Source organism: Megalops cyprinoides, chromosome 2, assembly GCF_013368585.1.
Source record: "Megalops cyprinoides isolate fMegCyp1 chromosome 2, fMegCyp1.pri, whole genome shotgun sequence".
NCBI classification, from domain to species: Eukaryota; Metazoa; Chordata; class Actinopteri; order Elopiformes; family Megalopidae; genus Megalops; species Megalops cyprinoides.
This window is the reverse complement of record NC_050584.1, coordinates 55936927-55997874: the sequence shown is the minus strand read 5'-3', so window position 1 is coordinate 55997874 and position 60948 is coordinate 55936927. Positions and strand designations below refer to the sequence as shown.

Below are 60948 nucleotides of genomic sequence, written 5' to 3'. Positions count from 1 at the left end.
TTATTAGTGTGGAATGAGTTGGAAAAAAAGCTATTCATCTTTGTTAGCATCCTCCTGTGTTCTTTTATGGGCCGTTTTTACAAGGAGGGGAGTAGGGGGAAGCCATTCCCATTAGATTGGATGGCGGGGAGACTCATTGAGTGGTCATCCCCTGCGCTAACTGAGTGTCTGCCGCAACAGAGTTCAAGACTGTGAATGCCGGTGACTCCTGCGTAACCTCCCGAGGTACTGAGAGCTCACCCTTAAATGACCCCTTACTCTGAAGAAAGATTTGGGGTGCTTCCAGGGGGTCTTCAGACCTACAAGCAGAAATTAACTAGGTAAATTCCAGGAATGGCTAAACTCGTTTTATTCCTTGAAGGAAATCGAAAACAGCATTTTTTAAAAAATATTCCGTTCAATATTTTGGTGTCAGCACCAAAAATGCTGTTGTTAACTGGTTTGTGCAAATGTGAAAATTAGAGACGCTTGTAAAAAAGACCCTTTCCTAACTCAATTGCAGTACGTGTTTATGTTGCAGATGATAGCCGTCAACAAACAAACGTACGATAACAATCTTTATTTGCTGGTTTTATGTTTAAACTACCGCCAATCTAGTGGTTTGGTAAAAAGGAAACGTTATATACACAATAACCAGAAGAAAACTTAGTGTAAGGATAACCAACATTCTAAGTTGCAAGGCATCGGAAGCAAAATGTAATTTACTTGTATTTACTAAATTTCTTTGTAGTACGCGGTTAATTAATTACGGAGTTCTCAAGAACTGAGACAAAGAATGTATTACTTTTTTTTCTGAACAACGACAAAAAAAGAAAATCAGTAAGTTATTTTTTAAAAGCTATTTTACCCTAAGTAGTTATACTTTTAAACACACCTTTCTTTCTCAAAATAAATGTTTTCCTCGACAACTCCAGCAGTTGCCTACTATTTAACGTTTACTTGAGAAAAAAGAGGTTGGCGCATATCTACGTCATTTTACAGGGATAGGCTAAAAAGTGCATTTGTGAGACATTTGGATTTACGAACGCCATTTTGAATTTTCTTTTTTTTTCTTTATTCGCAAAAATTGCTTATTTTCTGTTTTGTTTGTCGGCAACAGTATGCATTGACCGCTCCGTCTGCTCACGTACGCTCTCTGATACTGAATAATGTTGTCATTGGGAGAATCTCAGCTATCGCCACCCCCTTAGCAGGGCCCCCAGCGTATGCCAGCGTTGTTGTAGCAGTGAGAGTTCAGTCGGGCCGGGGAGAGGAATTCGGAGAGATGCTGCTGTCTGTGACGGCGCGGCTACAGCAACCCTAGGAAAACGACACGGCAATAACTCATACGCTATGGATAATAATGACCCTTATCTACACCTCAGTAAGTGTTTTCTCTTTTTTTAGGTAATGTTTTATCTCACGTGCAACTGTTTTATTCGAGCTATTTGTATGTTGACTTTTTTAGTCGCATGTGTTTGCATACATGGCGTATTTTTTCCACAGTTTAGCGAACTGTATACCACCAGCGAACTTTAGACGGCATGTAAATCCACCGGGCATGTTATCTGTTTAGTTAGCACTTGTCTCGCGGTAATGTTTATTGACAGGAAGGCTCTGCCAATGCAAAAAGTCAGGTGATCATGATTCTCCCTCTCAGACAGGGTCAGGGGTTGGCACTTTAATTGCGGTTATGTAATTTATGGCCCTTTCTAGCCCGTCTCTTGCTCAACTGTTTGTATCCGAACCGCTATTTATGAGTCTGGAATGGTAGTCCACAGGGGACAACATATACTTGTAGAAGGAAGTGAAATTTCTAGTCAAGTCCCCGAGGGACTTTAACATATAGGCAACTGACCACCGCGAGTGGGACCGCAGAGGTCGAAGCCGATGTGTAACGAACTAATTACTGATTTTGATTCGAGGTTCCGTGTAATTCCTGCTGTAGCTACATAGCGTACCTATTCCAGATCAGCAAAGTCTGGGTGCAATTAGATCTTACACGCAAACAATTACGCACTCAATTCCATTGGGATTAAAGAGGCTTTTTTGTTTTGGCGCAAGTCTAAGAAGGGGACTTTTTAATGGGAAAAACAGGATTCTCATATTACTATAAGAATAAGTGTTATCCTGGATATATGCTTATGTTATAAGTGTGCGACTCATGGTTTTATCTCAGAATCGTCTGCAAAAATTTTCTTTGGTCATATAGGCTATACGTATAAATGTAAAGAAAAATACACAAAAATGTATCGCTAGATAGAATATATTCCGGCCGAAACTTAAATAAAACTGCTTACAGGAGTAATGAGGTTTCTGTATCTATAAGTACTTGTATTAATTTGCTGCTGTTTCCATTATTGAATTATATAATTCCCCGTATTTCAACACCTTTTACAGCGTTGCACGCAGTAGATATAGACGATCAAATGTGTTAAGAGGAACAACTGAAAATCAGATCTTGTACGCACCCAATGCAACAACTCACTTCAGCAAGACATAAAAAAGGGTTTATGTTGCAAAGGACATCTTTAAGTATGGTAATTTGATTCACAGACCTCTGTTGTGATTGATGGCTTTTAAATTTCAAACCCTGTAAATTATTATAGATTAAGTGTATTTTTAAAGGCTTCTGTTTGTTAAATTGGTGATCATTTCACCCAGTTTCAAGATTCTGTGACTGGCATCTTTATTTTGTCAAACTTTAATCTTAAAATTCCTAACCAACGTCCAGTGAAAATTAAATAAAGCTTGTGTATATGCCATATCTTTAAATGTGATTAATAATTGCTGTGGATATCTCTCGGTCCCTCTATGCGTGAAGTGCGCTGTTGTGTTGCTGCAATATTTCAGTGGCACACATCTTTCTGAGTAAGTCATTTTATTTTCCAGTTTTTGTCTTTCCAGAGTGGAAACTGAAATGTGGTGTTTGTGCACAGAGCTTTTTAGATGACAGCCGAGACTGGTGGCATTCGTCTGATTGGTTCATCTCAGTGGTGTCTGACAGTGATACTCTGGACTTTGGCCTCTTATTGTCAATAATTTTCCTGCTTTTGTTTGAAGACCCGAAGGCCTGTGCAGCCCTGTCTCATTTTCTGAGGATTGTTGTTTTAAACCTTGCTCCCTAGTGATTATAGGAACGATATAATACAAAACAAATTAGACCTGTTGTCAAGGGACTATACTGCTGTGAGTTGCAGCAATGTTAGTGTTTGTGTCTGACAGTAATTAAACTGTAAATTACAACCAGATTGTGTGAATTTTCTGAAAACAGTCTGAAATTTGTGTGAAATGTGGGAACTGTGGTTGTGATGTTCTTTCAGCGTACAGGCCTGAAGTCTTAACTACTTGATTGAAAAAGGAAACGGATGATCACAACAGATCTGCTTGTGGCCATTATTGATATTTTTCATTCCCTTTTGATTATACATTACAGTGTACAGTTACTAAATGATATCCTGAAAGCATCTGGCAGTATCATTTGTTTTTGCAAGAGTAATGTATGTGTGGACGTACTGGGAATATATGTTGTTTGTAAAAGAAGAAAAACACTAATGTTCACTCTTGCTGCATAGTAAATGGTGGTAGTCCCTGGTGGTTACTTTGTCAAATGAGCCCATTTATTATGTAGGTAAAATAAGATGGGTCCTCTGAATATATCTGGAGGGGGAGTGGCATTGTAGCCTACTTATTGGAAAAGGCAGGTTTTCTTTATATTTATTCATATATACAATTTGAGAACACACTTTTTTCATTTATGAGTGGTTTCTAACAAATGTCTACTCTAATTGTTTTGAATGTTTTCCTTTGAAATGTTACTAAATGTTTTTGGTATTATTGTTGGGGGTGGGGGCTCAGCTAATGTTCTGTAATTAGTAATTAGTGAGTGGGTGAACTCCTTGATGTAATTCCAGCTTTGCTCTTGTAAATGGCTTGTGTCTTGGCTCCTGCTGTGTCTGATCGACCCAGAGTAGAATACTCCATTAGGTGGGTCGCTGCCAACCCCAGTTTTGACCCAGGTAGCCAATAAGTCACAAAGAAAGTGGAAGGCAATAATTGTTAAATTCCAGGATTTACATATTTTTCCGAGTATGATGAAGTCTGTTCATTATACACAGCTGCCATATAAGTATTGCTAATAGCATTTGGGGTGGGTCACAGTGGTGTAAATAGCATAACAAGGGCAGGTCAGGCACTTATTTAAAAAATGTGTATTTCAAATCAAGAGTTTCCTGTGTAATTGTAACCACAAAATTTGTGATGATGGCTAATTAGTAATAAAAAGAGCAATAGGTAATTTTGGGGAAAATCACTTGACTCTGGTATGACCTTAATATATTCATGAAAGTGTAAACATATTTTCCTGGTGATTTTAACTATTTAAGTAGATTTTGTTCAGTTGTATCTTCAGAGGTGTTTAGGATGTGACCAAAATCAAGAGTGCTAAATTTGAGTTTCCGATTTCTGAAAATTGAAGAATTACATTCAATTAAATTCAACATTTTTTTTTTTTTTTACAAACGTAGATGCATGAGAAAAGCCTTGATTTGATTTTTATATTTTGCTTGCATTATGTTTGGATTAAAAAGTCTTAAAGTCTGGGTAAGTACAAAATGGAAAAAAAATTACTTGTCCCATTTTTTAAAAATTATTTCATGTACAACGTAAGTGCATTTATGACCTTTGAAAATGTGAGTTGGCCTTGACAAATCCCAATTGATTTTAAATAGATTGACCCTAGTTGGATAGATAAGGGTGCAGTGTAATTCACGTGTCCAAACCTGTTTATTTTGGTCACAGTCGCCTCTTGAAAACCACGTAGCATCAGTATTTAATTAACATTGAATATTATCAAAGTGTATTTAAGTCAGTTCATTAACACCGCCATTATTTGTCAAATCAAGCGCATAAAATGTCTATTTTAAGCATTCAGAACACTGTTTCGTTGTACTCTCTTGATCATGCATTCTGTATTGCTCTTTAATGTCACAGTAAGCCTTCAGGCTTAGGAAGTCCACCAAATTAATTGTGTTCCATTAGTTTCATCATGGACACAGTACAGTCATGCTCTCTGTCACATTGTGTGGTGTGATCACACTGTAAGACTGGGTTTAGTCTTACTGTAAGGCTGTGTTTAGTCTTGCTGTAAGACAGGGTTTAGCCTCACTGTAAGGCTTTGTACAGTGTCTTTGTAAGGTTGCATTTCTTCTCACTGTAAGGCTGGGTTTTGTCTCAGTGTACAACTGGGTTTGGCCTCTTCCTGGTATTTCCCTAGTGTTTTCATTTATTTCTCCTTGGCATTATAGTTACATGTTTTTCACTTCTTTTCGGAGAGTGCAAAATGCAATGGGAATAATGAGTGCCATGTATTTAAAGAAAGGATAGTTTGATAACCCTGCTGCAACTTATAGTGTCACTTGCAAGTGTCACGTGTTGCCAATTGCAATGCTGCTCTTTCCTTTGACTAAAAGAAAAGAAAGAACTGTTAATAGTGAATTTAAATAGGGCTGTGGTAAAGTACTCTTACACAAAGGCTATTACAGTATATATTTGTACACCCTGATAACTTATTCTGTGCATTTTTATATGAGCCATTATAGCCTATTGTGGGCACTATTATTGCCTGGCATGTTAGAGCTGGTGTTATTTTAAATGTTATTGGTATTATTTCAAGATGTCCAGTAATATTTTGCTGCTGGGATGTTAGGAACGATTTGAGTCTGAAATGAGTATGTCTGTGATGCCTCAGTGCTTTTTATGCTTTCTCTTGAGGTCTAATCACCAAGTGCTCAGATAATGCTGGTGTTTTTGAAATGGTGGCTCATCTTTCATTAAGTGTTGTTTAATGATGTTCTTTAATACAAAGCCTGTGTTTGTCCTCTTGCTGTTGAAAGCGCCTTTTTATCCATCGTTAATGAAGGGATTCACCAGGGAGATTGTGTTACACCTTGAACAGCCACACAATATTTGGCTGTTCCTGGCCAGCATCCACATGACACCTTGCTGGTTATCTGTCTGTGCACCTTTTGTGTGTACATCCTGATTCTGAAGGTCTTCATTTTTTGTGACCTAGCCAGATAACATCCATTGCAAACAGCCTCAGGTCCTTCGCCTATTGTAACCCCAGACTGGAGTGAAAACGATATGTATTGACAATGGTAATATGACAATTGCGTTGCTTACTTAACTAATGTATGACCCTACAATATCTAGAATTATAACATGCTTACCATGTTTTTTTTGTTTTAATTTTAGAGAATTTGTTATTATTCTGAGAGTACATTTAATAGACCCAGTGATTGTGAATGTGTGCACCATTAGATAACTTGCAATACGTAATGTTTAGAGCTACAGTCCTCTGCATGAATGTACTGCAGTTTGTCTGGTCCAGTTATAGCCAGCCAGCTCAGGGATATCAGAAACAAGAAAAACCATTCATGTCTACAAAAGAGGGCCTGGATTCAGTTATTGCTTGTCTAATCCTATCTCCAAATAGCAGTTTACATTTCAGCACCCAGTTTACTGTGAGACAGAAGCCAAAGCTTTACTCAGTATATATTTTGGCTGTTGGTAGTATATAGATATGGGTAATAATCTGTCAGTTTTGTAGCTGCAAATCATGGAAGGGGTAACAGACTTGTTTAGCCTCTTAAAAAAAACACATGCCCCTGACATGACAGGTGTTCCTGACCAGATAGTTTTACTGACACCCCTTAGCCTGCTGAAAAATAAGCTGATCTGTGGCAATGCACTGTTCCTCCTGGACTGATCTGAAGATAATCTCCATAATCCAGTAAAGGGCGCGGTCTCCGCTCCCCCCCCCCATCCCCCCACCCCGCCCCTCCCCACTGCTTCTCTCGCCTGTGTCCGCTTTTGGGTGTCACAGGGTCGGTCTGCAGGAGGTGCGGGGTGTTTTGAGGGGCCTCTCTTGCCATGTGGCACCCTGGTGACTCCCCCGGCGGCAGCAGTCCCGCTGAAGATGCCAGCAGCTACAGACACTGTGAGTAGAACCCGCGTGTCAACCCGTGGCCTTCGCCTACGGCGTAGATTTGTGTCGCTTTCACATGCGGTATGTTGATTCTACAGGGCTACAGATTGTGTCCTTTTTGTTTTGGAATTTTGGTTTTCAGCTTTTTCTGTTTTTAAAGGCATATTAGCGCTATCTGTATTGTGTAGTTATTTTTTTTCTACCATTACTCCTCTTACTAAGTTACATTTTGTACTATGGGAGAGACATGGCATTACCAATATGAAAATGGCAATGATGAACTATTGTAACTGGTATTTTTTTGTTGATCGAAACATTGTAATAGACTTTCCATCTTGACCGCTCACTGTTTTCCAGATAAAATACGTCCACTTTGTAATATGTGACCTGTAATTTCAGCACTATCTGTTTCAGTATTCACAACAGGTTCACAACATACAGCTGATCACCAGTTTGTGAATGGTTGTTTTTCTCACATAAAGTCTCTTTTTGCTCTTGTTGTCCGTGTGTGATGTTGTCTTACTCTATGCAGCAAGAGTCTTTGTGTCATGTCGTAGGGTGAACACTATGAACAGTGAACAGTAAATGCAGATTTGTTACAGAAAGGTACCTGCTCTCCCTAGAAAGTGATTTGTCATGTTTTTGGTGTGTCTAGCCACTTAATTTGTATCGTTTCTCCCTGTCGGTAATTAATAAACGAGTGGCTTCCCATTATGTTGATGTACTGTAGTGTTTGGAGTGAGTGTGCTCAGTGCTGGCTGTGGTCCCAACTCCCTCCAAGGGACTGGTTCTGATGAATGGTGGAAGTCCACAGCTCTGAATGTAATTATAGATACAAATGACAGAGGGACCCAGGTGAAGCTTAATCGTTGGGTTTGTCTTCTTTGTCTTCTCAACCCATCTTGCTTTTACATTAAATGGAGTTACTGAACCAGGAAACCGTAGTCTGTTGCCCCACATTTTGACTGTGCAGGTGCTCTGTCAGTTGTGAAAGGCTTTTCCTATTAAAAATCCTCCTTCCACTGGAGTTCATATGTTGTAAAATACAGCTGTTGAAGGATGCACCTGTGTTTTACCGCAGCATATATGGTGAATATGTCCTGCCACAAACAAAGGCAGGTGTCTGTGTGAATTTGAAATAGAGCACATGTCTGGCCTGGTCCATTTTGGTCCTGTTGGTCTGTATCTCCATATCACTCCACTCTAAGCCTAAAGTAACACACTTGGAGTCTGTTGTCACTGACAAATTACTCTCACTTTACAAAAGTGCTGAGTCCCCCTCTGTCCTTAAGAAACATCTGAAGACGCAGCTCTTCGGCTCTCACCTGAGCACCTGAAACACTACCCCCTGAGGGAATTCCTCATGTCTCAAAACTGTTTCCTACTAAACTATAAAAATGTAATCTAATGGTTTAGTGCATTCGTTATCTCTACCAGCTATCTTGTACCTTGTCTGGCCAACCATTGAAACCTGGTCATGCAGTGCTTCTAATATTGCTGACTCCTTATGGTTTATCGCTTGTGTTGTACTCTACCTCACTTGTAAATCGCTTTGGATGAAAGCATCTGCCAAATGAATAAATGTAAATGTAAAAGTAATACCTGAGTGGAGTGGAAAATTGAAGTTCTCAGAATCTAGAGAAAGGCTGACCAGTTGTGGTAGCAGTTACGCTGAACACTAACACTGTCACAAGCAATCATGTGACTTGGTCAGAGTCGCCATGCTCAGTGTGTGCATTTGAAAGCCTCAGGTGGTGAAGCCGCAGTAGGTAAGTGTAACACAGTGCCCTCAGCCCACTGTGGAGTCTCCACTCTCTGCTCTGCCCGCAAGGCGGAGCCATTCCATGGGGAGTTCCTGTCTCCTGGTTGGTGATAGTCGGTTCCTGTTTCCTGGTTGGTGATAGTCGGTTCCTGTTTCCTGGTTGGTGATAGACGCTGTCAGCTTGATCCCATGCTCCTGCTCTGGTTCCTCAGTGCAGGTTTACCTCCACATTGCCAGTTGTGGTGTGAAGAGCTAATGGAGGCTTTGCAGCACTCTGACTCATGACCTGCTTAAGCTGTGGGCCTAATTAGCAGGAATCTGCCTGCCCATCCTTGTTTAATGTCGTGTGCTTGTGTTGCCCCTCGTTTCACTGACTAACTTATAAAAGACAGCACGCCTACTCTTAAAATAAAGTATTGACAGGCACTGCCCTCATAACTTTTGAAGGTAATGCTATTTGTCAAGGACTTCAAAGCTAAATTCAGAAGCCTGCAGTTCACCCCCGTTATGCCACTTCCTATGTGGTTTCATTTCAACTGCTTTTATTGAGTTTAAAAATTGTCCCTGACGTTGCTAACCTTTAGTTTTTAAATGCACTGCTGTCAGAATTCTGAACAAAGAAGAACAGAGAGTGAGGGAACTCTCTGGGAAGGGAGAGCTCTGTGACTCCCCTAGCAGCAAGGAGGATCGTGGGCTTTCGTTACCAATTAGCGCTGGCATCCTCTGCGGTTGGAACACAGCTGCCCGCGCCTGTGCTCTCATGTTATTCTCTGCGGGTAGCGTTGTGGGCGCGCCGCAGAGGCGACAGCACGAGGCCAGGTCACTGTGGGGCAGGGGAGCGGGCCCACCGGTCTGATGTCACAGTTGTGGGTGCGTGTGCCAGTAGAGTGACCAGGAATGGAGGCGGGGGTGGGGTGGGGGTGGAGGTTTGTTTCCCGTGCATTTGCGCCGGTGGGTGCTGTGGTTTTACCTGCACATAGATGAGCCTCCTCCCCCCACAATGTGAGCCTTCAGCCTTTCTGAAAACTGGAAGAGGAGGCTCCCGCAGCCACCAGTTCAGAATGTTTAGGTTGCCATTTGTTTGCTTTTGTCATTATTTGCAGTGAGCCTTATCTTTGGACTGAAATGTTTGTTGCCTCTCAGATATATCAGGATTAGCTCACCTCTCTTCTGAAACAGCCTAATGATCAATTCAATCTTTGTTTTATTTGGGAACCCAGGTCATGTGCCAATAAAACAATCCTGTAATTCAGTGTTTCCCACCTGCATGTTTTAGATCTCTCCCTGCTCCAACACAGCTGATTCAAATGATCAACAACAAACTTGCAGGACAAGTGGTCCTCCAGGAGAGGTTTGGGAAACACTGCTGTAATTATTTGAACATTTTAGCCACATTTTTTCCTGTAGAATGACACAAACCTGCCTTTGTCCCCACCTGTAACAGAGAATCAGTCTTTCTTTTTTATTTATGTTATAATGATTGTAGTGTATGTATATAAAATCCAGCAGTTTCCTGACTTTCAGTTTACGTCTACAGTTTAAAGTGGGAGTTGTGCTTTAATCTGAGCTGTTTCAGGGCCAGTTCTTCATGCATGAGTGTGTGATTAAATAAGAACAATGGCTAGGCTAAGATGGCAAAATCCTCTTTAAACACAAATGCTCCAACCTGAAGCTCAGTCCAGTCTTTCATTGACTGGCATACTGTACAAATTAAGGACAGTTCAACAGACTTAGCCATGGAAAGCAGTTGTTTAGAATTGCATCATGTGAGACCGAGTATGCTTTAGGTGGTGCTTAGAGAGCATAGCAACTTTACAGGGCTGTATTTACTGTTTACAGGATTTACAACTTCATGCAGCTTAGAATTAAGATTTGTAGATACTAACAATGTTAATAATAGCAATAACAACAATAATGATGTTAGTAAAGAAGAAGAAAAAGAAGAAAAATATTAATTGGATCGTCAGGTCTCCAGATGGTCTGGCTTAGATGCCTGATGATAATAATAATCCTTAGAAGAACAGTAGGCTTAAAGCCACCCTGCCTTGGAAATTAAAAATAATAATACCCAGTAATAATAAACAAGGAAGATAGGCTGCTGTTGGTAATAATACAACAATGATAATTATGAGAACAACTATAATTTTGCACATTGATTTAATTGATTAGTAAATGTATGATTTCTTAGTGGTACTTGTTTTTTTGTGTGTTTCATCTTAGTTTTATAGGGTTCCATAGCAGGTTTTCTTATTAGGTAGGTTATATTGTATACTCAACCATTCGTTCATTTACTTAGACAGCTTTGGATAACTATGCTTGCTTAAGGATTCAACAACAGTGTTCCATGTGGGATTTTAACTAACTGGTCCATTACCTTAAATATATATAATTAGGCCCAGTTTTATCACAGAGATCTTTGGTGCAACCAGACCAGACAGACTAACCATGACCTTACAGCACCTGGGGAGATAAACACCAAGCAGAGCAGTCCCTCAGTTCTGAACATTAACTACATTCCTAGAGTTGCAATGCTGCCTTGTAAAACTCAAGAGTGTTCTCATGAATCTCTGACATGTTTTTGACGTTGCTTGCATGACGCAATACATGCACTGCTTTTGGCCTTTTCAATGCATAGCACCTGAGGAGCAATATGAAGATGCAGGAGTCGCAGTTATGTTTTATGATATAATGTTACCAGCTTGTCCGGCAGGGGGGGGGGGGGGGGGGGGGGATTAGAGGGGCATGTGTAATCAGGTCTGGTTTAATGTCCTCAGTCCTGGGACTTAGGGAGGAGGCTGTCTTCTACTGGAACAATGCTTCCCCCCACTTGAGACAGCTGGCCTGCCGGTAGATAAACTCGTTGGGGATACTTACCAGGGATAAGAAGATTTACTGCCACGATTGATCAGACATCAACCTCATTTCGGGTAGAAATTAATGCATTTGGGGGGGGCGACATGGGGGAAGTGACTGCCAGGAGCTGGGCCTCCCCCTGTAGTGGTATTAACATGTGGTGGTAAATTAAAGGGTTCCAAACTGGAAATCCATCTAATCAGTTCTGTCTTCATTCCCATAATTGTTTTAAAATGCACTTGTTTTAACAAAAAAGCGGCGTTAGGGCTGTGTATTTATGAGTTATCTGCAGCTCTCTAACCGAGGGTAAGTGGGGTAAGTACGAGGGAGCGTGTCCTACTGCCACTGTTCTCTCTCCTCCAGGGCTGAAGACATTAGATATTATTAGTTTCTGGGGCACAGGCTTATTGAATTACAGCAGCACGGGTGAGCTCCAAGTGTTCAATGATAGCATTTGTTTTCATCAAAGAACAGTAAGTGGTTGAACTTTTTAAATGTATTTAATTTTGCTTATTGCTGCGGTGCTGTTGCCGCTGAAGGTGAACACTTTGACATGCAGATTCTCCGAATGCATGTGTTAATGCACCACTGAAATGTGTTAATATTTATATGAAGTTATTGCTGGCTCTGCTGTGCATGCTGTTCTGTCCTTTTGTAGTAGTTCCAAATGTTCCCAAAAAACAGCAATCCTGCTTTATTTTTTCCTGTGTATAAATATTCATCATTTAATATCTTTTATTTATTCGTCATCTGAGTATGTTTAAGTTGTGCTTTAAACTTGTGAAAATGAAACAAAAGCATTAGTTTAGGTGTACTTAGAATTTATTGAAGAGCCTTTTATGGATCATCTAATTACTTTGTTCTCAGACAATCAAGTATGTTTACTGAGCTAAATTTCAAAAACTGTTCCCTTAAATCTTATTCCTTACAAGCCATGTGTCAATATGTATTTTAAGTGATAAAAAGGGAAAGTATTGATAATGTTTCAGGTAGCAGATCTTGGTTTCCATGAATACTGATATGATTGCTTTTGAACTGGAGAGGAACATGGTGTTTTTGACCTTTGAGTTAGGACTGCAATGGTCAAAGGTCACCAGTGAGTTTCTAGTGTTTGGAAATCAAGGTCAGACATAACTAATAGTTTAATATAGATCGTCTCCCCGAACATGAGCCGGTATCTTAGCCATTGGGTTAATAATAACTCAAGTGTCGGTACCACCATGCCAGCTGGTGAAATGGGATCTCACTCACTCCGTTCCCTAACAGTTCGGAGACAAGTAACAAGTAACACGGCTTGCCAAGTAAGGGGTTCAATAAAAAGAATCTGCAATCGCCGTGTTTCCACATGGCATGAAAGTCAAGATGTATTCTGGAAATTACCTGTAAAAAAAGATAAAAAGACATATCTTGTCAATGCATAACTCAGGATGGGGGTGGCTCGTTTTAGAACGGTGTGCTGCTGGTGGTGATTTATGCGTCTGCTTGTGACTGGCTTGGACCCTTGCCATGGAAATTCCCTCTCCATTGAGCCCATGCGCCATCTATTCTGTAACATCGGTCACTGCGACAAGAATTTAGCCCCGCTGAATTTTTGTCCACGCAGCTTTTGGTTCTGCGCTGGCCCGATTCCCTAACGGATAGCTGTCCGCGTCAGTTGTCCTTTCAGCCGAGGCTCCCGGTCTGGCTGGACGGACAGCGAGCTCGGCTACAACGTCTGTGAAATCCAGACATAGCTCCCGCTCGCATGTGCACCAAGGCCTGGCTGGAAAAGTTCAGTGCGCGTGCTTCTGCCTATGTAAACTCGCGGGTGGGGTGGAGGGCGAAGTGTTCACAACCTTCAGAGGTGTTTTTGGGCAGTGCATTTTCTCACACAGCAGAGCATTGCTAAAAATCCTTACAGTCTTAAATCAAATGCCAAACAGCTGTTAATGTTCAAGTCATCCATTTCAGTCTCAGTGAAACATAAGAAATGTTTGATTGGCACGGGAGTCAAAGCACATGTTTAAAATGTAGCCCCAAATAGCATAGTATTATACTTAAAAATGTAATTAGCAAAGTAAATAAGTCTCACCTGCCAGTAATGTTCTGATTTTACCATGGTAGAATTGGTGTTTATATAACACAATTGCCGCAGTTGCTGTGTGATATCTAAAAACAGGAACAGTCAAAGAAGAAGAAAGTCTCCAAGATTAATTCCCATGGCCAAATATGGAACACTGAAACACATTAAGGTCATCGCATGACAAACTTGCAAGTTCTAAGGCTTGAACTTCTCTGAAGGTATGGTGGACCTGCTTGGTTCAAATGGTAATTTGTTTTGAATAAAAATACCCCTTTGGGCTCTCCACCAAATGCAAAAAAAGTGACCTTCATCAGAGGTCTCCCTGGGCTCAGGCTCTATGCAGTGTGTGGAGTGACACACCGTAGAGAACATACGGGTCCAGTGCTATGCAGTGTGTACGCTGTGTACTGCACCCTGTCCGGAACACTCAGGATGTAGCAGCTCATGTTGTGCTGGAAAGCAGACTGATCACTTAATTTAAGAGCAGACAGAACTCAGAGAGAGTGTCTGCGTGGCTGCATCACTCCTGCTAATCTCATGCAGGTGTTTCTCCCCGCTGGAATGTTGGAATGTGACATTTAGAGGAGGGCAGTGGCAGAGAACGGCTGCGTCCCCTCGAGTGTGTGTGTGTGTGTGTGTGTGTGTGTGTGTGTGTGTATGTGTGTGTGTGTGTGTGCGCGGCAGCGCGCACCTGTGAATGTGTGCCTGTGCGCGCGTGCGTGTGTGTGTGTATGCGTGTATGCATGTGTGTGTACATGCATGTGTGTAAGTGTTGTGTGCACATGTATATGTGTGTGAATTGTACCAAGTGCACCTCATTTCCGTTGTTTATGCACTGGGCCATGCTGTCCATACGACTTATGTTACGAATTAGAGCTCCACGAAATGTGATTTGCCTTGTTTTTGTGAAGACTGTATTTCGGTGTGAAACTGAACGTGTTTTGGAGCAATGTACAAGGAATTATTATTTTTCCAGTACATTAATACGCATTTCCATACATGCATCTAGTAGACATGTTTAAGTAGGGAAATAGTGTGATTCATTCTGTGATGCCTGTTCCTAGGTCGTGTTGTAGATTTTATGAACAGAAATTACAATTGGGCCAGCCCAACTGTAATTAGTTTTTTTATAACCATTAAAACATTTATATCTCATGTCATTGCAAAGCGTGATAAACACCTTGTTGATACAGAGCCATAACAAAGAAAAGATGTTGTCATTTCTGATGATCCATAATTATGTGGTAGGAAGTGAGTCATGGATAGAGAAATCCGTTGTTTCGGAAAAGGGATTGGGTAGAATTAGCGTCCTGATGTGCTCGGCTGCGTTTATGACAGCAGGTTCCTCCTGGTGCCGCCGGTCAGCGGGGCTGTTAATGTCCGGGCCGAGCCACTCTGCCACACGCGCTAATGGAAATCGAGAGAGCGCTGTGTGTTTGTGCGAGCTGCTCTGAGGGGCTGTAGTCTTGCAACATGCAAAGGTCCCATTGCCCTGCTGACTGACAGGTCCCTTAAGCATGTTTGCCCATGTAAATGTCAAACTGTCGTTTTGCATTTGCACACAAACTTATAAACATTCCGAATTAGAAGACTATCATTTATATAACAAGAAAGGTTTTAACTGAATATAGAAGTTTAAATATATGGATATATACATCTGCATAGCTGCGGCTCTTATCCAGAGTTTACATAGACTTAACTTAATTTGTATTGACATAATATCCATTTATACTTACCAAATTTATATGTATATTTGCTGTGGCAGTTCGGGATAAGTCGCCCAAAGGTACCACAGCAGTGGCCCACCTGGGAATTGACCCAGCAACCCTTGGGTTACGAGCCCCGCTCCTGACCAGTTTATAATGCTAAGTTAGGTTTTACAGTCACACGCATTACTTTAAGCTGTCTCTGTAGTATCTGAGGTATGCAAGTTTATGTCCTTTTTCAGTGGTGAGACTCTGACCACCGTGACCCCGACCTGTGTTGTTTTAATTTTTCACTGGTGACGGCGAGTTTTATGGATAATTTACTTTGGGGATGTCTAAACAGAATCCACATTTTACCTATGTATGGTTTTATGAGAAAAAAATTAGAAATCATTTTGACTTATGATGAGTTTGTATTAAACGCATCCTGCTTGTAGATACAGTGTGAATGGTTGATGTTTCCAGTGTAGTGATGTTCCAGTGATGTAGTGTAGTGCAGGATTGTGTTATTGTTCAATCTCTGTGTAACAGAGTGTTTAACGTTTCTTCTCATCCTCTGATTTATATCATTTCTGATTCTACAAGTATAGGGTTGTGCAGCTCCCAAAGTTCATTTGGCAATTCATTTCTAATAGCCACGGCAGCATGGGTCTGTACCCGCATTGTGTAGATTAAGCAGACATGCAGGTTGGCCCGTGATCACTGAACTCACTGTTGCATCAAGATAAGCAACGGAAGTCAAACCAAGCTGGGTGATCACATGGAGAAAGTGAGGCGGTAACAAACCACTATTGATCATAATAGGATGCGATTTCATTAATGCATCTTTCGAAGCCTGTGAAACGGTTCCTGTTGGTGCGGTGGGCGCGTTGCTGCTGGTTCCTGTCTGTCAACCTGCCCCGTTGTGTTTGTGTTTGCAGACTCCTCCATTCCCATGAGCTCGCCCCCCTCCCAGCCTCAGATGAACTCCATGGTGGGACACCCCTCCGTCATCAGCACTTCAATCAACCCCTCGCGCCCCCTCCCCTCCCCCATGAGCACAATGGGCTCCCCCATGAACGGGCTGGCGTCGCCCTACTCCGTCATCACGTCCTCGCTGGGGTCTCCCTCCGTGTCCCTGCCCTCCACGCCCGGAATCAACTTCGGAGCGTTGAACAGTCCACAGGTAGGAGCTCGTGCTGTGGGTAAAGGCTTCCCCTTCCGTTCCTGTTTTTAAGCTGCAGATTCCCACACGGCACAGGCACCCCCCCCCCCCCCAGTTCCCATAAGATTGATGCGTGATATCAAACTCAACTAATGACTGCGGTATCGAACCTGCAGTCACCCGCGGCAAGATAAATAAATAAATAAGATAAGGAAATGAGGCACAGATGTGGAATGTAGAACCTTGTTTACATCCATGCAGCTGGAATTCTGCTGGTTTGCCTGCTTTGCCTTTTCTTTGAAATTAGGCTTTTACCTCTCTGTACGCACCCACGGAGGATCTGAGCCGTCTTTGTCGGCACACAGTCCACTCAAAGTAGAAGGTGCATTTAATTAATTCTAGACAGTAGACATGACTCCTCTTTGGTGTGATTCAAAAGCTCAGGCTTTGAAGACTTCCGCGGTGTACTCTGTGTACAGAGAGAAGCGTGTCAGTGGGTCCCCGCTAATGAGCAGTGACAGGGAGCACCTATGGGACAAAGCAGCCCGTCAACTAATGGAACCGCAGCATGGTGGTCCCTCTACAGTACCTTGCAGCACTACTCTTAACATGAATTATCTCCTTCTAAATAGAGCTTTGTGTTTTGCAGATGTCTTCTTTCTAATGGGCTGTTTCAGTAAATAATAAAATGGGCTATGCTTTTTCTTTTTTTTTTCCTTGTCCTTGATTGAAGGGCCGGTCATGTACGCAACATTGACTCACAGTAGCCAAACCGAGCAATGGAATGCTCACTTAATTGTGATGGCGTCTCTCCCCTGGTCTTTACCCAGAGGGCTTTGGTTACTTGAATACAGCCCTGCCAAAAGGAGGGAGACTTGATCAAGCATGACTCTCCACTCCAGAGAACCTCTGCTTAAATGATGAGAAATATTACTGTACTGTTTCGAAAAGACATCGGATCACATTTCTAAAATTCAGAGACACCGAGAGCCCTTCCACACAGCACATCCTTTAGGTTACAGCTGAAGCCTTCTCATATGGTGTTATTTGCCATAGCAGGAGTCTAACCATAAGGACCATAGAGAATGCTGTAAATAAACTATATGAAGTATTCAGCAGAGCATCTATAATGTCCTTTTGATGTGCTTAGTACGAAGCACGTGGACTTCAGCTGCAGTATGTAGGTCAGCCGTGCTCATCCACACAGCCCCTCCCCCCCTTTTCTTATTTTTCCCTGATATTCCTTGTGCTGTAAGGTGTACCTTTTCCAATAGACGCTGGTAAGCACGGAAAAACAAGTGGAGGTTTCAGCACTTTTGACATTGTATGTCAGCTGTCAACGGTTAGATGGAAACGTGGGAACACAATGCACGGAGATTGTGTTTGGCATGATGTGAGAGCTCGGCTTTCACTTTCCTCCTCCGCAGGATGCTGGTGTTTTCCTGCTTTCGTAAATATGCAGTTTCTGTCTGGTGTGGCTTACTGAAATGGATGGTCTCAGGTCTGCCGTGGCTGACCAAAGGCCCACATCAGTGCTTGGTGACAGAAACCAGCGTGAGAAGGACTCTCAGCAGAACAGCTTTCCCATCAACCCCTTCAACCCTGTTATCTTATTATGTTGTGTAGCAGGCGTTGCGTATTCTATGTCTATACTTCATCCTATATCTTACCTGCTTTTACATTACTAAGGGCTGCTACACCTGTATTTTTTGACATGAGAAAAAACATTTGATCTGCATTTTGACCTTGATGATTTAACTGTGACATTTGTGGAATGTAGATTTAGCCTGAAAAGAATGATGTCTGTCAGGTAGAGCTGATCATGGATGCTAAAGATAGTGAGCTGCTGTTAAACTGCGTTCGACAGAGCAAGGGTGCTTCCCGTGTTCATTGGCTATTTATGCAGAAGCTGGTTTATCTGCAATGAAGCTGCTTCCCCCTACTGGCAGACAGTAGAACTTCAGCTCGTCACATGGTGAACCTATTGTTTTCCACACACCCATTGCTGCAAACACACTACATGTGGTGGTGGTGGTGGTGGTGGTGGTGGTGGTGGTGGTGGTTGGGGGGGGGGGGGGGGGGGCAGGTACGACATAGAAAGTAAACAGTCACTCCCTTTCCATTTGAATAGGTGGTCATATGATCTATAGAAGCACTGCTTGTGTAACTGTGGACTGGCGGAACAACAGCAGCTTGTGTAAGAGAGTGGAGAGCCATGGCCGGGGGATACACTATTCTCTGCTCCTCTCTCCCTCCTCAGATGAATTCTCTGAACAGTGTGAGCAGCACAGAGGACATCAAACCTCCGCCTGGACTCACAGGCCTGGGAAACATGAGCAACTACCAGTGCACCAGCCCAGGGTCCCTGTCCAAACACATCTGCGCCATCTGTGGGGATCGCTCCTCAGGTAACAGGCCGCTTCTCCTCTCCTAAATAACCCCTCCACCCTCTATAAGAAGTTAGGTCATCATCATCACCAAACAGACCTGAGTGACATGTACACAGTCCATGTACTGTATATCCTACCACATAAAGTCACCGTATAATACCATATATTTTTAAGTACTTGTCATTCTGACAGTATTGGTTGTTGAAATGGAGGTGTTTGCTCTGTGGACACAGGGAAGCACTATGGCGTGTACAGCTGTGAGGGCTGCAAAGGGTTCTTCAAGAGGACCATCAGAAAAGACCTCACCTACACGTGTCGGGACAGCAAGGAATGCCTCATCGACAAGCGGCAGCGCAACCGGTGCCAGTACTGCCGATACCAGAAGTGTCTGGCCATGGGGATGAAGAGAGAAGGTGCGCCAGCTGGGTCCTAATCAACACCAGGCCTGGGCTGCTTTCAGTAGCATGAAGATAAATACAAGTCAAAGCAAGACAGTCAGCATTTGCAGTGAAACAATTCTGTTGTTTTCTACAGAAAATTGCCTTCATACAATTTCCTGTGTTCCTGTACATATACAGACTCTGTGTATGGACTGTTCTGGTTTGAATACAAAAAGGAGTGAAGGTGGAAGATGCTTGCGAGTTTTTTATACACAGGTTTAGGCAGTCGTACCAGTCGCAGAACACGCTTTGTCTTTTAAGGAAACCACCATTAATATGCTGTATTGAATGTGTCATACATTACACACTTGTTCTGTGATTAACTGAAGTTAAATATTGACAGCTGAACTGTGCTATTATTGTCCCTGAGATCTCTCCACTTGCTGTTTGAGTGCATATTTACCTTTGAATTGTTTGAATGTGTTTGGCCTCAAAAGCCAGTTCCCTGTCTTTGTGGCTTTGTTGCCAAACCCATTTAAATTAGTCCTGAAAGGTCTTATTTATCATGGACTGTGTTCCATTCTTTGCATTAAGGTGGCCCCTTGTGAATATCACGGGCAGTTGTTTTTTATGGCCGTAATCTCACATAATAGCTTTGATTTTAGATGTTTTCTGGTTTCAGCTCTTCAGGTGAAAAAGACTTAAAGACCTTTTTCTGCATACTATATATCCATAGACAAAGCTTGTTCATTCTTACTTGAATCTGCTGTTGAGTTGGTGTTGAGAGCTGCGAGATCCGGTGTATGGACTTGAGGATGAACCCGTGAGATAAAGCATTGGTATGGCGTCTGTGTGTGTGCAGCGGTGCAGGAGGAGAGACAGCGAGGGAAGGAGAGGAGCGAAAACGAGGTGGAGTCCACCAGCAGCTTTAACGAGGACATGCCGGTGGACAAGATCCTGGACGCAGAGCTGGCCGTCGAGCCCAAGACGGAGACCTACGTGGACGGCAGTCCTGGCAACTCGGTGAGCGCCTCACTGATAACCCTGCTGTCCTCATGTCTTAGTTTATAAGCCATACTGAAAGCCTGGACACTGACAGAACACTTGAAATTGTAACAATGTAATATCCACGAAGCTGACTTGGTGACATATCCTTGCTGTAAGTTTTGAATTGTTATTTTGTTTTGCCCCACACTGATATTCTATATTATATACTGATGTTGCATATCATATATAATAACTCATTATTATTATTATTATTGCTGCTGCTGCTGTTGTTATTATTACTAACATTGTTTGTGCCTGGGTTTTAAGCTGCATTGTATTGTATTGTATATAAATGCTTATTTCAGACCCATCTGGTCTCCTGCCCAGATGTGTCCCTGTAACACCTATTTCCTTTTTCCACAGTCTAACGACCCCGTCACCAACATTTGCCAAGCAGCAGACAAGCAGCTCTTCACCCTGGTGGAGTGGGCAAAGAGGATCCCGCATTTCTCTGAGCTGCCGCTGGACGATCAGGTCATACTTCTACGGGCAGGTGCGCAAATCCACTGAGATCCCAGCCAAGGAGTCCTTGCTTTCTGTTTCATAGGTCCAGTGACAACTGACAATCCTGTCCGTGTCTGGGCAGGGTGAGGTTTTCCGTACTGAGTCAAATTGAGCCGCAGCCTCCACTCCTGGTGGTGCCCTTCCGTCAATTCCTTTAAGTTTCAGCTTTGCAACCATACTATCCTCGGAACCCAAACTCTTTGGTTTCCTAGACACTTAGAATTACAGCTATTATGATTAAAAATCATTTATTGCTATATATTGCTATTGCTGTTTAGGGCTACTTATTATCTTTTGTTTTCTTTTGAGCACGAATTGTGTCTTTTACTGTGTGCTTCACAAGTGGACAGGATTAGGCGTTTGAACACAAAGCAGGGCTCTCTACTTGTGTCAAGTTCATACGGGGATACAATTGAGGTTGAAGATTGAAGTGATCCAACATGAGTGAGGGGGTGTTCTTACTATGTTATATGACTATGGCTTAACCTACTGAGCAGTGGGTGTAGTAGTAAGGAGCAGAGCTCATAACTGAAAGGTTGCTGGTTTGATTCCCCACTGGGGCACTAGTACTGTTCTACCACTAAGCAAGGAACTTAACCTCAAATTGTCTCAGTAAATATCCAGTTGTGTAAATGGGTAAAATTGTAACCTATTTAAGTCACTCTGGATAGGAGCATCTGCAAATGACAATGATGTAATGCAAGCACTGTCGGACACTCTAGAGTGTGTGTGTGCTTGGTCTAACTAACTGTGTGTGTGTGTGTGTGTTTAAGGCTGGAATGAGCTGCTCATCGCCTCGTTCTCGCACCGCTCGGTCACTGTGAAAGACGGGATCCTCCTGGCCACTGGCCTGCACGTCCACCGCAGCAGCGCCCATAGTGCGGGCGTGGGCTCCATCTTCGACAGGTTAGCCCAGCCCCTCCCCCTGCTTCTTACCCGGGTCACATGGCTTTCCAGGCTTACCAGCTCTGGTAGCAGTTAGTATGGAGAGTGCTGTAATATCTACATTTAGATAAGTATACGTAAGATTTATTCATATTTAGGGAGGTTTTTATCATATGAAAACCTTTTCATAAGGGAGTCAGCATTTTTTATGCCATTTCGGGAAATGGTAAAAGCTGCCACATTTAAAAGTACTGTAATAGAGAAAGTATTTAACTATGACAGTTTTGTTGCTTTGTCTTCCTACAAGTCATAAGTAAATCTAAATATTATAAAAGTTCTTTGCTTTGAAGTCTTACAATAATCAAGTGCAGAATTTTGGATAAAAGTTTTACCTTGGTTGTATGATATGCTGTGTCACCCTTTGTAATGCCATATTGTGCGAAAGTCCTGGGCACATCAGAAAGAAATGCAAATTACTAGTTCCTGTATCAGCATTACTCTTATCAGTGAATTGAAAAGGGTTGTCTCCTCCTTGTTTTCTGTGCAGAGTCCTAACAGAACTGGTGTCTAAGATGAAAGACATGCAAATGGATAAGACAGAGCTGGGCTGTCTCCGGGCCATCGTCCTCTTCAACCCAGGTGAGTGCGCTTACACCACCATTATATCAGATTTACAGTAAAGAACACAAGTGACTAAATACATAGCTTTGGTGCCAAACATGGTAGGCAGTAATGCAGCAGTGCATTACAGCAGTGAGAGAGGGGGCTTGAATAAGTTTTCGGACATTAGCCGAGGGTGCAAAACAAAATGTTTTCGTTGCGTTTTGTTGATGTCCACTGTACAGTGTGATGTTATTTCCCCATCCATCTCATATAATTGAGAATGTAAATATGGCTGCTTCAGTCATCAGCAGTACTGTTTCAATTGCGCTGAGTCTCTGTTACATTGATAAACTGTGTGGCTTGTGGTTTCTCACTGTAATGTCTCCATGCGGAACGTGACTGAATTTAAACAGTGAAAATGACCTCTGTCTTGCAGATGCAAAGGGCTTGTCGAATCCAGCCGAGGTGGAGGGCCTGAGGGAGAAAGTATATGCATCCCTGGAGTCTTACACCAAACAGAAATACCCTGAACAACCTGGCAGGTGGGGATCATAACCCCGAATTAAATCATTAAATCTGGTCACAGAGCAACCTGCGCAATTTCACAGATCATTGTGGTGCATACAAGACACACACTCTCTGAAGATGTACTTCATGCTGCAAAGGGGAAACAGGCCATAAAGACTAGACCAAAGGGTCAGTCGCTCCCACATAGAAATGGCAAGGGACCTTGTTGTGTTAATGGATGCTTACAAAAAGAAAGGGAGGTGTCCTTGTGAGACTAATGTAATTGTAATGTAATGTAATTGTTTTAACTTTTCATGTATGAATATATGGTAAAAGAAAACTGTGTTCACATCTCAATTCACCGTATGTTAAAACAATTCAGGAAATTTCAAATTTTATTTTTAGTGATAACTGTTTAGCAGTTATCAGAAATGAGTGAAAACAGCAGAAAATATGGAAAGTGTTACTGAAGTATCATTTGTAATACAAAAAAAAAAATTACAAGTAGAAAATATATGCTGAGAACAAATGGAAGGCAGGAATACCCATTATGTGGGCTGTGAAAATATTCATTACATTACCTTCCAAAACAATCTAAAATTGTGTGTGCAATATACAAAGTGTGCACTCTCTGTGCTTATCGCCTGATGTCACTAAACACCCCCGCCCAGTCCGTCAGAAGATTTTGTGGATTTTTTTTCCCTTTTATCTGACTTTCATCTCTGCAGGTCTTTTCAAAGTTTAAAAGAGAGGAAATAAAGGCTTGTCTTTTCATTTCCTCACAGTTGTGGCCCGGCATGTTCCGCTGTCTTTGAACTGGCACTGTGCCTGATGTCACCTCTATGTTGCCTGCCTTAAAAACAGTAGGAAACGGAGCCACTGAGTGTTCTTCTCCCTTTTTTTTCAGATTTGCCAAACTATTGCTCCGCCTTCCAGCCCTCCGCTCCATTGGGTTGAAGTGTCTAGAGCACCTCTTCTTCTTCAAGTTGATCGGAGACACGCCCATCGACACCTTCCTCATGGAAATGCTGGAGGCTCCACACCAGATCACATGACACAAACTAGCTTTCTTTGTAAATAATCCCAGACCCATGTAATTGATATGAAGCTAAACAAGGTTAAGTTGTAAACTAAATATTTTGTACCAAGCACAATTATTAATGTGAAAATTTGTATGGGGGGGAGTTTAAAAGTACACTGTCAAAATGAATTTAATAGAAATGTAAAAGATTTTTTTTTTCTTTTTTTCTGTAAATAGATCATTCCAGATATTCAATTTAACAGCTACCTAATGCAAGATAAAACTCTAATTGTATTAAATGGTAAAAACAGAAACTGTCACCATCTTTGGAAATATACAATAGAATTCTGTATAAAATAAAAGGAATTTTAAAAAGGAAGTGTTTTTTGGCATTTTTTTTTTCAACTCAAGTTACAAGAAAAAAATGAACCGCTCCAATGCCCACCATTTCATTGAAGAGCCGCTAGATGGCGTAGTTTGAAAAGCAATGCAAAGCATGTTCCGTTTGTCGGGTTGAAATGCAGTGACCCAGTGTCCTTGCAGGAATTACAAGAACTTAACCCTCGGAGAGCTTCTCTCCCAGGATCTTCCAGTCCAGTGATCTTGTCTGTATAAAGAAAAATAATAACGACACTCTGCGGTCTCCTGATGGTATTGACACTGAGATAAAGAGCTAAAATACGTTTCACACCAGTAAGTAGCCTATGTACGTGATTACAAGTAAACAGAGAAAGAAAATCTTACAAAATCAAACTTCTTAACAGTTTAAAACTCTATTACACCATGTGTTTGTAGATGTATGTGTTTTGAAGTAATTGAGGAGGATTTGATTTTGGCAGCCCGTCCAGAAAAGTATCCAGTGAAGCTGCTTTAAACACAACAAAGCTTTTATTAAAAAGAAAGTGCACGATCCGGTTTTCACCATGACAACTGGAATAGTACCAGTGACACCAGCTTGGTGGTATAACAATGGGAAAACTGGTCCCATCAGCGAGGATGGCATCTGTCAATGAGGCTGTCCTCAGCCTCCCATGGTGAGTCTGCTCGCAGCTCACACTCTCACACACTCAGTGTCACGCACTCTCACAAGCACCCACACACTGTCTCATAAATACTCCTGAGACTAATACATTAGCATACGCCATTATTCCTTTTTTGTTTATTGGTCTGTTCCATTCTATCATTACGATTAAATCATGTGCTTATTTATGTTATTTAGGTTTCTCTTTTAGAGGAGGGTAGATTCACCAGTATGTCTCTTGGGCCATGCGACTGTCACAACTGGTCTCATTCCCTGACTCTCCACCCAGTGGGAAGCGAAGACTAGTCATTTTTAAAATGGTCAACTGTCTAAACTAATGCATTTAAGATTTTGTGCGACCAGTATGAGATGAATTTGTTTTTCAGATTCAAACTGACAGCACGTTTTACTCAGCTGACAACGTATGTTTGTTGTGAAATTAGCCTATCGGACGATGCCGCAGAGTTAGATGTTTCAGTTGGAAAATAGTGCATTCGTAACCTGAGAATTTACATTCACGGCTTTATTGACCTTGTTAGATACTAAAACTTCTGAAACTGAAATCCTGTGAGGAACGAAAATGTTAAAAGTGTTAAAACATTGTTTAACATTAAGTGTTTAAGGGGCTCAGATTCATGTTTTCATGATTTTGGAATTAAACAGGATTTTTGGAATAAAACATTTAATATAACAACTGTAGATAATTACATTTTATTCCTTACGCAAGTAAAGTCTGTCATTTCTTTTGGATAAGAGATATAGTCCCAAATTAAGGCTATCTCTATCTGTAACTGCAGCCTGTCTCAGTGTTTATTGACTTGGCTATTTACACGCACTTGTCGATGTGTTTTACTGAATTTTTCGTGTTATTGTGCAGCTGCCTGGTAAACAAAACATTATTCTTATCCGTATACAGTTGAAAATTGAGTTAACATGGCCTAAACCTTAGTTAACTACAACTGTAGCTTATCAGTTACCATTTATTATATATTATAAATCGGAATTTAGGTTATTAAGAATATAGTGATTAAAATACATACTGTAAAGAGTATGCAAACTGCATTCAACGATTTAGACCCTGTCAACCAGTTGTTTTTTTAATTTTACTGTTTTTCATGCTTTAAATGTATTATTATTATTATTATTATTATTATTATTATTTATAAAACAAGAAATCCGCATGAATAATTATGGGAAATTTTTGGTTTGTGACGAAAAATGTGGAGGTAGAGAACATTGAACTTTTTTCGTTTGACGCCTTGAATTATTGGACTTTCAGCACATCACCAGTAAGATAATTGTAGCTTTGTAATAAATAACAATAACATTATAACAATAAAAATAATTAACCTTTTATTTAATTTTATTCACGTGTAGGTGGACGGTATCATACGCCCAGCTATCTTCACGGGCTTCTAAAAAAATGAAACACACCGCTTCAACCAATCACTACATCTATTGACACATAACTTAATACACAAATAAACAGACTGTCTTCATTTAGGGGAATCAATCTCAGAAAAACATTCTAACTCTTCGTACAATACTCACCCTTACCTTTTTTTTTTTCTTTGTTCAAGATTAGCATTGTAGCGGTTTACTGACTTAATGTCTGGGGTCGAGCGGCGCGCTATCATCTGAAGTTTCAGCTTGAACTGGCAGAGCGCACGGCGGCTGTGGCGGGGATGGGAGGAGAATGGCGAGGCTGAGAGGTAGCGGCGTTGCGAAGACGCCCTCAAACTACTTCAAGGTGGGGAGACGCGCAGTCACCGCTCTGCCGGACTAATGGGTTAATTGATAGATGGTCAATAACTAGGTGTGCGAGGAGGGAGAACGAAGAACCCTCGCGTCGGTCGGAGAGAAAACTTTTTTTTTTTGTCTGCAGTTCTTCCTCTTTGTCAAACGACATTCCTCTACACTGCATTTCCATTATTCCGGCACTTAAATGAGGAAGTGTTTACAAAAACTAATTAGTGGATATCGGATCATTCGCAGGTAATGTATCAAATCTTTGTCTCTTTTGATTTCTTAGATTTCTTATGTAAACTCAGTAAGCATATAGATATAAATATGCAACAAAATACTCAAGACAAATCTGCTCATAGTTGCGCCTTTTGCATTTAGTGTTTCTTAATCGAATTATTATAAGTGTTTCATAGCACGTGATATAGAGTAACCTATAACGTGAGTGGGCTGTATTTTATTGACATCATGGTTGGTCATAATTTATTGTTATTTTACAGGAGATGTTGTTGAGTAGTGAAATGGATGAGACCATGCCTGCAGCTATTGTTGGTGAGTACAAATATTAAAGGATATAACTGATTGCAATTGATCAAGGTGCTCAAATAGTTCACCTGCTTGCGCAGTGGAATGGGGATGAGGTATATAATTTCATGCAATGAATGACAGTGTCTATACAACACGAATAACACGTGTTTATCTTTGAAGTTGATAAGTTTCGTGTAATAGCCTACAACTCGTGAATTCTTGGCAACACCTCGGGGTGTTTTTCTTTTAAAGAAATAAGTAAAGCAAACAAATTAGATAAAATCTGAAATGTACCAGTGACAAACTAAATACAAGTTCCTGATGTTACAGCAACTTTTTTCAAATGTTTGTATATACATACACATATATATATATATATATATATATACACATATATATATATATGTGTGTGTGTGTGTGTGTGCGTGTTGTATATACTCATTTTATGTTTATTTATAATTTTTTTGTCTATAGCCTACTCACAATATGTAGAGAGTCAGAGTGGTAAATAGTAACACCCCAACTTATGTGTACGTAACAGTGATGTTTATGGCCAAATGTATTAAGGTATTTTATAAAAAGGTTCATTATATTACATAGCCTGTATAAAGCGAAATAGAGCAAGCTCATGAACATAACGACACGACTCCCCAATGTTCTCCATATTTTTCCTCACGCAGATTTGACTCGGAGAGTTGTGTGCGATGGATGTCACCGGCTCATCCGCGATAAGTACATGCTCCGCGTCAGTGACGGCTTCTGGCACGAGCAATGCGTGCATTGTGCGGCTTGCAGAGAACCCCTCAAAAACACTTGCTTTCTCAGAGAGAAGAAACTTTACTGCAGGCGAGACTATGCAAAGTAAGTGCTAACTGAATTTCTTCATTTTCAGTTAATTTCATATTTGGAGGATGCTTGATCATATTTGAGGCTAACCAGGATTTTTAAAATGCATTCTGAGTCCCTTGTGGAAATCCGTGATGGCAAGGGTCTTCTTTGCTATTCGTTATTAGGCCTTCGCATGCACAGTATGTGCTCATTCTAAAATAAGTATTTGTGAAGTGTGTTTGAGTAACCAGTATCGAAAAACCCAAACTAAAATGTCCATTACAGAATTTGTGGGTGTTCAGCGGGCAGCAGCTCGTTCTATATCGCAAATTGAACTATGGGACAAGAAATAGTTATGGAATAAATTAGGTATATTAGCAACACCCTACAATACAACTCTAATATATTCCAAAATTGAAACATATGCTTAAACGTGTTTAAATGGAGCAGCCAAGGCTGTAATTAATATATAATTAATTTAATCTTCAACCCAAGTACTTGTGGAGCTTTAATATTCTCTATTGTAAAATTTAGTGCTTAATTTTGGTCGTATTCTTAGGAATGCAAGGGGCAAAGCAAGGGTTATAACGGGACGACAGGCCCCTAAAACTGACATTGTCACTAATCCCCATTGTTCTCTTGAGGAGGCTGCTCCACATGAACACGTCTGGGAAGTGGCAAAAGATCACTTTCTCTAAATGCCTATATATTTGCATTTTCAGTGTTCTGTCTGCAACTCACTCACCGGGATTAAAAGCATTACTTAGTTCATTATCATCTCTTGGGGGAACTACAGATTGTATTTATCAAGTGATGCTTGTTTTTTGATTTGTTTAAATGTATTAATTATTGCAAGGAGAAAAAAATGACTTTTCTGAACATGAATTTAAAATTTTGTGCGATATATTTTAGATGCAATACGTTAAAACCAATGCTATGTAGTAAATATTTTCATTATAATAATAAATTTGATCTGAGTACACTTGTAGAGACTTACACAGTTTATTTGCTCCATTACACTATGGCTGAGACACCACAGATTAAAAACAAAATTTCTGGCGCTTTCCCTACTTAGTATTGTGCATATGGATTTCTGAAGGTTTATTGTATGAAGTACATCTTAGTTTCTGAAGGAATATGATTGCATGCTTGAAATAACGGCTTTGTGCTGTGTATAATCTTAAATGTTTGGCTGGGTCTTTGCATTCAGTTATAGTCACACATTATTTGTGTATAATCTTCCCTATAATGAAATTTATGGTCATGATAATACTGGTTATTGTCGTTATACATTTACACTTTAACTATGTATTATGTATGTTAAACCCAAAACACATAACTTTCTTTCTCTACGGCAAGGAAAACTTTTCAGTGTGGCTTTGCCAGTGGCACATGTGGGCGCTTTGGTGTGGCACCTGTCAGGACTGTGCGGTGCCTTCGTTCATCTTCTTGTCAAAGGCAGCATCTCGGCTTTGTCCTTGACAAGTTCAAGGCGTGTGCGTGTGTGTGTGTGTGTGCGTGTGTGTGTGTGTGTGTGTGTGTGTAGAGATGTTAGGAGGAAGTGGGTATGCGTACCGTAGTCCGGGGGACTTGGCAGAGTCGCCGCAGTCAGAGTGCGGGGAAGACAAGGTGACTATGGAGGGAAGGGGTGCACTGGGCCCAGGAATGTGAGAATGCTACCACAGACAGGGAGAGATCTGGGGGAGAGCTCAACTGACACGTTGTCAAGATGTGTTAAATTAGTGAAATCCACCGGCGTGGCAACGGCAAGCTGGGGACAGCATATGGCCGTGTCAGCATGGGTCCTTTTTCCCTCACACCGAAAATACAGTGCCGAGTGGAAACAAAACAACCGAAAGATGCGGCTCCCATTATTTCTGAACAATTTACTGACTGCCTCTGCCAAGCCTCGCCTCTAGGCCTGTCTTGCTCATCCGCCGTTTCAGGTGCGCTCTTCTACCCAGAAAAGTTTCACCGTGCCATGTTGTTGTAGGAAGGCTCGTCCATTCAGCGTTTCAGAGTAAAAACGTGCCAGGAAGAAAAAAAAAAACCCTGCACGATGACCAAGCTGTTTTACCTCCAGGCCACAGTGGCTCTGTTGGCTGGAACAATAGTAATCTAAAATGACCACTGAGTTGGTAATAAGTGCAGAGAGACGGCCCCACATGGCAGGTGGAGAGAGTGTGGAATGGCGGGGCTCCCGGAGGCCCCGGTGCATGGCCTAGACCGGCGAGGAAAAGATAGAGGGCCATATGTTCCAGACGCCGCTGAACCCTGCAGAAGGGACGGCTCTACGAGGCGGCGGTGAGCGGGGCATGCTGTGGCATCTGGATGGCCCTGTACCCAGGGGCCCCGTGTACTGCAGTGGGACGCTGCTCACCCGACCATGAGTTATCTGACCTGACCAATTAGCCACGTGCCCGGTGCCAAACCCTCCTGCCCGGTGCCCGCCGCTGCCCTCCTTCAGGGCCCTAACTGTGCCTCCTGCACTCCGCCACTGGCTCTGGGCTCCTTAGCGGGGTCAGCGGCTATGCTCACTGCAAACCCGCGGCCGGCCTCCCCTGTCTGAGAGGGGTGAGTAATGACCGGCCCTCGTCACAGCTCTCCCCCTGCAGTGATTACAGCATGTTTACAGCGGTCATCGCACCCTGCCCCTTTCCCCTACTAAAGCCATGTCAATCACAAAATGGGCCTGCTAAACTGGCCAATTACGTGCCACCCTGCAAATTTAGCCATCTACAAAAAAATCTTCTCTAAAGCAAAAATTATGATGACACAGAACATTGGCTTATCAGTTCAGCCTCTAATTCCCAGCCATGAATGAAAAAAAAAAAACAGTTGCCAGGGCCTTTTAATGCGCGTATTGCTGCTGATGGTCAGATAAAATATGATATGGAAACAGGATCTGCAGTTGGTTACTGGACTCCCTCCCTACGCAGGTGAAAATGCAGCGAGGAACAATTGAAGCAGCACTCGCTCTTATGTGCAGCGTACTGTATGTATCAGCCTTGAAATCAGATTGACCTTGCTTAAGCGTTTAAAATGATAAAGTCCTGGCCTCATTAAAATTTAAACTGCGTGCAGTGCCATTGTTTGAAAGCCTGCCGTAAGTGCTTGGCAGAGTAGTGAGAAATGAATTCTCACAGATTTTCTTGTTAATACTCGGCCGCTAATGGCTCTTATTTAAATTCACCGTGTCCGTTTTTCTCCATTTGAGTGTTTGTAGCCCAGCTCCAACTTCCTACATGTCAATAAGGTTACCGAAATATTTGAATTATTAAACAGCTGGCTTTGTTCCGTCAGTGGAATACCTTTTGTACAGATACACTTCAGATCGGATCCTGACAGCAAAGCTATGGGTTTGGTATGAAATTGCTAAGTCACTGTGATGCAGAAAATACTTCTTTCCCGTTATGAAAATGCTCTCTACCCAACTATTTGCAGCGTGACTAATTAATCATATCTGACCATTAAAGAAATGGCACCTTCAAGGTCATGAATATAGCTGCAAAGTTTTTACCCAAAAGTCATGGTGCATTTTACACATATCCCGGTCGACTGGTCAAACAAACCATTGCTCAAAATGCACATACCATTGAAGCTCTCAAGCAGACAGCTCTAGTCAGTCAGTCTGTCTGCCTCATAGGAGCTCTCCTGGATGTTCTAACCGGTTTCCTTGGTGTCTCTACAGCAACACTAATAAGTCAGAACAATGTTGATCTTTGAGATGTAGCATTTAACAATCATAGTCATCGCCAATTTCTTTTCAGCTTTATGTGTAATAAGTACCATCATTATTGTACTGTCATTGCTACGCCATTATTTGGTAGAATGAAACATTTATTATCAAGGACAGGCTATGTTTGAATTTTTAAAATGTTCACAAATGTGATGACCTGTGACCTTTTTTCATCATATTCAAAAGAGAATGATTCTCAATAAAGAGTGAAATCACAACCAAACAGAAGTCCAATCGCGCATTTACACAAAACTTTACAGGGCTCTGTGACGCGATAAAGCAAACTCAATTTCCGAAGCGTGAAGCGGCGGTGGCGAACAAGCAGGAGACAAACAAATCTGAAGCCATTGAGGAGAGGACAATGAACATGAGGCAGTGTTGGCTCCTTTTGTTTTTGTTTAGTTAAGTAGAGTTAAGATAATACCGTGGATCAGCCGGCCCCGTGGGACGCCTAATTCTTCCCCTGACTGGAGCCATGACATGCAGAGTTTCATTCTCCCCGCGCCCTGGGACTGCAGCCTCGGACACGGCAGCCAGAAATCACTCATAGTTTTGGGGGCTTAGTCCAACTTTGGTTGCCAGGTGCTAAAACGTCCACTTTCCTCTCAGGGGTATGGGGTGGGGGTGGGGGGGCCGCGGGTGGTGGGGGCAGGGGGAAGAGGGAGGTAGAGGGCCTTGTCAGAAACTCCAATGAAAGGCACAACTCAGCAACATTCCAAACACCACCATACAGCTACGATTGCTGCAGTCGGGAGTCAGAGGAAATGTGAACTTCTTTAATACTGATGGAACATTCTTCATTTTTTGAAGGAATAAACAGTACAACATGGTCAATGTGTATAGACTCGTCTGTGTTAGTGCAACATCAAACGTTGCGTTTCAAACTGTAGACATTGTTGGACTTAAATAGAGCTATTTCTTTGTTTTATTATGCGAAAATTTAATCTGACGAATAAACTGATAACATAGATAGGATATATGCTGAGGAGACCTGCAAAGTGCTGTTTAGTTTATTTAATTTTAATTTAACTTAATATTACCCAATTGTTGAGATATAGTGAGTTCATTATGTTAGTTTTGTAAGAGAAAAGCTGTTTAATGGACTGAACAACTGTCTTTGTATTTTAATTTGAGCTGAGAAATAGAAAGTTTTCATGCAAGATTCAAGGAACAAACTGCAAAGTGGAAACAAAATACTTTGATGAAGCAGCTGAGTGTGTTTATGACCTTTTTCATAACCCTCATATGGTAGTTATAAACTCAGCACACTCGGATCTCTCACACAGTGATGGCTGCTTCAGTAGTTACCTAGTGTGATTTAACTCCTCACACATCAGCTCTAGCTCCTGTAGTATCAGCGTTATACCCTTCACACAGTGACTGTCGTTCACACAGTAACAGCACGGTAAGACCCGTCACACAGTAGCTGTAGCTCTTACAGTAACATCTTGATTAGACCCTTCACACAGGGAATCTTGCTGATATACTATCACAGGTGGATTAGACCCTTCACACAGTGACTATAGCTGTGGCAGTATAGCAGAGAGGTAAGAGGCAAGGCTCGTAACTGAAAGGTTGCTGGTTCAATTCCCCGCAGGGGCACTGTTGCTGTACCCTTGGGCAAGGTACTTAACTCAGAATTGCCTCGATAAATATCCAGCTGTATAAATGGATAACATAAAAATTGTAACCTTGTATAAGTTAACATTACACATCATGTTACACAGGTAATGTAAAAACTGTAACCTATATAAGTTGCTCTGGATAAGAGTGTCTGCTAAATGACAATGTAATGTAGTATAAATGTGTAGTTCATGTAGTAGCTCATCATGTTAATGGCTCCAGACCCTGTGATGAGTCAACACATTCAGCCCGGTCGCATGGTAGCCCCTGACCGCTCCCGTCCTTTCGTGTCCAGCTTGATGGCGGTGCGGTGCAGCGGCTGCTCGGAGGTCATCTCGCCGGCGGAGCTGGTGATGCGCGCCCGCGAGGCGGTGTACCACCTGCGCTGCTTCTGCTGCTGCGTCTGCGCCTGCCGGCTGCAGAAGGGGGACCGCTGCGTCCTGAGGGGGGGGCAGCTGCTCTGCGCCAGGGACTACGAGGGACTGGCCAGCCCCGCCACCTCTGACTCAGGTACTCCGTCCTCAACTGCCCTGACACCTTACTCACAACGTCACCGTCACTGTCACCGCGGGCAGCACGCATGCCTGACCAGGTTGCAATGATCAGCACCTACAGAACCAGTCAAAAGTCTGGACACACATGATTAACATAACGGGAAACATGCATTCAAAAACATTTTGATGTAAAGACTTGTGCTTAAATGCTGGAAATTTGTTTCTTAGACAAAAATAAAAAGTAAAATTGATGCCTATGCATGAACTTGTTTCCAAAAAAATCTTTAATTTTAAAAAAATATTTTTTTGGCTATTTTCAAGAATCTACTATATAAAATAGTTTTGCATTATTTATAACACTTTTTGATCACTGTACATTTCCATTTGTGTTATTTCATAGTTTTATTGGCTTTACAATTATTATTAAGTGTGGAAAATAGTAAAAATAAAGAAAGAAAACTGTCTCCAAACTTTGGACTGGTGCTGTACATACTGGGCAGGACCCATCTCTTCAACAGCTGCTGTATGCAATCTTCAATAGCAGCTAAGCAATCTACACAGCCTTGCCAACACACATTCCTAAATCTGAGGTAAATCAGCATTAGTATAAGCACCCCGTTACAGTCACAACCTGCCTAATGAACACCCATTCTTAAGGCCTCTTTAGCTGTGGCCTTAAGTAAATATAAATAACTAAGTATACAATCTGTAAGAAGGATCCATTTTTTCCTCAGTGATTCCCAGTTAGTATTCAGAAGGACTATATACTTTGGAGATGGATGTGGTTCACAAAGCCTTGATTAGATTCTTATTACTCCCTGAATCTATCCTGTTTATGAGAATAGCAATTGTGCTATTGTGCATTTCTGTGGTTTCAAAATGTTGGCCTACCAATATGTGCCACAATTTCTTTACAAATGAGTATCATGAGCTTCAAAGACTCTGATGTGTTAGTACCCCTGGCAGGTAGCCAGCTCACTCAGTGCTGTCCTAATCTCACAGGTAAAAGTGACGATGAAGAGGATGGGCCTGAGAAGACGGCCAGTGGGGGCAACGGGATGGAGGATGCAGACCACAAGCGGCCCAAACGCCCCCGAACTATCCTGACCACCCAGCAGAGACGCGCCTTCAAAGCCTCCTTCGAGGTGTCTTCCAAACCCTGTCGAAAGGTAAGATGAAAGAGAGTGTCGAAGGGGGTGACGAAATAGGGCAGGCACAATATCCATACAATATTGCACTGGAGTATTTTCCATATAGTAAATATAGTAAAGTTTTAATGTCATTGGCAGAGGATGTTGTGCTTTTCTACTATGGGCTCTACAAGGGGTATGAAAAGGTAAAGGCTGTTGTTGTGCAGACTTGCAAGGTCAAACCAGAAGGTCATAGTTGTTCTCTGACTTGCAGGTACGGGAGACTTTGGCAGCGGAGACTGGGCTAAGCGTACGAGTGGTGCAGGTTTGGTTCCAGAATCAAAGAGCTAAGGTAAGTAGTGCCCTATCGTGTTACGTCCATTAATGCAATATCAGACAGAACAAAAGCAGAGTTTACAGCATGAGATACAGATAATGAACCAAGCATGCAATGTCATTTTTTTCTTTTTTCATGACATCTTTGCTGTTCAATATGTTTTAAATATATGAAGAGCAGACCATGTGATTTATGTGTGACCATGTGTGATGTTTGAGTGATTTTGTTTCTGATTTCTGATTTTTTCAAATATTGTTTGGAAACAATGTTGTATGTTTCAAATGAATTGACATTCTTATAAACGGTGGAACAGTTGAAGGAATTTACGGTATTTGCAGAAGGGGTGCAGTTATATGAAACTTCCTGTTTAGTTTCCATCTGTGCTACTTTTCAAAGAAGATATTTCTGAGGTAGATATTTTCCTTACATTGTATTTGTACAGATGAAAAAACTTGCCAGACGACAGCAGCAGCAGCAACAACAGCAACAGCAACCACAAGATCAACACAATCCCCAAAGTCTTCATTCAGGTACCAGCTTTATTATGATTCTGGCATAGGCAGCCCTGACCCTTGAATTCCAAGAGGGTTTTTAATGAAAATTAAGTAAGTAATTATGTACATTATTAGGGAAAAGAATAGAAATGTCACTAAAATGTGTGCAAGGTACCCTGTATTGTATGGCTTAGAGAGAAATCTGCAAGACTGTGACACTGCAGAACTTCCCAAAATCCTGTAAAATCATGTAATGAAGTATCCCATTTCATGGGCAACTGAAGGACGTTTTTTTGAAGTACTAGCACCCTCCAAGAATAACACAAAAAAACAAAACTAGGTAGAGTTCAGTGGACTCGTGTTCTGGATTGTGCTGTGCTGTAGATGCTCCTTTGTCCCCCTGCCAGTGCCCTCGTGTGCAGGCCTAAGCGCTGACATGGATGCTCTGAGCTCGTACCCAGGCCTGCAGCCACAGCAGCAGATCATTGCCTTAGAGCAGCAGGTCTACAAGATGGATCCCTTCCGGCAGGGCCTGACCCCGCCTCAGATGCCGGGGGACCACATGCACCCATACGGTAAAAGTCCTCACCAGTCCTCCCTCCAAGTATCATTTTTTATCACTTACTAGATCAGTAGACTCACAGGGTTTGCATTTGACACATTAGCCATTTCTACAGCTGGATATTCGCCAAAGCAATTCAGGTTCTGTACCTTTCTGAAAAGTAAAGCATTGCCCACATGGGGTTTGAGTTTGTGATCTGATGGTTTCATCGCACTACTGCTCTCTGATTAGTGCACACATAGGTGTAATGGTAATTCACATAGAGAAGCACCTGATATTGTCCAATGTCTCATAACTGTAGTCATTACCTGTTCCCCATTTATCTACTTTGTTACCACTTTTTCACATTTACATTCATTTTTTGAAGGGTTCATCTCCTTGTTGAATTGCATACAGTAACTTCTGCTTTATTCACCAATTGAAACAATGTATTTCATCTTTTATTTACACAGCTGGGATGACTGAAACTTTAATGTACATACTTTGCAGTTAGTAACATTTCATAATTACAGTTTAATGCACATCAGAGAGCATTACAGTATGATTAAATAACAGCGAGCCTGATTAAATGTAAATCAATTGGTGGTTATTGTCCAGGGAAGGGTGGCTTGATCTCAGCCTTAAATTCAGATCTTATTCTTAGATCATTATAAGACAGTTAGAGTCATGTGCATACCACACATGGCAAAGAGACTGAGAGCTCCGTGATCTGCGTTTCCACAGGCAGTGAAGGCCTGTACAGCGAGATGGATGGAGACTCTCTGTGCCATCTCGGGGACTGCCTGCCCTCCACAGACGCCTCGCTCCTCAACCCCATCGACCGTCTCTACTCCATGCAAGACTCCTACTTCACCTCCTGAGCCCCAGAGCAAGTGCAGTGCATGACACTGCCGTCCCGGATCACAGAACCCTAAAGAGGAGGCAGCCGTGCTGCCTTTGACCTGCGGGCCACCCCCTAATCTATCACACACACAATTGTCTCCACGGATGTACGTAATCTGAAATGAGGGATAAGCCACTGTGCTGACAGGAGTTGGCTGTGTTAAGGGTGCATGAAACCAATGAAATACTGAGGCTGAATGAAGAGTGGGTTTGTACTCATTATAGTGAGGACGGATGCAAAATTTTCCCCTTTTTTGGCTGATTTTAGGTTGTCATTGATTGGCGTAAACACAACCACTGATGAAGGGTTTGGACAAAATGTCTTTTTTGTCATCTTATCCTTTTGCTTTTTTCATAACAATGAAAGAAGAGAAAAGAAAACGTTGTATTTGTCCTCATTAAATGAAGTGAGAATGTTGTATTTGACAGCTGGTTTAAATAATTACACAACCTATGGATTGGAGAGGCCAGATGTATCTCAGCCCAGGATGCAGGGTAAGAAAAAAAAACAGAGTGAAGCTGATTTTCCACTTAGTCTCCCCTTATCCTTTGCGTGGCAAGCATTGCATGTCTGGAATACACAATTTAATGTAACATGTGTTGTACATAAGTTCTCCATGTATTTATTAACTTTGTTGTGAGATGTAGGCGAACTGCATTGAATCATAAATAAATGAAAAGTAAAGCAAAATGACTGACGTGAATGAAATGACCGATTTGAATGAAAGTGTGCTTCGGAAACCGGGGCGGGGGGGGGGGGGGGGGGGGGGGGGACTTTTCGTTCATCCAGGTTCGCCGGTTTACCCATGCTTTCGGACGGGGGGCCGGGGGCTCTCTGAGGCAAGTGACCTGTTACGGACAGTCGGGCATTCTATCCGGCAGGAGCACCTGAGTCAGGTGGCGTCCCGCGCTGTCACCTGAGAGCAGGGCGGAACGCAAGGTCGGTCACAGTCGGAGGGGCAGCCGCGGGCCTGGGCCCCGTCACGGTGGGTAACCCGACACCGGCCCCAGTAATGCGCAGGGCAGCCGCGTGTGACTGAAAAGGGGGACAGAGGAGACGCTGGCCAGATACCAGGCCAAGGTCAGGTCAGAACACAGACGTCTTGCTCCCTGGAGTTTTTCCATGCTTTGTGCTGGCGAGGTCAGCGGATGCTAATGCGCACGGCACCGCGCAACGATTTTCTCAGTAAGTTCGAAGACCACACTTTTTAGGAAGCATAAACCGTGGATGCTCAAGCAAAATCTAAAAGGGTGTCTGTATGTCATCGTAGCTATTCAGCCGTCCTGTATGCGTTGCCCCACACCTGAATGAAACAAAAAATACCTGTAAAGCTGAACTACGCAGTACATGGAGGATTGAGGAGTGTGTGGTATACCTTCTGGCTCTTTCTTCCTCTAGAGGAGCAGCACTAATGCTAATAACTCTCCGAGCTGTTATCGCGGCGGTTTCCGCAGTCTGATGCCTTTGAAAGATGGGTGCGTCCCTTCAGACAAAGGGTCAAAGGGTCTGGATGGAATAATACCGCCATGTAGGAAACAATCACATCCGGCTTGTGATCATGAAGGCTAACATTGTACTTCTGCCGGTCAAAGGGCATACCTGCATTTTTCAGCTCTCCTGCAGCACGGACCACCCAGGCATATAGGGCTGGATCACACTGCTGGAATGCTGCGCTGATACCAGGCTTCAGAGACAGAGACTGAAAGCTATGGCAGAATAAATGCCTGGTATGACACACAAATATGAAGCTGGTAATAAGTCTTACCTCTTTGCCCTGGCTGTGAACCTTTCGTTTCATCTCACATTTCTTACCGTGAAATCAGACCTTAGAGGTAAGACTGCAATTCATTGGTCAGGAACAATCTGACTGTCTGTCACTGCGGTATGCCACTGCCAGCCAGGGTCACAGTACAGCAGTCTGGTGGAGCTGCACCACTTGTGCACAATGGGCTCTCATATTAGAGGTATGTTTTTATCAATGGAAAGGCTGAACGCAGTGTGCGTGTAAGCGCACAGCATCAACAGTCACAAAATGTACTCATCCTTCAATACACCATCAGATGAACTTATTAAAAACCCTACCAAACAATGCATTTTCATTCTCAGACAAGCCTTTTGCTGTGAATGTTTTGAGAACTGTAGCATCATGCCTAGTATGGAATGTGGCCTTCACATGTAGCTTGGTGAAATATAGGATTCTAATAAATCAGCAGCACCCTGACACAGCAGGCACCAATAACCTCATTATTATTCTGAAAATAACCAAACAGCCGCCCGTCTGTTGATCGGTTATTTATTGCGCTTCCCATGCCAGGCGTTGGGCCACAAACCCTCTGTCTTTTAACCGGTGTAATTGGCATCACGCTGCTTCAGAGCAGAGACAGATGAGCCCATTTTGTAAAAGCATCCCAACAGGATATTTTCATAATTATACATTAGTAGCCAGCTACTTATGAATATCACAGCCTTCCAACGCCATGTATTGAACAGGTCATTTTAAAGCGCAGTAATACTGGGTGTCTGTTGCATATGTTATGCTTAACAAAAAATAATTCTCTCATGCATGTGTTGGTCATTTCTTTTGATGACATCAATTTCTTTTGAAGGATCCAGTGAAAAGACCAGGTTTCTATCTCTCTCATTCACAAATCACAAAGCACGGACCTGGAACACACACTATCAAAATTAAAAACAAAAAATGATACTGATAAAATGATAACAACTCATGAATATAACATATATTAAATATAACAGTTTAAAACAGCTGTAAGTCAATCTTCTCTTTAGTAAATTGTATAGTTTGGATGTATTTCTGTCAATCAGAGATCCCTGTGATGGAACATCCAGGATAGCATGCCTCGATCCCCAAATGTCCCCACCATTAGTCCATGAGCTGTATATATCCTAAGATGGCTGTAAGCTCACGAATCACTACAATGCGGCAGGCAAAGAGATAGTCATGGGCAAATATCACAGCTGATGTGGTGAGAGGGCGTGCAATGGCCATTTTTTTTATCTATGTCGCAGTGAAGGGAGTTGGCTGCATAGGAGGAGGGTAGGTCCCATAAAGTCACTCAGGTCCAGGCTGTGACTTTTCTGAAAGAGAAATACAGAATGACAATATGAGGCTCAGAATAAGGATTCCTTTAAATGAGCATATTTGTAGATGCTTTATGTACATACCATAAGGACACACCACGTAATGCTCTAATTTTCCTCAAATGCGGGATTTTCTAGTTGCTCCCAGAAGGAATAAGACCTGAAAAGGGAAAAGGAAAATAACCCTTTGAACTGACGCACTCGTAGGGGTATTCACTGAAAACAATTACCCACAGGAGGAGCCAAATATGTATCATGTGTCAGTTGTGTGAGGGCCATCTATTTTGAGAATGTTTGTATGTTTGGTTAAATGTGTCTCCTTAGTTTAATTTTTAAATGTCAATTGTATGCACTCTGGTCAGATATGCATCCACAAATGACAATAAAGTAAATAATTCATTTTTTTCCCTGAGAATAAGTGTACAGGCATCTCAATCACTCGGTCACTCATCCAGCATGTGTTCCACTAACATAAAGTCTTCAAAGTCACTTTATTACTCAAATAGTGTGACTTACGACGTTTGCAGAGGATCTTTGCGAGCTGCAACAGAAAAGGTAAATATAAAGTAAGGAATTCAACTCAAAGTAATAATTGAAAATAATAAATATAAGCACACTTCCCCTATATGGCAATACAGTTACCTTTTCTTTGCAGGTAAGTTGCAATGAGAAACCCAAGTCCAGCCAGCAAGAGCACGGAGGCAGCTGTTGCAGACCCAACACCTGCGTAGATCAGCATGCCCATCCCAACTGTCCTCTCCACCACTGAAACACACGAGTCATCAAATCAATCAGTGCATGTGAATGAAAGATTCAAATACCTTGAAAACACAGAGTAGTAAACAGATGCAAGAAGAGTGTCATAGGTCACATGAGAGCGTTAGCTTTTCTGTTGAACGATCTCAGATTGCGGATACCTGCACACGAGGGCAAAGCTCGGCTCCAGGTCCCGTGGGATGTGCAGGAGAGTCTCCCTGTCCCGTTGAGATAAAATCCATCCTCGCAGCGGAAGTGACACTTAGAATTGAAGCTGAAATTCCCTAGCGGGTGTGAGCAGTTCATGGAGAGCTGGGGGGGGAGGGAGGCCTCGAGTGGCTCACACTCCACAGCTGTAAAGAAGAAAAAAACAAGACTAGGCTGTATGGTACTGTTCCAGAACATTCTTAAATGCTGTCCCCACAGCTCCCACATTATAATGTGTTTGTCTGTTGTAATTTTATCTTAAAAATATCATTATAAATAATTTCTGGGATGAGAGAATCTTGGTTTATGACAGTGCACAGTGAAAGAGCTCAGTCTGGTGTCTCAGTTCCTCAGTGTGTACAGTGAGAGGAGTGAGGTTCTCACCTTGGCAGGAGGGGGCAGTGTTGCTCCAGTGCCCAGATTCAGTGCACTGCAGAGTGGGAGCTCCTTTAAGAACAAAGCCCTCCTCACAACCCAACTCACACCTGGAGCCAAAGCTGAAGTGGGAGTGAGGGTGGGAGCAGTTCATCTGGCCTCTGTCTGGAGCCACCAGGGGGCGACACTGTCGAGCTGAGAGGAGAGGACAGACATGGTACACTGCAGTGTAGCAGTTCAGTCTCATATGAGTGAAGGTCTATTATAAAGAACACAGGCCTAGCACAGTATAGCATTTCAGTCTAGTATAGTTGATTATATTTCTTCGTCTAGGAAATTTGCATTTATTTAAGTGGTGGAAAATATCAGACATTCAGGGCAAAATATCTGTGTAAAATCCACTTCAAGACTCCATTGTTTTAAAGAATAATGATTGTAATTAGGAGATGGAAACACTGGTGATTCCTGCTCTAATTGTGTTGCTAATTATCTAATTAGTAAGTAACTGTTGAAGCGAATGACTCCAGGCAACAAGGATTTAAACATCCCACTCTTGATTAGGACTACAGTCCCATCACTGGATGCTTGAATTTTTTTTTACTGAAGTACATTGTTTAATTCCTGGCCAGAAGGGGTAAATATTTCCTGACACATAGTTCCTATGTCTTCTACTGTAAGTGTGAAAAAGTATTGATGGGATATTTACCCTGACAGAGTGGAGGAGTGTCGGTCCACGTGCCTGAGGAGGTGCACTGAATGGAGGCTGTCCCGCTGAGCAGGAACCCCTCCTCACAACCCAGCTCACACCTGGAGCCAAAGCTGAAGTGGGAGTGAGGGTGGGAGCAGTTCATCTGGCCTCTGTCTGGAGCCACCAGGGGGCGACACTGTCGAGCTGAGAGGAGAGGACATAAACTTACTTTCATACCAGGAATGGTTTTTAATAAATAATACAGGTGAAGTGCACCTGGCATTTCAGTCCAGTATGCTCAATTGTATTCTTTGCCTGGAAAGAGTACATTTAGAGCAAAGTCAGAGTATTCCAGTCTTCATCGGCCACAATATCTACCAACAAAACATTTCACTTCAAAACCATCTTTCCACTAATTATAACTATAGTCCCAACACTTGAGAATCCAGACATGAAGCTACTTAAAATGTTTGAGCGTCTGCTTAGAGGGGGGCATTGTTTCTTGTAACTTATGGCACACTCTGGGATGTAACATTTACTTTCACAGACTTCCCATGTACCCTAGATGTGTGCAGGGGTATTGACGGCACGTTTACCCTGACAGAGTGGAGGAGTGACGGTCCACGCCCCCGAGGAGGTGCACTGAATGGAGGCTGTCCCGCTGAGCAGGAACCCCTCCTCACAGCCCATGTTACAGCTGGAGGTGAAGCTGAAATTCCCATGTGGGTGGGAGCAGATCATGGAGCCGTGGAGGGGAGCAGACAGTACATCACACGGTCGAGCTGGAACAACAGGAAACGGGACATTTTTAATAATTAAGTTTGAACAGTCAAGAACGCTGATCAAAACATATTCCACAGTGTCAGAGAGACAGCCAATCAAATGTGGGTGCCCAGCCTTCTGGGAGCAAGGAAGTAAAGAGGATAAATCATGTGCCTCAACCTGGATGGAGATGATGACATCACACACTGGGGTCGACATTTGTTTAGTTTAATCTTGATTTTACCGGGCAGGGTCAGTCAATTCCTTTTTACAATGACAACCTGAGGTAGGGAATCATTTGGTCAATTAACCAGAGAGATTATTGGATGGCCAGGTTGAAAGAGCCTGATTGGAAATTTTTTTCCAAGACACCAGAAAACTCCCCTACTCTCAGCAATATGTCAGATGGGATCTTTAACGATCACAGACAGTCAGAGCCTCAGTTTGATGTCTCATCCAATAAACAGCATCTCCTACAGCACAGTGTCCACAACTCTGAAAGGGGGCAATGGTCTTCTGTAGGGTGAAGACAGAAGATTACCCCCTGCTGGCTCATCGACACCACTTCCAGCTGCAACCTGGCTTTCACAGAAGGTTTCCCATCCAAGTACCAACAAAACCAACCCCGCCTAGCTGAAGCTATCATACAATAAAATGTTGCAGAGAGGTATGGCTGCAGGTTTGTGGCATGAACTACCAGAGTAGGTTTGAGTGTATAACCTCTCCCATTTCAGGAACAGTATTTTCAGTTACCAATTACAGAAATCTGGGCATTTGAGCAGAATTGACCAAATGCTCTTAATGGTCTGACACTGATAAATGCCAGTTTGTGTCCATCTCAGCTATTGACCACAGCACCTTCAAAAATCAACAAATCACACATACAATAATATTAAATATGAGCTCAAATCTTTTGTATGTTTCTCACTTTGTAACATTCCACACTAAAAGAGGCCATTCTGGTATTTCAGCTCTCCCACCAGCACTGAAAGAGATGAGGTTCTCACCTTGGCAGGAGGGGGCAGTGTTGCTCCAGTGCCCAGATTCAGTGCACTGCAGAGTAGGAGCTCCTTTAAGAACAAAGCCCTCCTCACAACCCAGCTCACACCTGGAGCCAAAGCTGAAGTGGGAGTGAGGGTGGGAGCAGTTCATCTGGCCTTTGTCTGGAGCCACCAGGGGGTCACACTGTCGAGCTGTGAAGAGAGGACATAGACTTACTTTCATACCAGGAATGGTTTTTAATAAATAATACAGGTGAAGTGCACCTGGCATTTCAGTCCAGTATGCTCAATTGTATTCTTTGCCTGGAAAGAGTACATTTAGAGCAAAGTCAGAGTATTCCAGTCTTCATCGGCCACAATATCTACCAACAAAACATTTCACTTCAAAACCATCTTACCGCTAATTATAACTATAGTCCCAACACTTGAGAATGCAGACATGAAGCTACTTAAAATGTTTGAGTGTCTGCTTAGAGGGGGCATTGTTTCTTGTAACTTATGGCACACTCTGGGATGTAACATTTACTTTCACAGACTTCCCATGTACCCTAGATGTGTGCAGGGGTATTGACGGCACGTTTACCCTGACAGAGTGGAGGAGTGACGGTCCACGCCCCCGAGGAGGTGCACTGAATGGAGGCTGTCCCGCTGAGCAGGAACCCCTCCTCACAGCCCATGTTACAGCTGGAGGTGAAGCTGAAATTCCCATGTGGGTGGGAGCAGATCATGGAGCCGTGGAGGGGAGCAGACAGTACATCACACGGTCGAGCTGGAACAACAGGAAACGGGACATTTTTAATAATTAAGTTTGAACAGTCAAGAACGCTGATCAAAACATATTCCACAGTGTCAGAGAGACAGCCAATCAAATGTGGGTGCCCAGCCTTCTGGGAGCAAGGAAGTAAAGAGGATAAATCATGTGCCTCAACCTGGATGGAGATGATGACATCACACACTGGGGTCGACATTTGTTTAGTTTAATCTTGATTTTACCGGGCAGGGTCAGTCAATTCCTTTTTACAATGACAACCTGAGGTAGGGAATCATTTGGTCAATTAACCAGAGAGATTATTGGATGGCCAGGTTGAAAGAGCCTGATTGGAAATTTTTTTCCAAGACACCAGAAAACTCCCCTACTCTCAGCAATATGTCAGATGGGATCTTTAACGATCACAGACAGTCAGAGCCTCAGTTTGATGTCTCATCCAATAAACAGCATCTCCTACAGCACAGTGTCCACAACTCTGAAAGGGGGCAATGGTCTTCTGTAGGGTGAAGACAGAAGATTACCCCCTGCTGGCTCACCGACACCACTTCCAGCTGCAACCTGGCTTTCACAGAAGGTTTCCCATCCAAGTACCAACAAAACCAACCCCGCCTAGCTGAAGCTATCATACAATAAAATGTTGCAGAGAGGTATGGCTGCAGGTTTGTGGCATGAACTACCAGAGTCGGTTTGAGTGTATAACCTCTCCCATTTCAGGAACAGTATTTTCGGTTACCAATTACAGAAATCTGGGCATTTGAGCAGAATTGACCAAATGCTCTTAATGGTCTGACACTGATAAATGCCAGTTTGTGTCCATCTCAGCTATGGACCACAGCACCTTCAAAAATCAACAAATCACACATACAATAATATTAAATATGAGCTCAAATCTTTTGTATGTTTCTCACTTTGTAACATTCCACACTAAAAGAGGCCATTCTGGTATTTCAGCTCTCCCACCAGCACTGAAAGAGATGAGGTTCTCACCTTGGCAGGAGGGGGCAGTGTTGCTCCAGTGCCCAGATTCAGTGCACTGCAGAGTAGGAGCTCCTTTAAGAACAAAGCCCTCCTCACAACCCAGCTCACACCTGGAGCCAAAGCTGAAGTGGGAGTGAGGGTGGGAGCAGTTCATCTGGCCTCTGTCTGGAGCCACCAGGGGGTCACACTGTTGAGCTGAGAGGAGAGGACATAGACTTACTTTCATACCAGGAATGGTTTTTAATAAATAATACAGGTGAAGTGCACCTGGCATTTCAGTCCATTATGCTCAATTGTATTCTTTGCCTGGAAACAGTACATTTAGAGCAAAGTCAGAGTATTCCAGTCTTCATCGGCCACAATATCTACCAACAAAACATTTCACTTCAAAACCATCTTACCGCTAATTATAACTATAGTCCCAACACTTGAGAATGCAGACATGAAGCTACTTAAAATGTTTGAGTGTCTGCTTAGAGGGGGGCATTGTTTCTTGTAACGTGTGGCACACTCTGGGATGTAACATTTACTTTCACAGACTTCCCATGTACCCTAGATGTGTGCAGGGGTATTGACGGCACGTTTACCCTGACAGAGTGGAGGAGTGACGGTCCACGCCCCCGAGGAGGTGCACTGAATGGAGGCTGTCCCGCTGAGCAGGAACCCCTCCTCACAGCCCATGTTACAGCTGGAGGTGAAGCTGAAATTCCCATGTGGGTGGGAGCATATCATGGAGCCGTGGAGGGGAGCAGACAGTACATCACACGGTCGAGCTGGAACAACAGGAAACGGGACATTTTTAATAATTAAGTTTGAACAGTCAAGAACGCTGATCAAAACATATTCCACAGTGTCAGAGAGACAGCCAATCAAATGTGGGTGCCCAGCCTTCTGGGAGCAAGGAAGTAAAGAGGATAAATCATGTGCCTCAACCTGGATGGAGATGATGACATCACACACTGGGGTCGACATTTGTTTAGTTTAATCTTGATTTTACCGGGCAGGGTCAGTCAATTCCTTTTTACAATGACAACCTGAGGTAGGGAATCATTTGGTCAATTAACCAGAGAGATTATTGGATGGCCAGGTTGAAAGAGCCTGATTGGAAATTTTTTTCCAAGACACCAGAAAACTCCCCTACTCTCAGCAATATGTCAGATGGGATCTTTAACGATCACAGACAGTCAGAGCCTCAGTTTGATGTCTCATCCAATAAACAGCATATCCTACAGCACAGTGTCCCCATCTCTGAAAGGGGGCAATGGTCTTCTGTAGGGTGAAGACAGAAGATTACCCCCTGCTGGCTCACCGACACCACTTCCAGCTGCAACCTGGCTTTCACAGAAGGTTTCCCATCCAAGTACCAACAAAACCAACCCCGCCTAGCTGAAGCTATCATAAAATAAAATGTTGCAGAGAGGTATGGCTGCAGGTTTGTGGCGTGAACTACCAGAGTCGGTTTGAGTGTATAACCTCTCCCATTTCAGGAACAGTATTTTCGGTTACCAATTACAGAAATCTGGGCATTTGAGCAGAATTGACCAAATGCTCTTAATGGTCTGACACTGATAAATGCCAGTTTGTGTCCATCTCAGCTATGGACCACAGCACCTTCAAAAATCAACAAATCACACATACAATAATATTAAATATGAGCTCAAATCTTTTGTATGTTTCTCACTTTGTAACATTCCACACTAAAAGAGGCCATTCTGGTATTTCAGCTCTCCCACCAGCACTGAAAGAGATGAGGTTCTCACCTTGGCAGGAGGGGGCAGTGTTGCTCCAGTGCCCAGATTCAGTGCACTGCAGAGTAGGAGCTCCTTTAAGAACAAAGCCCTCCTCACAACCCAGCTCACACCTGGAGCCAAAGCTGAAGTGGGAGTGAGGGTGGGAGCAGTTCATCTGGCCTTTGTCTGGAGCCACCAGGGGGTCACACTGTCGAGCTGTGAAGAGAGGACATAGACTTACTTTCATACCAGGAATGGTTTTTAATAAATAATACAGGTGAAGTGCACCTGGCATTTCAGTCCAGTATGCTCAATTGTATTCTTTGCATGGAAAGAGTACATTTAGAGCAAAGTCAGAGTATTCCAGTCTTCATCGGCCACAATATCTACCAACAAAACATTTCACTTCAAAACCATCTTACCGCTAATTATAACTATAGTCCCAACACTTGAGAATGCAGACATGAAGCTACTTAAAATGTTTGAGTGTCTGCTTAGAGGGGGGCATTGTTTCTTGTAACGTGTGGCACACTCTGGGATGTAACATTTACTTTCACAGACTTCCCATGTACCCTAGATGTGTGCAGGGGTATTGACGGCACGTTTACCCTGACAGAGTGGAGGAGTGTCGGTCCACGCCCCTGAGGAGGTGCACTGAATGGAGGCTGTCCCGCTGAGCAGGAACCCCTCCTCACAACCCAGCTCACACCTGGAGCCAAAGCTGAAGTGGGAGTGAGGGTGGGAGCAGTTCATCTGGCCTTTGTCTGGAGCCACCAGAGGGTCACACTGTCGAGCTGAGAGGAGAGGACATAAACATACTTTCATACCAGGAATGGTTTTTAATAAATGATACAAGTGAAGTGCACCTGGCATTTCAGTCCATTATATTCAAATATGTTTCTTTGTCTGAGAGTCTGGTGGAGTATTTCATTCATTAAGACCACAATATCTATCAAAAAACAATACACTTCAAGGCCCTCCTATTCCTGTTTTGAACTGTAGCCACATCATTAGAGGATGCATACAAAAAGCTTAAAAATGTTTCAGCATTTGAATTTCCTGTCACAGCCTTCTTACATCCAAATGTGTGTGTGGAACAGCAGGAAACAGGCCTTCATCTTCACTCATGGTAGCGTGGTGGAACGAACTCCCTGTCTCGCTACGGACAGCTCCTTCACCCCATTCCTTCAGACGGGGCCTGAAGACACACCTCTTCAGACTCTACCTGGACTGACCCAGCACACAATTGCTGCCCCCCCCCTCCCCAATCAGTGCTGTCGTAAATTGCTGTGCTTTTTAAATTGTGCTTTTTAAATTGTTTCTTGTTGCCGCCTTTACCCTGACGCTCATTGCGCCGTTTGAAGTTGTTGAAGTTTGCCGTTTGAAAGTGTATCGTATTAGTTGTCCTATAGACTGTAATTGTACAAATCTGATAGTACTGTGTCCTCAAAGAGACCTTGCTCTCAGCTGAGAACTGTCTCATTGTGGAACTGTAAACATCCTGTCCCCTTACTGTCGCTATACTTGCTGTATGCACTTTTGTAAGTCGCTTTGGATAAAAGCGTCTGCTAAATAAATAAATGTAAATGCAAATGTAAATGTATTAGCAGACTCTGCCAATAAGAGCCATCTTGCTGGAGGCCTTTTTCAATCTTCAAATGAGGTTGTGTTTAATTACTTTGTTAGAGGAGCTAGTAGTTCACACAGCCAATTAGAGGCAAGGTCAGAGCCATACACCTCATCTCTGTCACAGGCAAATGCATTTCTGTCAAAATATTATGTGTTTTTAAGCAAGGAGGATAGCCATGAGTAACATTAGCAAAAGAACTGTGCAATTGCCAAGGCTTTCCAGTGCCAAGTCTCCCAAATGAATGGAGTATCAGAGAGAACGTGTGAACTGTACACAGGCCTGAGCACTGCTTCATGTGGATGCCTCAGCTGTCTCTTCCTCTGAAAAAGTTAAACGAAGTGAAAGTGTCATCTGCTCTGATCGAGTAGCTTCCTTCAATGAGATAAGGCGGGAGGAAGTAAAACCGCTAGCCTTGAGATTTCTCTCATGTGCTATGCCACCCTTGGGTGGAGTTGCAAACACTCCATATCTTACCATGCCTGTTCAGTTCTCTGTGGTTAGGACAATCTAGCGTACCCAGAAAGGGTGTTGCAACAAGGGTGTCGGCCATTTCCGGCGGAGCATAAAATTACACACAAATTTCACAAGGGCAACTTCCCTAACGGGGGGGATGGAATGGCAGATAAGCTTTTCGAACCCTGCTGGTGATTAAATTGTGTAGTGCCCGTATATTGTACCTTCGCACGCTGGAACATTGTCGGTCCACACCCCACTGGAGTCACACTGGATCCTGCTGGACCCCACGAGCTGGAAGCCCTCCTCACAGGTGAATTCACAGGAGGAGTTAAAACTGTGCAGCTCTATGGTATGGACACAGCTCATGCTGCCTCTGGCAGGAGCTCTGGACAGCTCTGGACATTTCACAGCTACAGTGCAATGGGTGAAAGAGGAAGAAAAAACGAGCTCATTCATGTCTCCGCACATGCCTCTGGGCTCTCTGGTTTACCCTTACAGTTTCCTGTGGCAGTATTGCCCCCCGGGTGAACTGGTGAGACTTCCACCACAGTCCAAGCTAGATCATAGCATGCGCTGACTGTTTGTCCAGCCAGTTGTGACGACCTCGTCAGGAAGGCGCCGGTTTCTGTGGCGAGCGTGTAAAAAACAAAAAAAATCCTTACCCTGACACAATGGGGGGTCAGCCGACCAGTGGCCTGTGGCCTGGCACTGCAGGAGCGGCGTCCCCACGAGTGAGAAACCCTGCGTGCAGCTGAACGTGCAGGATGAGTTGAAGCGGAAGGAGCCATGTGTATGGGCACACTGCAGAAGGCCTCGCTCCGGAGCCTCCAGGCCTTCACACGTTACAGCTGAAGGAGAAGAAATTCCACCACACGTTCACATGGACTCAGATCCACTGTTTCCTAACCCTTGTCCTGGGAAAAAAAAAAACCCTGTGTGCTGGTGTCATTTCATACCAGTTAATATATTTATATATTAAAGTGAGTATTGAGCAGCAGTAATAGGGCAATAATCGTGAAAAAATAAACTGGCATGCTTGCATATTCTTATTAGAAACAATACTGGTAATATATTTCATATTTCCACAAATGATGCACTGCAGGATTATGAGACATCCAATCCAAATTATCTTTCATAAAAGCGCTCTTTCAAACCTAGTTAACTAATTAGCCTTCCTGAAAGAAAAAGCAGGACACTCAGTAGATCCCTGGGATGAGGAGTTGAGAAACTACTGCAATGTCTGGAGGGGAAGCTGTGTGAGCACCCACAGCTAAAATGGACAGCATTCGGTGCTTTGGCTCCATGACTGAGATACACCTGGCTGTTATCACTCTGTGAGCTGACTGGTGGGTTTGCTGGGAGAACCTCGTCGCGACTGACCTTCCTCGCAGCGCGGCCCCTGAAAGCCGGGATGACACCTGCAGCTGTAGTTACCGATGGTCTCCTCGCATTCTGCGTGGGCGCTGCAGCTCTGCTGCGTGCAGGAGGCTTTACGACACAGGAGAGGGTTACAAACCAATCACACTGCGCCTTGTTTCCAACGCCTCTGGAAAGCTCATCCCGGTCCAATGCAACGCGGAGACACAGCCGTTCAGTCAGCGAGTTCGATTTTGATTTAGCTTCACGGTGTTTGCACTAATTCATTGTGCATTTAGTAAGACACAGATACCAAATCATATTTTAGGCTTGTACACATTGTATGTGGTCATGTGAAAAATATAATTTCATCTGGACCAAAGAGTGCCTTAGATCAAACGAAAAGTTACACAGAGCAAAAGCAGGTCAAATGGACTCAGACAGCTTAAAATATGTCCAATTTGGTCCGATCTGAAGTGGTAATTTATATGACCACATATGTGCCACACTGCAGGTTAAGGTTTTCTAAACTTAATGAAAAGCACTGGTGCAACAAGTCTTTACCTTGGTAACACACGGTTCCTTTTTCACGACTGCAACTTTGATCGTTCCACTTGGCAGTGTCCTCGGCTCTCCCGATATATATCTCCACACAGTCCTCGCTCCTCCCTTGGTTGTTGGGCTCCCCCTTGGCCCAGTTCTCGGCTTCCTTAGTCAGAGACTTCTTGGTTCCAACCCAGGTCCAGACGCCCTTCATTTTCCTGATGCCGATCCAGTAATATTTTTTGTTCTCGGGCAGTATCTTATTAAGGTGTTCAATTTCTCTCTGATTCTGTATGGCCACCATGTCGGTGTAATGTTGTCGGCAATACCGCCTAGCAGATTGCCAGTTCCTATTGGGGGTTATGTTGTAATGGTATGTCCACGCGTTCACCCCTGTCTCACCAATCAGATCTGCATATAGATGACAGGGTTGTTGAGATCAAGAAATCATCTATGCAATACATTTTATTAACAAATTACACGCATGAATACAATGCCACATATAATGTCAAATGTACGATAGCAATGGCAATAAGGACACACACACCAAAACAAATATTCTCAAGATAAAAGTGTTACAGTGAATGGCATTATGGTCATTTAACAGACACTTTTATCAAGGGCAACATACATACAGTAGGATACAGTTATCCATTTATATAGCTGCCCAAGGGAACAACAGCAGTGCCCTAGCAGGGAATTGAACTAGCAATTGTTAAGAGCCTTGTTCCTTACCACAACATCACATTGTTGTCTAGTATCTTGGGCAAAAGTATAGTTTTGTAACCAATTAGTTACCAATTGTAACTTAAATAAAGTGAAATTGCAGCCACACGAAAAGGCTTTCCTACAATATAGTATACAGTGTTTATTCATTACTTACAGAGCTAAGAAAAAGATTTCATGAGAAAAGAGGAAAAGATTTTAACAAGAGGAATCAAGAACTTACCATGGCTAAGGGCAACCAACACAGCAACAAGCATTCTAAGATGGAATTCTTGTCTAAGACAGTGTACCCAGAACAGCATCTATAAAATAAAAGCATACAATTTGCATTGCCATTGTAACTCAACTTCTACTTCTATAACAATGTACTAATAAAGCTACAAATACAATACAATACGATTCCAGTACCATACAATCCCAAATGACTTGTCCTTGACATTGATGAAATATATAAGAACATATCATATGAACACAATGTATACACAACTTCTGTTATAGCTCTGGAGGCGCATTATATTGAAAGTTTAAAAGATAATGAGCAGCAAACAGTAATGTTTTCATTTTAAGAGGATGGCTATCAATGTTCCAATAAACAAAAACCACCACTTGTTTACAACATGACAGTTTCACGTATATTACACATTTTATACTGAGAAAGGTATGGCATATTCCAACACAATTCATATTGATTACAATGACATTGTTCTTTAACAGAAAAGAATGTCTTACCTTTTCATGAATTATTATGCACGCACAACTGTTTCGGATTAAGAGCAGCACCCTTGCACACCAATGGGTGAAACTTGCATGCACTTCCTTGTAATCGTATATTTTGAGCAAACTTTCTGCAGAGTCACTCTCACACATAAAAAAGGCCAACAGTTGTTTTTTTTTTTTAACAGCAGTGGTGTTTCACACCAAATTTTGTAAAAGAAGAGCAGACTGCTCCCTCATTGGTCACTTTGGTGTATATATTGCTGAAATAGATTAACGCGCAACTTTCCAATTTCACAATAGAGGGACAACTACGCGGGTTGATCTTGGCCCTGGACACATATTACATCGTTTGCACTTACTACTTTAGGCCAATGATGAAAATGAGAAAATGAGGCGCGGCTGCGGCTGGAAAATAATGTGTTGATGCGATGCTACTCTCGCAGGAATCACAGACAGACAGGATGGGTTGGGTTCACAGCGCATGTTTAATTAGCACTGGCAATAAAACAGCATAAGTAGGTTGTCAGTATAAACAGTACAATAATGTATAATACAATAATGTCTCCGGCTCCACACTCGTCGCCAGCATAAGGAAAAGGGGCACAATATGACCATATAGTTACATATTACATACTGAGCTTGTGATCATATAGTTTTACATATTACACATATTCCATGTTGATCATAGGCCTATAGTTTTTAATGCTAAACAGTACAATTACACGTATCGCTAGGACCCATTTTGTCTTTGGTAACAATATCAAATTACCTGGCAAAGCTCAAAATACAGTAGCCAGAACTAGCTAGCTAAAAATACATTTCAAACACATATACAATCCAATTTAACGTACCTGGAAATAAAACACCATAAGCAGGTTGATACGGTCATAGCTATTGGATAGTTTTGGTCCTGGTTGGTTCGGGCTGCTTTCTCACCAGTGGGACCGCACCAGAGTTCGCCTGATGATGCGGATCAAGGCCACCTCTCTTTGGGGATCTCGGGCCGAATGTTTTGGTGCGGACCTGAGTGCGATTACCGCTTTCTGACCTACGCAAATGAACTGAACCAAGGGGTCAAACGCACTACGGTTCGATTCAAACGGACTAAAGCCTGTGGGTGTGAAAGCACTCTAAGAGGACTGAGTTTGGTTCATTTAAAAAGGACTATATGTGAAAACACCCTAAATTGTTTCACAGATAAGTCCCTTTTATAGCCTGGTGTTGTGTTATGACATTTCTTTTCTCTCTTTCTCTCAGCTAAAACTAAACTAAGACTATCAAGGGAGAAATGACTAAAATATAACTAAGATTCATATGCATTTTTGTCAAAAAGCTAAGGCTAAAAGTAAATCTAAAAAAGGTGCCAAAATTTACACTGGGGTTAAGGTGGAGGGATTCTCTGGGGGAGCTCCCTGGAGTGTTCCAAAAGAGTGAAAAAGGGATGTACAGTGAGAGTCACTTTCTTTCTTTTTCTCACTCCTTGTCTCTCTCTCTCTCTCTCTCTCTCTCTCACACACACACACACACACACACACATACACACACACACACACACACACAGCCACTTTCACACATAATATCATTATGCAATTTTTTCATGTGAAGCTGCAACACTGCTAGTGGAAAAAGGGAAAACGCTCATGTTTATCTTGAAAGAAACCAAACTGAGAGCCACTCACAATAAAAATGTGATTTATTTACATAAAGAATATAGTGCACTTAATATTTGTAGTACAGACACAGTTAACACCCATGACTTCACCACTTGCATGGCAGGATGCATGTAGATTACTGTTAATTACTATTTCCATGACCACTTGAAAAATAAAAAATAGTGTATATTAAGTCTTCTTAAGAACAAGGGATTAATGGGAGGTTTATACATTTTTGAGTTTCTTGCTGAATGCAATGTTTCCATGGTCTGAAACATCATTGTCAGTAATTGTTAGTGGTACTGTCATGGTCATGCAGTGCTTACCAACACTATTCCAGATTTAAACAATTTCCTGTTAACTGTCTTTATACATCTTGTATACCTATATGCATATGTGATGACAGCAATGAAATAAGTGAGATCCTATCATCTTTTTTCATGGTGGAGATATGCGGCTTCTCTCGTGGTTTCAGGAACAGTACACCCTTCCCCTTACTTCACTTGGACCACAAAGCCATTGTCAGCTAATAGCTTTGCAGAGAAACTCTTCACCAAAAACATACATTTCACTTAAACCATTGCTGAAAAAAAGGCAATGAAGTCAAACTGATCCACAAATGGTGGGTGCAACACCACAATATTTTAATTTGCAAGAACTTTGTCAGCAAATATAGAATGCCAGCAAAAATAGCTTTTGCCACAATGTGCTAATCAAAAATATTGAACTCTGAATCTTAACAAGCAGGCTAAAAACCAGGGTAAAAGCACAGCTACAGTAGTCTCAGGTCTCTGTGGTCTCAAGTCTCATTGTGCTCTGTGCTTGAGGCCATCCTCTTCTCCCAATGGCACTTCACCTCGGGCATCCAGACTCCTGAAAACAAATTAGCATGGATAAACAGTCCTTTAAAATTTCTTCTTCTTCTTCTTCTTCTTCTTCTTATTGTTCTTGTTGTAATCATCATCATCAGTGTTATCAAGTAGCAGAGTCAGGAGTAGATTAATAAAGTGGAAATTTAATTTAGCATTGTGCTAAGTTAAATTAAATTCAGTTTAGATAAAACTGCACCAATGTTCAAGACCTGCTGTGGGGAAATAACAGATTCTAAAAGCACGCTTAGAATTAATTACATCAGCTAAAAGATAATTGCTTATTGCAATATTGTTTAAATGTATGTATGTAAGGTTCTTTTCTCCAGTTTTCAGCTTCATCAATAAGTAATCTAATGGTGTCTAAACCAGTGAATTGTTGAACTGTCTATTGTCTAATTGTAATAGTCACTGTCTATGAGCCAGGCATTGGTTAATGGGCCACACCTTGCCACACAGTGCCACAAACAGCACAAAGCACTACATAGTACCACAAAGAACCACACATAACCACAAAGTACCACAAAGAACCAAAAAGTACCACAAAGTATCAAAAACAGCTACCACAAACAACCACAAAGTACCACAAAGTACTGCATACAACCGCAAACAACGGCAAAGCATTTTTTCAGGACTTCTTATGAAGTCAACCATGTAATAATAATTATAATCATTAAGATAATGTGTCCAGTAGGGGGTGCAATAGAAAGCAACTTCTGCTACTATCATTTTCAAATACATCAAGAAAACCTTCAATCAATAGTTGATGCAGATTATCCCCATCATTTCACTGTTGTGTGCATTCATTACTGATCTAGCTTCCTTGTATTCAGTGTAATTTGCTGTACCTAAATATATTAATTTCAGATTCTTTGAATTGAAACACTTGGAACTGAATTTACACACTTGATAAGCTTCTAAATTAGGATATTGATAGGGTTTTTTTCTGCACTCATGAATTAATTTGACAGTTGAACCAATCATTACATTTATCAGATCTATTCAAGTACTAGCACACCTGATAGCAAGAATAAGCAAGACCTTTATTACTTTAAATAGCTTTGCTGATGGTGGCAGAGTACATCAAATACACAGTGAGGAGTCCCTGACCCTTAGATAGAACACTGACATTAGTAATGTTAGCTTTCTATTTTAGTGCATCTGCCTGCTCAATGAGAGGTCAAGGTTTATAATGATGTAATGAAAAAAATAAAATTGACTAAAATGTGACTTAAAACATTTGATTAAAACTAGACTAAACTATCCAGAGTTTTTGTCAGCTAAAACTAAACTAAGACTATGAAGGGAGAAATGACTAAAATGTAACTAAGATTCATATGCATTTTAATCAAAAAGCTAAGGCTAAAAGTAAATCTAAAAAAAGGTGCCAAAATTTACACTGGGCTTAAGGTGGAGGGATTCTCTGGGGGAGCTCCCTGGAGTGTTCCAAAAGAGTGAAAAAGGGATGCACAGTGAGAGTCACTTTCTTTCTCTTTCTCACTCCTTCTCTCTCTCTCTCTCTCTCTCTCTGCAGTTGTGTGTGGTGGCTATTTGTGATTGTGGTACTTTGTGGCTGATTTCCATAGCTGTGGGGTTGTTTCCTGTATTTTGCAGTTGTTTGCTGTACTTCTGTGGAGCTGTTTGCAGTATGCAGTAGTTTGCGATGCTTTGTGGTTGTTCGTAGCAGCTGTTTGTGGTACTTTGTGGTTGTTTGTGGTACTTTGTGGTTGTTTGTGGTACTTTGTTGTACTTTGTGGTTGTTTGTGGTAGCTGTCTGCAGTACTTTGTGATACTTTGCAGTTGTTTGTAGTACATTGTTGTACTTTATTAATCGAGTTACATCTATTAATTAGATGTCATTAGATGTCTCCACATTACTTGTATACATTTAAGTATGAGTACATTAACATACAAAAAAGTATAAGCAAATATGAACTTAAGTTGTTTATAGTAGAATTATTACAATGTATCTTATAGCGTACATATCTTAAAGTGTGAGAATGGCAAAGTATTGAAACAATTACAATTCTCTGACTGCAGAAACACCTATCCATGTTTATTGCCATAGATTTTCTACACGAAGAAAGCTATTGTTAGTAGTCATTGCAGATATGTGGTGGTTATCAAGGTAATGCAGTGGTTTATATTACAGACTTTTACCTCTTTTGGACAAGCTTCTTTCCTATAAAAGAATGATAACAAGAAATCAGTAACACACATTTTGCAGAACGATACAGATTTTCCAAGATGTAATATTTCTCAAGATAACCATAAATAATGGTAATGTATAGCTATAGCCCAGGGGTCAGCAGAGTAATTAGCACTCCAGGAAATTTTTAAATAAGCTTTTAGCTCACACTTGAACAACTAAATTAACAGAAAAACAACAAACGAATCAGTTGAGTCCAGACAGATTATGGCAAGCCATTTTAACATTTAATAACTCGAGCTAATACAAATGATAGATATATATAATTCATTTAGGAATAGCTTCAATTCCAGGTCAAAAAAGTATTGTATTTGGAATCATCATAATTTCAACTAAAAGTATCTTTAATTATTTCTAAATTAAAGAGGTTGAGACATACTTTTTACTAATCAGAATATAATTTTATGAGTCATAATGGAATTTTCACTTTCCTCATGAAATTTTGGATATCTGGAAGGAAATGATGTTATTACACTGTGGATATGTTGAACTGCAAATATGATTAGGTAGGTCCGTATGAAGCTCATAAAATCATACATGCTAACCAGCCTGTAATTACATAATAACAGATTTACATAATGCACAATCACAAACCATGGCATTTTGGCATTTTGACTAACTTAGCTGCTATTCCACATTATAACAACCACTCCCAGTTAACTAACTGGTAAATGAGTTGTGCAGTCACCCCTTAACATTCACTGTTATCTCATTTTACCACTGTCTCTGTTATATCTTGGATGTCGCCTTCACCGGCATTCAGTTTTGCCAATTCCGAGAGACTGAAATGACCACATGCAGTAGGGCTGTGCATCTACCTTTCTCTGGGTAATGGGAGGAAGGATGGCAGGGAGTTATAGAAATTACATTATTTTCTTCAAAAGAGAAGTAGAACTTACATGGGCATAGGCATGGATAAAATAAAAATAACCCTCGTCCTCACAAAGGTATAAATTCTGGTAAAGGGTTACTAAATAAATTGTAAATAATCAAGTATCCAATATTAAACCTAACATCCCAATTTCTTAAACGTGTGAATCTTTTGAGGCTCCCAAAACATTGTGTTACTGTGAAATTTCTGTAATTCTATAAATGCTGAAATTTGAGTTGCCGACCACTGCCGCTTCCACTGCTTTTTAATAGTTATGTCTTCCTTGCATTTTTATATGTTTTTAAATGTATTTAGGGTGAGGGGGGGTTGGGGAGGATAAAACAACTTACTTTTTCTCCAACGTATCAAGCAAATGAGTATGAAACAGGAACTTGAGAACAGAACGGCACCAGAAAGAGCTGCAATAATATTCCTTAAGCCTGGGAGGAGTAAAATTCAAATAAACGTGGTAAATTTTTCATGCGCCTCTCTAGCAGACAGGAAATGCTGGGTGGTTAAATAAAAAGATATATTGTCATCCATTTTAAGGTAAAGCAAGAATATGGTCTAAATTACCACGAAGAGAGTCAGGGGATAGAGAAATTGATCCATTACTTGCACATATTGGTTTCTCTTCTGTCCAGAGTCCTGCTGCATGACAAGTGATCTTTTTTGGACCCAGTAACCGAAAGCCCGCAAAGCAACGGAATTCACAGGTTGAGTTGACAAGCGGCCTCGATTCAGAACAGATAATATCTCCATCAACAGGTCTGGAAGGGACTTCACATTCCATCGCTAGTGTGGAAAAAAAAAAATACCATATCTTTTAAGCATTTCATAAAGGCACACCATCAATCTACCTGTCATGCAGTACTAATGATATGGGTGGAAACATAAGTCTATCAGGGGCCCATTTCCAGGAAAAAGGAAAAGAGAGGTCAAAGCGGAAACAGGTGTTTGCAGCCTGATGAATTTCAAATAGCAATATACACATATACATCCTGTTTTCATACACAAGGCAAAAGCTCTGCTGTAACCGATGATCTGTGCTGTGTACCTGTATGCCCTGATGTCTTTCTATGTGCTGCTCTGCAGCCCTTTTGGACAAGTTGTTCTCAATTAACTTACCAGGTTAAATAAGGAAATAAATAAATGGCAATTTAAAAATGATCATCATACCTTCACACACTGGTGTGTTTCCTGTCCATGCTCCAGAGGAGTTGCAGGTTGTGCTGTTCAACTGTCCCTGCAAGGAGAATCTCTCATTACAGTAAAAGTTGCATGTGGAATTGAAGCTGCTGTTTCCATGGGGACCTTGGCATTCCATCCAGCCATGTTGGGGTGACTTAGGGGTTTCACACTGAACAACTGATGAACAAGAAAAAAAGTCCACAAAATACATGTCCATATTTACAATGCCTTCTGTTTCTTAAAAGCAAAGCAAAAACATTTTGTATACCTGCGCGCTTGAAATAAGTAAATGAATGAAAGGCGAAAATGATTATGAACACAATCAGGTTTTTGAATCTTGTTTAGGTGCCTTATTGAATCCACATAACGATTTCCTTCAGCACCTAAATGTTCGAAAGTAGCATGTTTAGAAAGCAACAAGTGCAGGTGTGTAAGAAGGGTGGAAAGATGAACTGTGACCCTACATGTGAAAGCATTAACACACTTCTCTTTCCTCAGAGCACAGACTCTGGTCTTCATTTACGAGGAATAAGAGTGTCTCAGTAAGCTTTGTTCCTGCCCCTTTACGGGTAGAAATAGAAACCATCACTTTATCTATACACCTTGTCTTGCTGGCATTATATAGCTCTAAATCACAAACCATTACGTGAGCTTTTTACATTAACATTTACATTTATTCATTTGGCAGACGCTTTTATCCGAAGCGACTTACAAGCGAGGCAGAGTACAACACAAGCGAAAGCCATACACAGAGTCACAATATTAGAAGTGCTGCATGACCAATTTTCAATAGTTGGCCAGTACAAGCTAGCTGGTATTTCCACTCCTGTGTGTATTTTTAGTTTCCATAATTCTGCGCGTTCATTTATTTTATGTCGTCGCCCTATTGTGTTATTGCCATACATGTCTTTATTGTATATTCTGCACTAAGCACCACAAGATAATTTTGCCGTGAGAACCAAATTTCTATTTAATATGATTTGATTTTTTTTTTCCTTCTTGGTTTGTGAGGTATCAAACCCAGCTATGAAGAGAGCCTTGTCCATGAAATGTACTAACTAGCGCAAGGCTGTTTTCTCTCACCTTCCTGGCAGTGGTTTCCTTTGAACCCTGGAGCACACTGACAGCTGTAGTTGTTGATAGTTTCTAT

The 60948-nt window shown here is 42.0% G+C and overlaps 3 protein-coding genes and 1 long non-coding RNA gene across 5 annotated transcripts in view; 2 read left to right on the top strand and 2 right to left on the bottom strand.

The window, feature by feature from the left end:
* The first annotated feature begins 1032 nt into the window (after nucleotides 1-1032).
* Nucleotides 1033-24122, top strand: rxrgb (retinoid X receptor, gamma b). 2 transcript variants are annotated; one of them, XM_036520935.1, is made up of 11 exons: nucleotides 1033-1363; nucleotides 6866-6979; nucleotides 16271-16515; nucleotides 18755-18902; nucleotides 19118-19297; nucleotides 20127-20287; nucleotides 20675-20804; nucleotides 21589-21721; nucleotides 22248-22339; nucleotides 22740-22845; nucleotides 23718-24122. In XM_036520935.1, exons 2-11 carry the CDS (start codon nucleotides 6913-6915, stop codon nucleotides 23863-23865), a joined length of 1410 nt encoding a protein of 469 aa, XP_036376828.1. In that variant the 5' UTR covers nucleotides 1033-1363; nucleotides 6866-6912; the 3' UTR covers nucleotides 23866-24122. The 2 variants fall into 2 exon arrangements, with proteins under 2 accessions (XP_036376828.1, XP_036376829.1); XM_036520936.1 differs by lacking the exon at nucleotides 6866-6979 and having other exon boundaries at nucleotides 23718-24121.
* Nucleotides 24123-27116: 2994 nt separating this feature from the next.
* lmx1a (LIM homeobox transcription factor 1, alpha) lies at nucleotides 27117-37274 on the top strand. Its single transcript, XM_036520017.1, has 8 exons — nucleotides 27117-27147; nucleotides 27804-27984; nucleotides 33609-33823; nucleotides 34810-34976; nucleotides 35212-35289; nucleotides 35717-35804; nucleotides 36176-36343; nucleotides 37054-37274. The coding sequence occupies exons 1-8, from the start codon at nucleotides 27117-27119 to the stop codon at nucleotides 37188-37190; spliced, it is 1065 nt and encodes a 354-aa protein (XP_036375910.1). The 3' UTR covers nucleotides 37191-37274.
* Nucleotides 37275-40169: 2895 nt separating this feature from the next.
* On the bottom strand, nucleotides 40170-53090 carry LOC118771870 (E-selectin-like). The gene is made up of 20 exons (XM_036520006.1): nucleotides 53019-53090; nucleotides 52513-52591; nucleotides 51585-51974; nucleotides 51045-51152; nucleotides 50327-50512; nucleotides 49886-50074; nucleotides 48187-48372; nucleotides 47609-47794; nucleotides 46436-46621; nucleotides 45858-46043; nucleotides 44685-44870; nucleotides 44108-44293; nucleotides 42935-43120; nucleotides 42357-42542; nucleotides 41660-41845; nucleotides 41211-41421; nucleotides 40955-41067; nucleotides 40829-40853; nucleotides 40397-40472; nucleotides 40170-40309 (listed from the first exon to the last, which is right to left on the bottom strand). Exons 2-19 carry the CDS (start codon nucleotides 52589-52591, stop codon nucleotides 40421-40423), a joined length of 3027 nt encoding a protein of 1008 aa, XP_036375899.1. The 5' UTR covers nucleotides 53019-53090; the 3' UTR covers nucleotides 40170-40309; nucleotides 40397-40420.
* A 6814-nt stretch (nucleotides 53091-59904) lies between these two features.
* The window catches only part of LOC118772784, a 2608-nt gene continuing 1564 nt past the window's right edge, over nucleotides 59905-60948 (bottom strand). The window contains exons 4-5 of the long non-coding RNA XR_005004708.1: nucleotides 60882-60948; nucleotides 59905-59975 (exon numbers count right to left, since the gene is read on the bottom strand). The exon at nucleotides 60882-60948 is cut by the window's right edge and continues 41 nt beyond it. This is a non-coding gene — a long non-coding RNA (uncharacterized LOC118772784). The remainder of the gene's footprint in view (nucleotides 59976-60881) is intronic.

Excerpts from the sequence above, each read along its gene's own strand:
- rxrgb (XM_036520935.1), top strand. The coding sequence starts at position 6,913 with ATGTGGCACCCTGGTGACTCCCCCGGCGGCAGCAGTCCCGCTGAAGAT. Across the intron at positions 20,805-21,588 it reads GGTCATACTTCTACGGGCAG|GCTGGAATGAGCTGCTCATC; the intron begins GTGCGCAAATCC and ends TGTGTGTTTAAG. Across the intron at positions 22,846-23,717 it reads TACCCTGAACAACCTGGCAG|ATTTGCCAAACTATTGCTCC; the intron begins GTGGGGATCATA and ends CTTTTTTTTCAG.
- lmx1a (XM_036520017.1), top strand. The coding sequence starts at position 27,117 with ATGGATGAGACCATGCCTGCAGCTATTGTTG. Across the intron at positions 33,824-34,809 it reads CCCCGCCACCTCTGACTCAG|GTAAAAGTGACGATGAAGAG; the intron begins GTACTCCGTCCT and ends CTAATCTCACAG. Across the intron at positions 34,977-35,211 it reads CTTCCAAACCCTGTCGAAAG|GTACGGGAGACTTTGGCAGC; the intron begins GTAAGATGAAAG and ends TCTGACTTGCAG.
- LOC118771870 (XM_036520006.1), bottom strand. The coding sequence starts at position 52,591 with ATGCTGTTCTGGGTACACTGTCTTAGACAAGAATTCCATCTTAGAATG. Across the intron at positions 41,846-42,356 it reads CACTCCTCCACTCTGTCAGG|CTCGACAGTGTCGCCCCCTG; the intron begins GTAAATATCCCA and ends CTCTCCTCTCAG. Across the intron at positions 41,422-41,659 it reads CACTGCCCCCTCCTGCCAAG|CTGTGGAGTGTGAGCCACTC; the intron begins GTGAGAACCTCA and ends TCTTCTTTACAG.